We start from the raw sequence: 72,089 nt of genomic DNA on the forward strand, positions 1-72,089 counted from the left end.
TGGTTGAGAAGGCCCCGATCTACACTTCCACCAAGGGATTTTCGATTCCCCCACTCATCCCTAGTGGATCTTGTTACTCTTGGGTGTTTGAGCACCCTAGACGGTTGAGGTCACCTCGGAGCCATATTCCATTGTGGTGAAGCTTCGTGGTCTTGTTGGGAGCCTCCGATTAAGTTGTGGAGGTTGCCTCAACCTTGTTTGTAAAGGTTCGGTCGCCGCCTTCAAGGGCACCAATAGTGGAATCACGGCATCTCACATTGTGTGAGGGCGTGAGGAGAATACGGTGGCCCTAGTGGCTTCTTGGGGAGCATTGTGCCTCCACACCGCTCCAACGGAGACGTACTTCCCCTCAAAAGGAAGGAACTTCGGTAACATATCCTCGTCTTCACCGGATCCACTCTTGGTTATCTCTTACCTTTACTTGTGCAAGCTCTTTAGTGTTTCTTCCCTTGCTTGCTTGTATGCTTGTTGTTATTGCATCATATAGGTTGCTCACCTAGTTGCACATCTAGACAACCTACTTTGATGCAAAGTTTAATTTGGTAAAGAAAAGCTAAAAATTGGTAGTTGCCTATTCACCCCCCCCTCTAGTCAACCATATCGATCCTTTCAACCTTGTCGACCCCAATCATGGAGGGAAGACCCAAGTATTTATCCGATAAAACTCCGTCATCATATTCAGAATTTGGCATACCTCCGCCTTGACTTCCACCTCCGCATTAGGACTGAAAAAATAGAGCATTTTGCCTCGCTCACCAATTGGCCTGATGCCGCACAGTAATCATCCAAAATTGATCTTAACGTGTGAGCATTTTGCTGGTCCGCCTTCATCAAGACAAGTGAATCTTTAGCAAAAAGTAAGTGGGAAACAACGGGGGAGTCCCGACAGACCTTGACACCATTTAAGTTCCCCGCTGCCTCCTCATGGGCTATCAGCGCCGATAAGCCTTCAGCATAGAGCAAAAACAAATAGGGCGACAGGGGGTCTCCCTGTCTAAGGCCCCTCGTGGGTGAGAAGGGCAGTGTTTCATTGGAATTGAACCGAACTTTATATTCCACTGATGTGACACACGCCATGATCAGCTTGACCCATCTTGGACCGAAGCCTATCTTAGTTAACATTGCTTCCAGGAACACCCACTCGACCCTATCGTAGGCTTTATGCATGTCAAGTTTTACTGCACATGTTCCTATTTTTCCCTTCTTCCTCTTCTTCATTGTATGCAAACACTCGTACGCTACTATAACATTATCAGTTATAATCCGTCCAGGAACAAAAGCGCTTTGAGTTTCACTAATTATATCAGGAAGCAACAACTTCAAATGAGAGGCCAACATCTTTGAAATTACCTTATAAACCACGTTACACAAGCTTATTGGTCTGAATTGTGTGATCTTCTCTGCATTATCTACCTTCGGAATGAGGACAATGGTCGTAGTGTTCCAACCTTCAGGGATAATGCCACTGTTTACTGCTTGCAAGACCTCTCGCACCAGATCCTCCCCCAAGATTGGCCAAAACTTCTTATAAAATATCGCATGAAGTCCGTCTGGCCCCGGCGCTTTTAAGTCTCCTATAGAGAAGAGAGCTCTCCTCACCTCTTCTGCAGTATAGGGAGCTAACAGGGAGTCATTCATATAACCCGAAGCACAAGGTTTTACTTTATTCAAAACATCTGCATGTGGTACATTAACTTTCGAAGAAAACAGGTGCTGAAAGTATTTTGTTATCAATGTTCTCATTGCATCATTATCTTCTACCCAATTACCATTATCATCCAACAAGCGTTTAATGTGGTTCCTCTTCTTGCGTGTTGTAGCAAAGTTGTTGAAGAAGTTCGTATTCCTATCTCCGAATTTAAGCCAATTGGCTCTACTCCGTTGCACCCAGTATATTTCCTCCTTTTCTAAATTTTCTTCAATTTCTATAAAAATGACACGCTGCCGGTCTGCCGCCTCATCAGAAAGAGGGCCCAACCGCAGCTTTTCAAGCTCCGCCTTGAGTTCCTCCAGCCGCTTCTGTGGCGCCTTCAGAATCTCACGATCCCATATATGCATCTCTCCGTGCACTACAGCAGTGCGATCTGCAAGAGACGAACTAGGACTGGTTCTTTCCCATTCTTCCGATACAAGACGTTTGACATCGTCTTCTTTGAGCCACCTTGCCTCGAACTGCTTAATCCTTGCTCTGAAGTTCTCTCCAACCACATCGCCCTCTGTATCTAAAAGAATAGGTCAATGATCAGATTTGGTGTGCTCCGCATTGGTGACCTTGGCATACGGGAACATAGAATGGAATTGCCCATTGCAAACAGCCCGGTCCAGCCTCTCCCGTAGTCTCCTCCTTCTCCACGTATATTGATCACCCGAGTACCCCAGATCCTCGAGTTCACAGTCAACCAAGGCCTCACTGAACTTTTGCATCATGCTCATAGGACGTGGGGCTCCAACCTCCTTCTCATGCGAGTACAAGATCTCATTGAAATCACCAGCCAAAACCCAAGGGAGACGGTCTTGTTGATATAAACCTCTCAAGTAACCCCAGGAGAGATGTTTGTCCTCCCACCGTGGTTCACCATAAAATCCAGTAAATCTCCATTCCTCCTCTCCCGCTGTTCCAACCAACACATCAATAAAGTTCTTTGTGCTTCCACGAACTTGCAGGCCAGTGGGATTTCGCCAGAACAATAGCAAACCCCCATTGTTACCAGCGCTCTCTACCACCTCCACCCTATCCATCTTTATTTTTTTCCTTAATTTTTCTGCCCTAGCAGTATTCAAATGTGTTTCGGACAAGAAAAACACATCCGGCCCCCATTGCTTCTGGATCTCCAGAAGCGCTCTTTCTGCCACGATACTGGTCGTACCGCGAGAGTTCCAGCATAGGATTTTCATTGCTCCCGGCGACACCCTCGAGGGGAGTCGCCGATTTACTGGAGGAAACATTAACATCATCCGATGCAGCCTTAAACCTCTTCTGATCGTGAATCTTTTGTGGGGTGCTGAGCTGATTCTTATCTAATGGTTCACTAGCTATGTTTTCCAGCAACTCAACCTTTTCACTGACAAACCCTGGTGGAGGATTTACCCCTGCTGCCACCTGGTTAACACCTACGCCATAATTGATCACATTCCCATCCTGTCCAATCAACCTCTTCCTGGCTAGTGGTACTAGTGCTCCATCATTACGGGCAGGCTCAGGTTCAACCTCCATGATGTATCTTTCTTGACGATTTGGGTCCCCTGAGCTCCCTTCGCCTCTTCCAAAGCCTCTTCCCGAGCCTCTTCCTCTATCTGGCCGGCCATCCGGCCCCGACTGTCCCCTTCCTCTGCTTGATCCGTTAGGTGCCTCATCAAACTTGACCAGTAACCAATTACCCCATTCACAATCCTCTTTTCTGTGTATTCCATCCCCGCACTCAGTTACCACATGCCCCATCAGACCACAGAAATCATAGAAGTCTGGAAGTTTTTCATACTCCACAGGGTATCTCTTGCTCTCCTTAAGGGTTAAGGGCACAAAGCGCACAAGAGGGGTATCAAGCTTCAGGTGAACACGAACTCTCAGAAACTTTGTAGGGTTTATTCGACCTTCATTGACAATGACCTTCACAGGAGGTATTCCAACTTTTCTTGCTATTTTCTCCGCAATCTCCTTTTTTCTTCATGAGCCCATCAAGGATGCCTATGATACATGCCCACGCTGGGATGCAATCCAGCTTGTACTCATCAACGTTTGTCCGACCATCGTATTCCTCCATAGGAACTGCTGCGTTCCTAAATAACCAGGGCCCTCCGTTCATCACGCGATTCCAATCACCAAGACACATAAACTGGCCCAGGAACAGATTTGGTTTCATCGCCTTGAAGATCACTCCCTGTGCTGGTGCCCAAGCGTTCCTCATCGCTTTATACAGGGCAACATGGCTAAAGGGTCATTGTGTATGAACCCTAAAAATAGTGATCCATCTCGTCTCTTCAATCAATTCATCGATCTCACCTGACAAATCCAAATCGTCCTCCTCCTCTCCGTGAAGATTCAGACCCTGGAATATGTCCTCTATACTTGGATCTAGGCCTCGGGCACCCTCCCCATCTCCACTACCAGATGCGCCTCCCGCCGGCGCCCTTGCTCCTTCTGTTTCCGCCATGCAAACTCACACGATCGCTAGCAGACAGTTGTGAATCACAGCCAGATCAGTAGATGCCAATCTGGTCATGAGATTTGTCTAGGATAGCAGGGTAGTTTAGGAACCCTAGCGGTCGCCGCCAGGGGAAAAGAGGGGAACCCTAGATGCCTAGGGGAAAAGGGGTACTCTTCATAATTAATCCCGCGCTACTGCTACTTACTAGTAGCGTTGCCCGAAGACCCATGCTATTAGTAAATATTATTGATAGAGCATGGCCTAAAAAACAGCGCTACTAATAAATATCCTCAACCGTGCCATGCGGATATGTTGTATTAGTAGGGCGGATTGTACCACCCGTGCTACCACTAAGAAAATAGTTGTAGTGCGTGAGGTACAACCCGCACTACTACTATCGGTCGACGAAACCCGTTTGTGGACCCCACTTAGTAGTAGCGCGGGTTTGCTAGGCCACACCATCACTACAAACGCCCAGCTCTTCCTCTCCCGACACCCACCCACCTCCGTCTCCCCTCGACTTTGACCTAGACCGGGAAGCCATGCTCACCTCTTTCTCTCCCACCGCCTCCACCACCACCACCACCAGAAAACCCTATAGCCCGGACGCGGATGAGCCATATGGCTAGCTTCGGTGGCGACACGCACCCCGCCAAGCGGGGGAGTGGGCACTCTCCTTCCTCTCCTGGGCCTGAGAGAGGACCTACGCCTCATCCGCGCGCGGGCCGGGGTGCTCGAGACCTTCCTCGGCGCGTCGGTCCCGGAGCCCGACCTGTTTGCACGCCTCCGCAGAGCCTAGAACACCACGTCCTCCTCTGGCTCCGCCTCGGGGATCGAGAGGACGCGGTTGGACCTCTTGGCGATAGGGAAATATGTGTTCCATAAATATTTAAAATGTCACTGCAATAAAACATTTTGAAATAGATGTTTCAGATAATTTTTTGAAGGAAGTGGATAATTTTTCTGAAGACCTCCGTTGTGGCCATTGTGGCTGCGACGGCGTTGCATGGGCGTGGCCATGCATGGATTGATCAACAGCTAGCACGGTGGAGCCGGGCTGGGCATGGTGGGAACAACCAAGTGTACTTGATGTCCTAGTCTTGTTTTCTGCAAAAAGGAAAGAAGGCAGCTTTTTTTATTTTTGAGGGTAACTAGGGATTTTATCCAAAATTGAGGACATTAGGAATACAAGCTATCTCTGGCAAAACCCCTAGCCACACATGGCGACCCACCGCGAGAGACGCATCTCCCTTAGCTAGCAAGTGGGCCTCAAAATTATTGTCTCTACTTTCAAAACGGAACTCAACAGAAGAAAAATAGTTTCTACTAGTTTGAATCTCCCTAAGGATAGGAGCATAAGATGGTGAACCTGCAGTTTTGATGTTCGATATCACTGCTACACAATTTGAGGCAATCAGAAGATCCTGCAGATTAAAATCCCGTGCGAGGGCTAGCGCCTCGCTGCATGCTTGTGCCTCCAAGCTTGCCGGGTCGGTGAGGCCTTCAAAAACCACCGCTGACGCACCCAAGAATTTCCCAAATTTGTCTCAGCATACAACTCCTACCGCACCCTTCTCTCCTAGAGTTGACAGGCCCCCATCACAGTTAAATTTTGCTACCTCGCCCGGAGGTGGTAGCCACACTTTAGCTCTCGGCCGAACCACTCATCCTTCAGGTGCCCTGGGGTTGTGCAAATTAGCTATATCTAGCTCCTCTAGAAATCTCTTAATAAAGCTCATGGTTGATAGCGGGCTCTGGTATTCATTCTCATGGATAGCCTTCCTCCTAGCCCACCATATCGCCCACATGGTCACTAAAACTCGAGCAAGATCTTGTTGATTTGTAGTCTCAAAAAGCCAGAACAGCCATAGCCTTGCATCTTCGTTTTGGTTTGAGATCACATGCTCGAGCAGCTCCTCATCCTTCAAGGCCCACACACATCTTGCCATGCAACAACTGAGTAGCGAATGGTGCCAAGTGTCCTCCTCCGCACCAGGAGAATCAGCCATGTGCCTTTCATGTCTAACAAGGCCTGTTGGAATGGATTTATGCACCAAACGCCACACAAAAACCCGGATTTTCGATGAAACCTTCACCTTCCACAACTGGGTCCATGAATTCTTGTCAGCTGTAATATTGGAATGGCCTGGCCGGTGTTCCAGCCAACCTTCTCTTTGTGTTTTGATAGCACAAATCATCCTGTATGCTGACCTTACCAAAAAGATACCACGCTTATCGTAATGCCCAGCCTAAAAGTCCTCCTGTAGCCGGGTGCTGAGTGGTATATTGAGAATAACCTCAACATCAGCAGGAGTGAAGTGATCAGTAAGGACTTGCTTGTTCCACGACCGAGTGACAGGATTAATAAGATCCGATACCATCATCGGAGGATTTGCTGATCGGGCACAAATGGGCCTCAACTTATAATCCCTCGGGACCCAGTTCTCCTGCCAAATATTTGTACTTGCACCTGAACCAATTCTCTTGATAAGACCTAAAGACAGAATATCACGGCCTTCCAACAGAGAGCGTCAGACCTGGGAGGGTGCAGTTCCCAACGTGGCATTTAGCAAATCAACATTGGTGTAATACCAAGCTTTTAGAACTCGAGCACTTAGCTCCCGTTGCTGCGTTAACCTCCAAGCTTGGCGGGCAAGTAGAGCCAAATTGAAAAGCTCGACATCTCAAAAACACAAACCACCCATAAACTTTGGTTTTGACATAGTTCTCCACGACACCGATGCTGTCTTCCTCTTACCGTTTTTACTCCCCCACCAAAAATTCCGGATCGTCAGACTGTTAATGTGCTCGCATAAACCCCGAGGTAGCTTGAAACATGCCATCGAGTATGTTGGGATGGATTGGGCCACAGATTTAATAAGGATCTCTTTCCCTCCAGCTGATAAACACTTCTCCATCCAACCTTGAACCCGTTTCCAGATTCTGTCTTTTAACAAGTATTTGAAAGATCCTTCTTTAGCTCTGCCCACATCCGAAGGCAGTCCCAAATATTTCTCAGTTAGCGACTCGTTGTGTACATCAAGAATATTCTTGATCGTGACCTTTATGGAGTCCGCTACATCCTTACTGAAAAAAATCGAAGATTTTTCCACATTTATTCTCTGACCGGAGGCATCACAATAAACTCTGAGGAGCTCGCTGACACGTGTAGCAGACGCATCATTAGCCTAGAAGAAAAGTAAGCTATCGTTGGCAAAGAGGAGGTGATTAACCAACGGGGCATCTGGTGCCACTGCAATCCCCTAAACACCATTTTGAGACTTCAACAAGCATGAAAGTCCCTTAGCTGCAAGCAGGAATAAATATGATGAGATCGGGTCTCCCTGCCGCAACCCACGAGATGGCCAGAAAACATCCAGACTACTACCATTAAACAAAACGGAGAAGGAAAGAAGACAGCTTGACGGCCGGACGGAGCGACGGCGTGATCGATCGAACGGAGCTCTAGGAGGAGATTGGGCCGTGGAGGAACGGAGCTTGAGTAGGAGATTGGGCCGTGATCGATCCACGTCGTGTGGAATGCATGCACGCGATGCGATGTTTTCTTTTTCTTGAAGAAAGGAATGCGAGTACACAGGCGACGTGCACTCGGCGAGCCGAACCGATTCGTTCTCGCTGCGGTCAAGGCCGTGCGCTGCGTATCCATCGCGCTCTCACCAGGCATACTAGATCATGAATGCGCGCGTCGCCACGCCCATCAATTTTTGATAGATTGATAAGAACTTCCCATAATAAATAAATATACAAAACATGAGAGATCATTTTTCATAAATTGGCCAATATATCATTAAGTTATCAAAGGAGAGAAATTTAACAAGTTTGCAGTGAAGTAGTGTGGTAGAGAAGATTGGGTGCGCTGGTAGCATGATGCTCTCCTAGAGAGGTATAGTCGTGGATGAGGAGAAGGAAACACATGTCATTATGCCAACTTCCATGAATCTAGTATATAGAATATGTATGATGGTGAAGAGGATCACAAGCTAAAGATGCAAACTATTATATTGCAAGGATAACTTATTGATAAAAATACTTTGTGAAACCAATAAGGTAGATGATATATATGGCATCCAAAATATTTTTTGAAACAAACATGCAAAATATTAATTATTTGCAGCCTTTAAGTAAGCATCCTAATAAGTTCATATTTTGATGGACGGCCAACTTCTTCATGACTACAAAGTTGAAATACATGTTGTTTTTCGTGAGAAATGACGTATAATTAAAAGGCATACTTTGTAAGTTCACTTCAGAAATTAAATTAGAATATTAGGATGGACCCAAGGTAAGTTACTTTGTCAAGTCCTGTGAGTTTTTTTTCTCTGCTTCGATGCAATGTGCCTATGACTTCGTGCTTCACATCAATAGGATACTATGTCAATTTTATCATCATGAAGTTTCTCATCAATCTTCTGCATGGTTAGGCAAACTGGATACGTGTGGAAAATAAGACAATGCTTCAATTTACATGCATAGACTGACTGAGAGCATACATGAAAAAACAATTATGGCTGGGAGAGGTTCTACCGTACCAATGGTTGTGGATCAAGATGAAGAAGTGTGTCACGGGGAGCAGGATAGGAATTGCAGGCTGCAACGCGGCTTTGAATTCATGGTGTCCATCAGGGGTGAAGAGCAGGGTATCCGGGAACTGAATAATGCTGGCGAGTTGCGGAGAGCAGCGCGAGAGAGAGTCATATGCAGCCGTTCTCACCCATTATCCACACTCCTCTCGCCTCCTTCCTGCATCCCTCGCTACGAAGCTCTTCGCCTTGTCTTGTACCTCATCTTCGCCAGCTTAACGTATTTATTTGGACGATATCAACTGATCCGCCACCGCCGTCGCCTCGGTTAGGTTTTGTGAGGCACGCTGTCAGAGGGTTGGAAGAGGAGGCGGCGCGGGCACCGTGGCATCATACTGACGTGCGGCGCGGGCGCGGGTGTGGATGAGCTCCGCCGCCGTGTGGCGACAACGAGGAACATGCTAGGCCTACTAAACGGAAGCTTTTCCCTCCTTGCGGCCCATAGTGGGTGTTGGCCCAGTTCATAAGAAAATGCCCAGATTGTTCTGTGGAGCAGCAGCCCAATCACGTGGCCCTGCTAGTTGGCGTGAAGTTATGCAGCGGGAAGCCGAGTGCGGAATGACCCGGGCGATCTAGTCCGCCCATTAGTGAAACGAACGGCTTAGGACACCTAATCACTGTGCAAGGCTGTAGCTAGATGCGTTTTACTGTTTAGTAATACGACGGTCGATGCACCAGCCGCCCGCCAAACCCTAATCCCCTTCCCGGCCCCTCACGATGAGGCCAGTAGACGGTGATGATCCCAAATCAACCGCCGCCAAACCAAGAGATGCCACCGGAGTCAAGATGGCAACGGGGATGAAACCCATCGGGTTTTGCCTTCCCAAACCCATCCTCACGAGAAAATCATAAACTCGTCCCCGTCCCCGTCCCCGTCCTCGTCATCGTGCGCGGGGCTAGTTTTTCGCCCGTCCCCTAAACCCATCATGTTTTCTAAACTCATGGGGAACCCGCGGGGAAATCGACATATATAAGGAAACATAGAACCAACAAAGAATAATATTTCAACAACAAAATGATACCACATTTCAGCAACATAGATAATCAGATTTCAGCAACAAACAGGAGCATATTTCAGCCATACATGGTTAAACAAGATGTCAATTACACAAGTTCTAAAATATAATTCTTGGTTCACAAATCAAAAGCACAAATGAGACGAATAGTCCAATACATAAGTTTCGAAATAGAATTCATAGTTCACAAATCAGTTTAAAGTAGGAATCATCATAGCATCTTTCACGTCTCCAAGCCTCCAAAAGACTATCTTCAAAGCTTGGTAAAAAAATGTATTTTGCCGGGTTTGCCGGGTTTCGGACTTGGGGACTACCGAAACGGGTGCAAACCCATGAAACGTGTCGGGTTGTATAATGTGCCCAACAACAGCCTCGCGGGGATGAAAAGACGCCCATCCCCGTCCCCTAATAGGGTAAAAACCCGCGGGGACGCGGGTTTCGGGGCCCCATTGCCATCTTGACACCGGAGGGGCGGTGGAGGGAAGGTTGACTCGCTCTCGTGCAAGATTGCAGGCGGTGGCGGCGGCGGCGGCGAAGACTGGCCCTGAAGTTCCCAAGCGGCCGACGGCAGAGGATGTGAGTAGGGGGGAGCAAAAGAAGCACAAGAAGACGGCGGCGGGTGCAAGGTCCCTCTCCAAGGAGGAGCTCAAGTTAGCCGCCCGACCGCCAAACCATAACACCCGCGAAGTGAAAGACTGGATCATTCGTGAAGATGAGCAAGGGAGGCTCTACAAGATGCCAGGTAGTGGAGGTCACGTCCTACCTACCTGCTGCCTGCTGCATGCCATTTTCTCTTCTTTTCTCTTCTCTTTGGTGTTCCTGTTTTTGCCTCTGCGCTAACTTCTTCTTTCTTTTTTGTTTTTCTCAAGTTTTTCGTGTTGATCTTCCGACCATTACAAGCGAGGTCAAGGATCCCGAAGATTGAGAAATCGATAAACAGCTTAGAGGACAGCGACATTGTGATGGACAAATCCAGGGCCGGTCCTGAGAATTTGGGGGCCTGGGGCGAAACTGAAATCCGAGGCCCCCTGGGTACAGATACTAAAATAATTACCATTTTCTGAGCGGCGATACGATGGTGCCGCTTGTTTAGGCGAAAGGATGACGACCATCCAGCAAATCATTTATGCACCAAGCCTCAACACAAACCATCTAGAGTGTGCATAAGTTACCGCATTAAAATATCCTATATGTATACATGAATTATTATGAATAAACACTTAAAGTGCATCAAAAAATGTCCATATCAAAGAGAAACATACCTTTTGTAAACACGTCGTCATGGTGGCTGGTGGACGCGGTGCATATGTCTGGTCTCCTCTTGGCAACTCGGCATCTCACTTGTCGGCGTGGTCCTCTTGGCGACTCAGCATCTCACTTGTCGGTGTGCCCACATGGCGGGTGACGATAGGAAATCTCAGGGTCACATGGCATCACACACAATCCCAGAGCTGGTACCTTTTTTTGAGGAAAAACAATGGTCATGAATTGATTGCTTACCAATTTTATTTGTTCGGCGAATGTAATTCGCAAATTTGTGGTTAAAGATCTAAAGGTACCTTACATGTCCTTCAGAATTCAGTCAAATGTCCATGTATCCAACTCTCGGTTGTAACATTCTTGAATCAAATCCGGAACAAAAACAAAATAATGTTGCATCATGCCACATCCATTGTTTGGTTTTGCTGCTGCTCAACATGTGCCTTTTCTGAAACTTCATTATCAGTATATGGTCACGATCGAGTCATGAGAGCAAAAGGTATCTCAAGCTTTTCCATCTTTATCACATACTCTAACAAGTATATGTGGGCAACAGATAATGAACTATAGATCGCGGGTAGGAGAAATCAAGCCATCAGGATGGGTATGCGTGTGGGAATCAGGAAGGAAGAAGGGGTTGCTGCATACTAATTGATCTGCGCGCAAGAGATGCACGAACCATCGATGAACTTCCCATGGATTGAAGTGCATCATCGGCGGCGCGGGCCAGAATCTCTTCCAGGGTTTGCCGCGAGGAATCACAAATCCTCCACAGCGTCGCTGGTATAGATCGATCTCTGAGTCGCGTACGCGTCGCCTGGGTTCGGCCTTTGGACAGTTGGACGAAGCAGCACTGGCCCAAGTGGGGGCCCCTTGATTTCAGGGGCCCAGGGCGGTCGCCCGCTCGGTTCTCGCGATTTCATCTATAGACCCATCTGGGTAATTATTATGTTCGTGATCATCAGAAAGTTCCTTTCTTCTCATTGATTCGTTCTAGCATAGCATATACAGCAGCTTAATTACGGTGACTGTCTGTGTATTAGATGGGGCACTACTTTTCCAGTGCACTGGTATTGTCTACGAGTTTGATGACGCGATAAAAACCACAAAGATCCTCACATCTTCTCGCATCTGCTGCAAGCTATGGCATCCCAAGCTAAAGGTGATTGATTACTGTAACATCAATTGACAGTGCTTCTTGTAAATGTTTACGACCCATATCATCCCTTTTGTCCTATATATACACTCGTATGGCACAAAAGGAAGACTACTGTAACATCATGTTTGATGTAGTAAGGAATCAGAATTTTTGGACCCATATGCCTTTTTTCCTTTTTTTTTTGTTAACTTGGGTGTAGTATAATACCCGAGTGTAGCCACACCTTTCTCGTGTCCTGTTACGGTTACTATAAGTAATGTTGCCCATTTTGTATTTCAGGTGTTTGTTCATCTGTCAAACGATACCAAAGTGGAGGCACGATTCTTATTCTTCAACAAACATTATCAAGTTGCTCTGTTACAAATCGTAACTGAGCATACTTTGATGCCAGCCTCGTTTGGATCTCGACCAAATTATGATCAACAAGTCTTTTTCTTGGGCAGAGACAAAGATTATCTTCTCATTGTGAGAAGTGGTTCAATTTTAGGGTTGGAGCAACCATTTGCAGGGCAGAACCATTATCTCTTCTCCAGAGCTGGTAGCCCTGTGGTAAAATAATGTTTTAATGCTCTATAATTTTTTGTTTTATCTTCATATTTAACTACATATATATAGTATCTCCATGATTGGCAGCGGGTGTGTAGGCCGCTCGAGTACGGAGGCCTTGGCGTCCTGGATCTGCATCGCTTTGGTATAGCGCTTCGAACGCGCTGGCAGTGGCTTCAACGCACCGATCCCTCCCGCCTTTGGATTCACCTCCAACTACCTAACGATCCAGAGGTCAGCGCCATATTTCGCGCATCCACATACTGGCGCCTTGGGGATGGTCACTCCTGTCTTTTCTCGGAAGACCATTGGCTTGATGGCCAATCCGTCGCGGATGTTGCGCCCCATCTCGTCCCGCTCGTTCCCTGCCGGCATCGCCGGACCTGCACTGTGGCCGACGGACTTGCCGAGCGAGCCTGGATCAGGCACATCCAGGCGGCTCTGACGCCACTTGCCACAGCCGAGTTCGTCGAGCTTTGGCGCCGCCTGCAGTTACTCGCGCTCTCCGACCAGCCGGGCCGTCTCCTTTGGCGCTGGACTGACAGCGGGATTTACTCCGTCAAATCTTGCTACATGGCCCTATTCGCTGGTTCCATGCGCGCTCCGCACTGGAGGCTCACCTGGCGGAGCTGGGCGCCCTTGCGGGTGAAGTTCTTCGCCTGGCTTGCCCTCCAAGACAGATGCTGGACGGCGGCTCGCCTGGCTCGGTATAGTCTTCCGCATCACGCTGCATGTCTTTTCTGCGACCAGGCGATGGAGACTATGGAGCACATCCTTGTTGTCTGCCCATTCTCGCGTCAGGTTTGGCATGCCTGCTTCACTTGGTGCTACCCTCACGCCCCTGCACCAACTCCCAATGTCCGCTTCTTGGACTGGTGGCACGATACGACATCCGCGGCGCCAGCAGCGAATCAAAAGGGGATCGCCTTGCTCATACTCCTGGTTGCATGGCTCATCTGGAAACACCGAAACTCCTGCATCTTCGACGGCATCCCCCCCTCCGCCTCTCAACTTCTCCACGACATCAAGGAGGAAGCACGCTCCTGGGCCAAGGCGGGGGCCAATGGCCTCGCCACCCTCACACCGTAGCCACCTATGAGCGTTTGGGGCTGAGCAAACCCACTTTCCCTCATGCTGGCACTAGGATCTTCGCCTATCTTGTGTACATAGTATCCTAGCGCTCCCACCCCCACTCATGTAACTCTACTATCCTCCTTTTAATGAATGATACACAAGCTTTTCGTATTCGTGATAAAAGATAGTATCTCCATGATTAATTCCATATTATGTTTGTGTTGTAGGCTTGCACTGGTGGGCCTGTAATCGACAAACATGGCCAGGTTATAGGAATAATGATGGCTAATCGTTTCAGTGGAACTGCCATTGTTTCTATCTCTACAATGATGAAGTGTATTAAAATGTGGTATCGCTTTGGGTAAGTTCAGTTTTATTTGTACCACAATCCTGTCATTATTGAAAGATTTTAGTTGAATAAATCTTGTAGTTAGTGTTTACAAAGGTGCTAGCTAGATGCTAGCAGGTCAGCTGACTGGCCATATATCTCTCTAAATGTGTAAAAGGTCTCACATGATGAACACTAACTTAAAGTCTACCGGCCTAACTTAAGCTTAAATTTTAAGTTTGATCATTAGAAGTTGCCACATTAATAATTGGTTACCACAGGTGTGCAGTCTGGTTTGCCTACGGATTTAGCTTGCAGAGATGATTTACCACTGGCCAGGGCCACACTGCAATGACAAGTGCCTTAGTTGCTGGGGCAAGGGGGCAGAATGAAGAATTAGAGGGATAGAGGAGAAGCACAAATAGGTAATAGATTATTCATCACAGAACTAAGACAAGCAGACTTAAACATTACTAGGACTCCCTTTGTACTATTACTAACTAGTGGCCCAAACCTAATTAAGCATATTGTGAAGAGATAATTGAATCCCAACTTTGTTTCTTCATCACTCAGCTATTGGTTCTCTATATCTGTGCTGAATCAACTTGCCTCTCTCTCGTCACTATCCTAATTAAACAGTACTTCTCATCTAATCCATTTTACACAATAAGCTTCTTTAGAAACTACGGTTATCAAATGCTATATGTGTCCCCTGGCCGTCCATACTCTTATTTGCCTTGTTAAATCCTTGTGAACATTAGTTATGAGATAAAACTGTAACAATAATACCGTGTAGTAACACCGCAAGTATAAAGTGATCCAAATACCAGTACTGGCTACTTAATGAAGCAAAGCATTATTGCAGTCGCATTATTCATCCGGTGCTCGATCTGGACTTGAAGGCAGTAAGGATGCTCAATATTTATCGCCGAGATGAGCTATCTATCCGCCACAATGTCAAGAGTGGTTTCATTGTAGATCAGGTTTGATTACTCAATATGTATATAGCCCCTCTCCCTTCCATTTTTTATATCTTGTGTCGGTACTTAAGTGATCAAGCTTTTTCACCAATTTTCTGCTGTTCCTCAAAAATAAAATAAATAAATCATGTTCTTGATCTTGGTGCGTAATCTACTTAACTCTAATGTTTGTATAGGTGCTTCATAACTCTACCGCTCAAAATATGGGCATTAGAAGAGGAGATGTCATAGATGTGATGTCATTGGAGCTTGGTACAACTTTATCTGAGGTGTACATCCTTTAACTCTCTATAAAATCAGTTCATTTAGATAATATGGTCAATTGTAGCTAATTCGGTCAATTTGGGAGCAGTTTGAAGACAATCTTCTTGAAATTAGTTGGCAGTTTCTGGAAAAGGAACTTGATCCGATTCTGGACCTGCAGGTATGTCTAGGTTGTATACAACAACTGAATATCCACTATGGAATTTATTATTTAAAAGAACCTTCTTTTCATTTACAAATATTTTGCTTTGTTCCTCGTAGATTCCAGTCCACAATCTCTATGACAGAAAGCGCGTGTACGGTGTTGCCTATGAGGTTCAGGAATGCTACAGTGAATAAACATGATTCAGTAAGTTCATTTTTCTAGGGTGGTGTAGTGACTATTAGCTAGTGATTTTTATTAGATTCATGTTCTACTAGGATGTGCCTCCTTGAATGGAAGATCTGAGACTTTTTATAATTTTGACTAGTGTTTTTTTTCGTGTCTGATTCTTGCTTGCTTTCTTTGCGATGGTCATCTCTTACATTCGGTTTTTCAACCACTGAACCTTGACGTAGTTGTCATTAATTACCCTACTTTACTAAATTATTTCTATTGTTATGTTGAACTATTTTTATAAACCCAGCTTGCCAAACCATTTATGAACGATTTAGCATTTTTTGAGAAATTATGAACGACTTAGCTAGCTGACCATGGTTGCGTAAACTGGGCTTTCACATTTTTGTTTAGCAGCCAGCTAACTTTTACTCTGAGATCCATTCTCTTACGTGGGTGTGGGTGTATCATGCAGCTTGAGTTCGAAGTTACCAAGAAGTGATTGGAGGTTGTCATCCGAGGTAATAGAAGGCGAGAGTTTTGATTCATATTGCTCCCTCCGTTCCAAATTATTTGTCTTGGATTTGTCTAGATACGGATGTATCTAGACTCATTTTAATGCTAGATACCTCCGTATCTAGACAAATCTAAGACCGGTAATTCGGAACGGAGGGTGTAGTAATCATCGTTTCATGGGACTATATATTGGAAAACTGGGAATGATTTTATCATTCAATGGTACATGTTCAAGGTGGGTGTTGTTATGGATGGAAATTAAGCACCTTCTCGTCCAATACGACTTCTTGAGATACGCGTCCGCCCGGTGCTTGACTGATTGTGATATGGAATCTTTTAGACAGAACGCTATATATGGATGTAATGAAGACGTTGTTTTGGAGTTTGGACTGAAAACAAAGCTTAGGTATCCCCAAAGATGAGACAATAAGCAAAGAGAACCCTGCGCGCCGCCACTCGTCTCCTCCGTCGGCCTCTCCCTCTCCCGCCGCCGCCGCGAGGCGCCGCAGGCAAAGCCCGGCCGGCGTGGGTGGCGGCGGGGATCTCACCCCCTTCCTCGCGGTCAGTTGCTGGCGCGGGATGGCGCAGCCGCGGGAGGGCGTTGGGCTGTGCGGGGCCCGGCAGCGCGGCGGCGGGCGTGCTGGGTGGCGGCGGTGCAGCAGTGACCTGGGGGCCTCTCGTCGTGCGGCGGCTGCGGTGTGTCTTCCTCTGGTGGTGACGCACAGGACGGCCCCGGCCAGATCTGCTTGATTTGGCTTCGGCGGCCCGTCGTGCGGCGGGGGCAGCGGGCTACCTGGGCCACGGGCGTCTGGTTCTGCCATGGCCACGGCTGGCGGAGCAGGAGCGCGTGGCGGCGGCGGTGGATGATGCGCATCCAGGCGGGCGGGTGGCGGCTCGGTTGCTTGCTCTGCCCTATGATGGCGCGGACCGTGTGTGGCTTGGGCTGTGGGTGGCTGGCGTTGCCGTGCTTAGGGGTGGCGATGCTGGTGGCGTGGTTGCGATGGTGGCAATGTGTACGCGTCCTGGGGTCCGGCCGGGCCTTCGTCCCGGACGGGGTGACGGCGTGTGGCGCGGGCGGACGGTCCATGGGCCCTTCCTTGGCTGCAGTGGCGGCGACCCTTTCCCCTATCTTCGTCGGATGGGCAGCTGTCGGTGGCCTCTCGCCGGTTTGTGCCAGGGGCAGTGGTGAGGCAAAGCCGGGTGCTTCGGGTGGGAAGGCCAGTAGGAGGGATGGGGGCTTGAAGTGGTGCCCCCGTCTTCGGCACAAGCGTGTGCTGCTCCTCCCTTCCCGCTTCCTCACCCCGGTGCTTGCTGGTCGCTGACTCGGCGTTGCTTGAGGCGGGATGGTTTGTTGCTTCCGGCAGTGGTTGGGGTTTGTGTTGTCCAAAGCTTGCTCCTTTGATGTTCTCGGGGCTGTCTGGTTGCAGGGCGGTGGCCCTGGTGGTGGGAAGCGTGCTGATCTTGGGCAGATTGCGCGGCTCAGGTGCAGGAGGGCAGTCATGGCCACTCGTGCGGCATGGTTGCGGAAGGTTGGCGGAGCTGGATCGGTGCACCGGGGTACATCACCTGCCTATTCCCGGCCGACGGTGGCGGCGTCCGTGGACGTCGTTTCCTCCTTGCAGGCTCCGTCGTGGTGCTCCCTCTCCCTTCGGATTACTCCGGGTGAAAACTTGATCTGCGTGATCGGATGGTGACGGCTATGGTCGTGCCCTTCTTGAAGGCACCGTTTTGGAGTCCTCGCTCCGCCGTTGGCCTCTCACCTCTCCTAGGTATCGTTCTCGGTGATCTCTGTTGGCTCAAGGCGGTGCTCCTTTGCTTATCCTTTGTGTGCTTTGTAGTAGTTGGAGTGGTGTGTTGGTGCCCGGCACCCTTGTATCTCGTCCTGGGTGTGTGTTGTGTGCGGTGTTGGGTGGTGTGTGTTTGTATCGTTCTCTCGGATGTACTGCGATATTGCTTTAGATATAAAGCGGGGAAACCCTTTTTCGTAGATATTTAACCTTAAAGAGGGGGAAAATGCAAAGCAAATATCAACTTGTAACATCTTAGGGCCCATTTGGAATGTAGGACAGGAAAAACTTAGGAATAGAGAAAGTGCATGAATTGGATGTTATGTTTTACGTCGCGTGGCAGATGGGGTGTGCACAGGTGTTGGTCATCGGAGGATAGTATGATGAACTCCCTTGAGATTCCACGCTTCTTGCTACGTGGATTTATGGCACGCAAGGGCGGGGGCACCAACCCTATTTTTCTTTGGGCTTTCAGGTTTGAATATTTTTTGGACCAAAAGTCTAATTTCGCTTGTATATTCGTGTTCCTTGTGACGAGGGCTTTCAAATAAGACCACTTTTGAGTATGTTTCGATGAGTTTTTAAACTTTCATCAAGTTTCAAGTGCTGAAACTTAGTACGGACAAATGACAAAATCAATAAGTTTCACATACTAAAATCTAAAGGGTCGAGCTAACTGCCACACGTGTGGCAGGAAGGAAGACGCACCACACGTCTCTAATGTAAACAGATTGCCACGTCATCGCATGCATGCATGTAGGAATCTTTTTGGATTTTCAGTTTTTAAAATGTTTTATCTCTTAAACGAAAAATCCGATTGAAAATCCGTTTTCACCATTAAATCCCTCGCGATGAGATCTTTGAAACTAGATCCCATGTTGATATGTTTTGATGAAAAAAAATTTGGATTAAAAGTTGCCATGTCTATTGCATATGAATTGCCATGATGTTTACACTGAAGTTGCCATGATATGTTTCAGCTATTTTCTTCTACATTTAAAAGTAAATTTTGACATTTATAAAACGAGGAATTAAGAAACTAGACTTGCCATAAACCATAAACTAAAATTGCCATGATACATGCACATAAAATTGCCATGGTTCGTACAAGAAATAATTTTCATGGTCAAAGTACTGGAGTTGCCATCATTAAAATACTAAAATTGCCATGATCTACAAACTAAAATTGCCACATGGCAACTTTAGTTTAAGCCCTATGGCAACTGCAGTGTAAACATCGTGGCAACTTCTGGCAAAAAAAATTCGTCGAAACATATCAACATGGGGTCTAGTTTTGAAGATCTCGTCGAGACGGATTTAATGGTGAAAACGGATTTTTAGTTCGCTTTTTTATTTAGGAGATACAACATTTTTAAGCCGAAAACAAAAAAAAATCTGCTGATGTCATCTATTCATACTAGCAAAATGAGTGGTGATGGAGGTGTGTGGGTGATGTGCAAACGCCCACACGTGTGGGCGTTAACATTTCTGAATCTAAAACTTGGTGTGCCTTCGTGTAGAATCCTGTGACTTTGTGGATTGCAAAGCAATCATGTGAACGGGCGGGGCTGGGCAGATGCGGATTTTTTTTCAAAACTATCATGTTTTTTGTAGCAATTTCGGAAACTATAGCGCAGAATAAAAAAACGCAAAACTAGTAGCCCGTCGGCCAGGAGTGGGCCGAAGTAGTACTTTTCGGCCACAGCTAGGCCGAAATAGTACTTTTCGGCCAGAGCTAGGCGAAGTAGTACTTTTCGGCCAGAGCTAGGCCAAAGTAGTACTTTTCGGCCACACTTAGACCAAAATAGACTTTTTGTCAAGTCTAGGCCGAAAAGTCACTTTTTGGTCATCCCTAGGCCGAAGTTGCATGGCTCATGCTGAATTGTATTTTGTTGCCACCCGTTTCCCGCCCCCCCCTTCCCGCCACCCGTTTCCCGCCAACCCCTTCCCGCCTTATTTTCCCGCCAATCCGTTCCCGCCTTATTTTCCCGCCAATCCCTTCCCGCCTTATTTGCCCGCCAATCCCTTCCCGCCAACCCTTTCCCGCCATACCGTAGTTATTCTTTCCCGCCATTTTCTCCTCTGTATCTATAAAACCCCCTTCAGGCGGAGGTGGATAAGCATTCCAGTGTAGTGTAGTCGAGATGTCCCATTATCCATTCGATCGTAGTTTTCATCCTGAGATGAGCAGCACTCTGCTGAGTCTAGCTACCGATTTCAGGATGGACAATAGGATAGTTCCATGGGACGAACTCACCGGTAGTGACACCATAATGAATGAGTTGGCTCACCAACTACGTAGGTCTGGATGGCCTGAAAGGACCTATGAGGAGGTACGTCAAGAACTTCTTAGGTTGCATGAAAGGTGGAAGAAGGTGGTGGAGCCGAAGAGTGAAACTTTCAAAAGGACTGCAGAAAAGCATCCATTTTTATGGACTGAGGAGAGCGAGGACGACGATGATATCTTCATGCCGCCGCTTCCGGGTTCTGCATCGTCGAAGGGCAAGAGTTCTGCATCGTCCGAAGGAAAGATTTCTGCATCCGCGAAGGGCAAGAGTTTTGTATCGACCAAGGGCAAGAGTTCTGCATCGACGAAGGGCAAGAGGAGCGCATCGTCGAAGGGCAAGAGGGCTGCATCAACGGAGGATGACGATGATGACTTCATGTAGTATGTAAGATGTATTCCAGTTGTACCGTTTCATTCAGATGTATTTGCATTATTAGTTTGTATTTTATTATTGTAGGGCATTATGTTCTATCTGAATTTCATTTTGTAGTATGTAAGATGTATTACACAAGTTGTATCTTAATTATCGGTTGTAGTCTATTTGGAAATGTAACTGAAATAAGAATGCGAATTAATAGTAATATGTCTCTCGCATACATAAAACAATATATGTCTCCTGATCACATAGAAGCAAGTGCGATAGTAACACATACATGAAGCATGTCTCATACATAAATACTGACACACAGCTGCGAATAGTCTGAAACTAACATAGATAATGAGTCATACATAGATAGATAAGCATATCACTGCGGGGGACGACGACGAGTCTGGGTCTTCCTCGGGCGAGGACCCGAAGGCGATAAGCGCTGAGGCGGTGGACGAGGCTCGCGATAACCACGACCATAGTTAACCTCGTCTGTCACGGTCTGTGTCTCCTGCGTCGGTGGTGGTGGTGGAGTGTGAAACACTGTCTGCGAGAAGCCATAAATGTTTGTAGCTTGGTCATCATCCTCGCGGTCGCCCTCAAAGTACGAAGCACCACCACTAAGGATCGGTGACTGCTCTGAATGCATGAACGGCTGCGACTGGTTGCCGCCTGCGGTAAAGTAAAATTGATACAAATGCATGAATGAAGCCGTGGTGGCCGTGGTGGTTACCTGAAACTGGCTCAACCATCTAAAAAGAGGTCCATGAGGATCGTTGTCTATAGCCCTAGCAGTCGGGACTGCAGCCAAAAAAGGGTCTGCATCGCTGCTTGCCACCCAGATTCTGCCTCTAAGGGACCTATGGCAGCACCGGCCAGAGGTAATCCCAACAAGTAAGACACATCCTGTAAAGTAGGCGCCATCTCTCCCCAAGGAAAGTGAAACGTATGTGTTTCTGGTCTCCATCTATCTACTAAGCAGGTAAGGAGTGACTTGTCGTAAGAGAAACGTCTCACTTGCCTCTTGTGTAACTGCAATGGTTCACCTGCCTCATCTAAGTCCGGACCATCAATCCACTCATCCAATGTACCCTCAACCAGCCGTGCCAAGGGTAGAAGTCCAGCCCAACTTAACCTACAAAATAAAAAGATTGTTAGCGGTTATGAAAAGTATGTCAAACATAGTAAGTCATTATATGGTCTCCATTATATGCACACATACCTATCAACCCATGAATCGTGTATCAGCCAGTTAGTCTTTGGGGTACGAGTGACCAACACGTCTAAGTTGTTGCCCGCTTCTATAAGGGCGCCCCGGTGCTTTCTATCGATGTTACCATTAAGCAACGGATACGAAGACATATCTGCAATTCAAACAACAAATCTCAGGTGCAAATAAAACATAGTATGACATATTACAAATTATAACATAGTCCTGACATATTACGAATTAAAACATAGTCCTGACATATTACATATTAAAACATAGTCCTGACATATTACATATTAAAACATAGTCCTCACATATTACAAATTAAAACATAGTCCTGACATATTACATATTAAAACCCACTACGGCACATTATATAGCTTGTGAGTTACTTCTTCCTCGTCCGCCCCTTCGGCCTCGACTGCCACGACCACGCCCGCCTCTTGGTCCTGTTGTCGCAGCCGTCGATGTGGAAGCACTCGTCGATGCGGAAGCACCATCTTTGTTCAGGTCGGGACAATATTTCATCCTATGCCCATAAGCCGCGCATAACAAACATTGTTTGGTTGCTCCACCAGCTTCAGACTGGTCCATATCGTTCCGGATACGACGGGCCTTTTGTCTGCCCCTACTTGTTCGCCGAAGGTCTGGATGCGGGATGTACACTCTCTCACCGTCGTTTACCTTGTTGAAATTGCCGACGACTCTAAACCCTGTCATCTCGCCTGTCCAGGTGTTGAGCACTGCCTCTTTTAGATAGTATGGGGACACGAAGGATATAGCATCCAACTGAATCTGGCCACAGGAAGCCAACACATGAGAGCAAGGTAGGTGCAGCAACTTCGGTTTGTTGCATGTACACTCACACGTTGGATGAAATTCCGTTCCAATTTTTACCTCGTGTGTCTTCAACTCATTTCCAGAACCAAAACCATCGGTAGGAAGCTGAACCTCATACCTCCTTTCTTGATTCCCTATGAGTCTGACACTGTGCTTCTTTGCTTTCTCTATCTTCTTTGCCATGTATTTCATTACACGGCTACAATAAGGTGTGTTCTGATTATCTTCAATATGCTTCTTTGCTAACTCGTGCCTTTCTCTGAAATATCTCAAAGTGCCATGGAATACAGCCTCCACAATAGCGGTGAGTGGCAATGCTCTATTCCCTCTCAGCACAAAGTTATACACCTCTGCAAGATTGGTTGTCATGTGGCCATACCTAGCTCCATGTGTGTCATGCAGCAAAGACCAATTCATTGGAGGCTCTTTCTCTATCCACTCAGAAAAATTCTTTATTGCCCTTCCCTTCTTTCTCTTAGTATTAGGAGGGTCAATTGCTGGCAAGTCACAAAGACCAACTGGCTCCTCTAGCTCCGCGATGAGTGCTGCTAATTTAACCTGATCTTCTTCCATTTTCTTCCTTGCACGGACCTGCTTCTTAGTAAACTCATCTAGTTTTGACCAAATAAATTCATATTTCCGCTGCTGGCTCTGCTTGCATAATTTTTTGAACAAGTTCATCAACCGCTTGTTCTTGAACTGTGAGAAAAAATTAGCCCCAAGATGGCGCATGCACCACCGGCTCTACAAGTCCCTCCAAGGTGTTGGTTCGTCATCTGCTGGATTCCGAAGTGTCTTCACGGCCTTCAATATACCAGCATGTCTGTCATGAATGACACACACGTTTGGTCGGTCCTTCACGATGGCAATTTTCACTTGGCGGAAGAACCAAACCCAGCTGAGAAAGTTCTCACCCTCCACAAATGCCATGGCAAGTGGGATGATTTGATTGTTCCCGTCCACACCAATAGCAGTCAGGATTTGCCCTCTATACTGTCCGGTCAGGAATGTACCATCCACAAACATAACAGGAGGACAATGTCGGAAAGCTTCGATGCACATAGCAAATGAGAAGAACACTCGTTTCAACACCTTGAAATCTGGTATACTCAGCAACCTCATGTGTTGTACATTCACATAAGTGCCGGGATTCCTCTCCTTCAGTATGCCCAGGAGACGGACAACATTATCATATGAGTCGAAGAACGTCCCAAATCTTTCCTCCATAGCCTTCTGCTTAGCCCTCCAAGCCTTCCCATAAGGAATGACATAATTCCATCTGACCTTCACTGCTGTCTGGATGTGTTTTGCTTCCATATCTTTCTTCTCTACTATCTCAGTATACATGAGTTGCGCAATGAGACTTGAAGTCAGGTTCGGATGCTTCACCAGCAGGTTCGTCCTCACACAATTATGTGGGACGACAATGGTGACAACCCAGTGGATGTCATACTTCGGCACGTGACCGTGCACCTTCCCAGGACAACCTGTTACAACACATTTCACGGTATAGTTTGTTGGACTTGATATGTGTGTCTTGAAAACCCTCTGCGTAGACATAGCCCACTTTATCACCGCATACTTCAATTTTTTCTTTGTATCAAACATAGCCCCTATTTGTACTTGGTTCAGATTATACTTCCATGGAGTCTCATGGCCATCGTTCACCGTAAGGCCGGTGGATATGTCCTGCTCCCATGCAGAAGGAATCGATACCTCAACTTCATCCTCAGAATTTTCAGAATCCAGTTCCTCCACCAATCCATCCTCGTCCTCTTCCTCCATCACCCTCTGCATTTCATCCCCTTCCTCATCCCCATCAGCAAAACCAGAAACAGCTAATATTATCGACTGGCTACTCTGCCCAGTATCAGGACCACAAACATTGTGTGGCACGTACTCTGACTCTTTCTCCGGTTGGCTAGCATCCACATCTTGTGGCTGTGACCCGGATAAAACAATCTCGTTAGCCACTTCACTGCCTTGGCCGGGTTCATACCCCCTGTGGAGTTGTACGGTATTCTACTCCTTCGGCACAGGTTGCACAAGTGCATATGGGTGGATTCTTCGGTCTCGGCAGCGTCTTAACAGGGACAACCAATGCTGGCTCCTATCTACCGGCATCAACTCCCACTTGACATTTTTACAAGATTTGGTCCACGATGCATGAATACTGACGGAACATACTTCAGGATCCAGACCGAAACTAGTTGTCAACCAGTACTTCAACTGTCTAATGTCCAGTCTGTCCGGGTCAGCTAGTGTTATGACGCCATTTTTAAACTCGCTAAGATCAACCCCCAACTCATTATATCGAACATTACCAGCGCCGTAGTAAACATTCAGATTTACTGATTCAGACATTTTCACCTGTCAGACATTGCCATCTTCTCATTAATCACAACGAACTATGCGCTAAAATGCCTCCAAAAATATATTAACACTAAATTTCACACTATGACTTATATACACTAACTAAACTATATTAATCACAATATACACTAATATTATCCGCTACACGAACTATGCGTTAAAATGCCTCCAAAAATATATTAACACTAAAATTCACAATATACACTAATATTATCCGCTACACGAACTATGCGCTAAAATGCCTCCAAAAATATATTAACACTAAAATTCACGATATACACTAATATTATCCGCTACACGAACTATGCGCTAAAATGCCTCCCCCGACGTGATTATACCTTCGAAGTGTGTGTCCGCTTCTTGCTTCTCTCTTTGACTCAGCGACACCGGCCACCTCGCGAAGTACTTGGACCACCGGAGAACGACAACGCCGCCCCCGACGACCGGAGGTTCAACTCCGGTCAGCCCCCAACCTGCTCCTCCTCCTCACCACCTCCTCCTCTGCAGCTGCTGCTACTAGTCACCACCACCAACCCATCCTCCTCTCCACCATGGCTAGCTCCTCCTCCCCACCATGGCTGCTCCTCTCCAAACACATCAAAAACTATCCCATAGCAAAAAATAACACCGTAGGCCGGTGGAGATTGCTTTGATCTACCGATTCTGTGGGTTGGATTTGTAAATGTGTGGCAAATGGAGGAGATCGGCGCGGGGGGGAGTTCTACAGAGAAGAACTGAGAGAGAGAGAAAGGGAAACGAAGAACAGGCGCATGGGCGAACGACGGTGCTTATCCGCACCTTTTCGGTCGAAGCCTGGCCGAAAAGGTCTTCGGTCGAAGCCTGGCCGAAAAGGCCAGCTTCGGTCACCTGTGGGCCGAAAACTGCCCAGTTCGGCCGCGTAGCAACCGAAGCTACTATTTTCGGCCGGGCCCCCGCCAACAGCCAGTTTTCGGCCCAAGCGCGACCGAAAAGCCTACTTCGGCCATACCCTGGCCGAAAACTCCCTTTTCGGCCCACTCCTGGCCGACGGGCTACTAGTTTTGCGTTTTTTTCATTCTGCGCTATAGTTTCCGAAATTGCTACAAAAAACATGATAGTTTTGAAAAAAAATCGGCAGATGCGTGTCTCCACACCTAACTGTGCTCCTGTGAAAATGAGGGACACAAACATGTGGTGTGTGCGCGAGCTTGTCGATGAGCTCAAACTACTCTGTGTGCGATCTTTCAGATATGGTACAGACTCAGGGCATCTCCAGCCGCGCCCCAGGACGGCCTCCCTAGGCGTTTTTTTTTGCCCCGGCGCCGAAAAATCAGCCCAGTCGCGCCCCCAGGAGTCCGATTTTCGCCGGCTTGGGCCGAAAACAGCGCCGGCGGACCTAGGCCGAACCCGGCGCGCTGGGGGACGCCCGGGGGCGCCGGGGCGAACTGTTTTGGCGCGAAACAGCCGCGGGCGTCGTCCTCATCGCCTCGTTTCTCGCGGCGAATCAATGCCAAAGCTGTCGCGCTGCCGCGCCGGTCAGCCTGCGTCATTGATGCCTCACGGGTGGTGCAGTAAAGACCGGATGACCGGGCGACGACGACTACACGCGGTTCTACAGCCTCCTCGGCATGTAGAACCGCGTGGGCGGGCGGCGAGGCGGGCGGCGAGGGAGACGGCGGGGGTAGCCCGCGGTAGTTTTTTCTTTTTTTGTAAAATATGTTTAAATTTGAACGAACTCGAATGTGTTTGCATTGTGTTTGCGCCGAATTTAAACATTTTAAAAACCCTTGGAGGGCCGTGGCTGGGGGGCATCACGCCCCCAGTGCGCGGTTTAGCGCCGGTGCGCCCTTAGGAGACGATTTTTTGCCCTTCCTGAAAGGCCAACGGCTGGAGATGCCCTCATGGAGTAGCGCCATCATGCTCAAACCAATGACGTGTGTTGTGTTCACCACTAGCAACAGGGCGATCGAGCACGTGGTCACTGCCTGGATGGCCGAACCCCATCCTCCTAGACCAATTCCATCAGGCGTGAGTCCCTTGAAGTCAAACAAAAAATGGCCGCCGGAAGGATCGATGCTTGTCAACGCGAATGCAACAATCTTTTCTCAGCCTACAAGAGCTTGATTTGGTGTGGTGATTCGTAATCATCGGGGGATGGTGCAAATGGCAAGCAGAGGCTATTTGTTCGAATCCAAAATCTTGAAGTTGCAGAAGCCATGGCACTTCATCAAGCTTTATTTCGGGAGAGAGGTATGCAAAAAATCGTGATGGCTTTGATCAAAATTAGACAGGAGCAATAGTCCATGATATCAAGAACTGGGCTACAAAGTTTATATCTTGTAATTTTATCAATGTTAATCGGTCATGTAATTTGGCAGCTCATACTCTTGCTAGGTCGGCAGACTATTATGTTGGATCATGCTGGGTTAATGAGACTCCTGATCTTATCAGGACCATTATCTGTAATGAACAAACTTACGTATGCATAAAAGGCTCCCGCCAATTACCTCAAAGAAAAAGAACCCCAAAACTCTGGAAGAGATGTTAGAAGGAGGAAGGACGAGAACGGAAAGAACAAAAAAGGAAATGAAGTACAAAGTGTGAAGGAAATCGGTCCACATAACCGCAATACATGCAGGAGAGGGGATTAGGACCGTATTACGACCCCTTTACAAAGATACGAGGACCTTGGTCCACACTTTTGGATCCCGAGGACTTATATGTGCTGTTCCGACAAGTTCGTTTTACTAGCTGACTTTTTTTAAGAAAGAAGCTGACTTTTTTTAAGCCGATCACCTGGGACAAATTGTCAATGGAAAACGTTTGTGGCCGGTGCGTCGGTTGAAAACTCAGTCGTTCGCACGCGGGCGTCACACGCATGTTTCTCAAGTGGGACCCGTCCACCGCCCCTTCCATCACCTTATCTCCGGACTGGGACGAGATCCAGTTTAGTTTTCGTCTCGCACAACCTCATCTCCACTGCTTCGTCGGCCGCTTGCACTTTGCCCCCTGCCTCCCCGACGAGATCCGCTACCACCAGCGAGGCGGTGCGGCCGGCCATGGCCACCCCCTCCTCTTTTTGTTTTCTTCTCCTGTGTATTGGTTGGGGCTGCCCCACCACTCTTTTTCCCCTTTGACCAAGAGCAACACCACCGGTGATGAGATGCACCCATGGCGCGTGGTGAGCTGCGCCGGTGGATGCAAGGCAGTGGAGCGGCCGGCCCGCGGCGGAAGCTGTTGCGTCCAGCAGCGAAAAAGACTGGGACAGGCAGTGACGCGGGGGACATGCTGCGAGCGATGTGGTGCGGTGCTGGAACCGGCCAGTGGTTTTTCTTCAAGCGGCGAGGATGGTGGTGGGCAGCGACGGTGATGGCCATGGTAAGTTGCTTTTTTGTTGTTGTTTTGCTGGAACCCGCTTTCTTTTTTGCTGCAACAGGAGAGGCTAGTGCTGGGTGGCCGCCATGATTTTTGCTGCATAGTTTTTGTTTTGCTGGAACCAGCATTTGACTGCTGCAACAAGCGAGTACGAGATCGGCAGCGGACCGGCTGCCCATTGTCAATCGTAGTCCAGCCCAGTAGAAATCCACCAAAGGCCCACTACTCGGCAGAGCGGCTACCTATCTGGAAAAAAAAAACTAGACTGAGAGAGGCGTCGCCTCGACCAGACACTGTGCCAAAACACACGCCGCGCCGCCTCCCATCCGCATCCACGCCGCCGCCGCCGGCGCGGCGCTACCCTTCGCCTCTTCTGCCGCGTCGCCCCCCTCCCTCCCGCCCTCCCCCGCCTCCGGTAGCTGCTCCCCCGGGCCGTCGTCCCCGGCCTCCCCCTCCGGCCCCTCCGCCGCGGAGGAGCTGGTCGAGCCCGCCGCACAGGCGCGCGGCTCCTCTCGGCTCATGCGACCCTGCCCCCAGTACGTAGTAATCTTCAATTCACCTCTCGATTGAATCCTGATCAATTCCCCTTTTGTATGTGTTGGTCTGAACCCTTAAATTGACATGTGAATATGTGATTTTATATCTAGATTTTTGTCTGGTGACTTTCTGAATTTTATGGAAATGCCATTTTAACATTACTAGATTTGCGAAATAACTCGCTGGCTGAAGTTCAGCAAGAACGTATTAGATGTCGTTCCAAGAACGGGGATTTCTATTCTACTCACTAGACGTGCCCTGTTTGTTGCTTATCCTGACTAGTACTAAATCAAACGATGCTCCCATGCAACATTTCTCCCTTGTTTGTTGGATTAAGAAGATGGACTCTTGTAGCAGCTATTCCTTGTTCTTTTGTTTCTAAAATCAGACAGAGCCTCACTTTAATTTGCTGGGAGCTATATTATGCCTTTTTGGCTCATGATTGGCATGACCAAGAAAGCAGAGAAGAGATGAATTTCTTTATAAATCAAGGCAGACAACACGCTGAATGTTTGTAGCGGCGTGGAAATGAGAAAGTTGCATCTTCTTAATAAATCGCACATGTATGTCAGTACTTGTCTTCTGGCGAGATGAGGGCGGAGAAGGAGATGTATGGCAGGTAGGAAGGAGTAGGATGCACAGGTGTTGTGGAAAGGGGAGCCAGGGAGAAAGACATTTATGTTTGCCACAACGTAGTCCTAATTCCTAAAACCCACATGAAGCTTTTGGCATCTGTGTTTGTAAAAAGAACTATTAGTGGGTCAACGACAGTAGAAATATCTATATTATTACATAACAACCCATGGGTGTTTTGCTAGTACAGTACAATTAATGGAATTATTACAGTTTATTATGACAGGAATGGTTACAGAGTTGGACAAGCCAGGAGCAGAAACCGCAGACAACTCCACAAAAAAGAGAAGGACATGCCGTGTAGCTGATGATGAAGGTTCCTCTGTACCAGAGTTGCATAGGAAAAAGGTACCGCTTGAACATATCTGTTTAGTGTTTTTGTGGGCCAGTTGGTTAATGACGCTAGTGGCCAACCCGTAAGTGCACAACCTAGTTTATCTAATTAACCCAATGATAAATGTCCTGGTTTATTTGAACCCAAAAAGTTTTTTTTTTGCAGAAATTTTAATGCGTTAAGTAGATATTTTAAGTAGTTGGTTTACCTATTCACAAGATTTTTCTTCTGGTAGCAGCAACACACTCACGTTTCACAGCGATGCACATAGAGCATCTTCGTAATCTCACCGCTACCCTAGTTTCCAGTAGGCACCTAGTTAGTCTTCAGTGTGTGCGGGCTACAAAGCATGGACACGGCAGAAGTTGCCGAATCCCGGTGCTGACATGGCTGGACACGGGGACACGCTCGGACACGCGGGGATACGTGTATCCCGCCGTATTTCCCATATTAGGAATTAAAAGAAAGAAAGAAAAGGGAGGGCACGGCTGGACACGGGGACACGCTCGGACACCCGGGGATACGCGTATCCCGCCGTATTTCCCATATTAGGAATTAAAAGAAAGAAAGAAAAGGGAGGACACGGCTGGGACACGAGGCAATGCTGGATCTGGAGCACCCTCCCGCCGCCGCGCTGCTGCTGCTGCGCCCTCGCCACAGCGGTGCTGCTGCTGCTGCATCCCCCGCTGCAGCGCTGGCCACCGCCGCTGCTGCTGCTGCTGCAAGAGGAGCACGCTGGGAGGAGGGCGGTGGCGAGAGCTGCTGTGGGGTAGATGAGAGATCCATCGCTGGGAGGAGAGTGGCGGCTTGGTCAAAGCGTTAGGGCAGAGAGAGATAGGGCTTGAGTTTTGACGGTGCAGATTAATCTGTAGCATCCAGTTGCTCTTGAAATGGCACTAGCTGGGCCGGCCTAACTACTAATGGATCATCTTCTTTGTGGCCCAGTACTGCTGAATGGGGCTATCTCTTTCTCGTTATTTTTTCCTCTTAACTCTATATTACATGGCATATTTTTTATATATACTTGCCGTGTCCGATGGGCTGTTTTTGGAAAATGCTGTATCCCGTGTCCCCGTATGCATGTCGCCGTGTCCGTGTTCCCGTATCCGTGCTTTTTAGTGTGCGGGTATTAAACCTGGGAATAGTTTGGGTTGAAGCTTTAGTTTCCGGTTGGTTTTCCTATTGGATTGTGTTTGGTCGGTTTAAATGGGCTGAGAATGTAAAGCAATCTGGTGTGGTTTGGATTTATAAACTATTGGATCAGACTGGTTTGGTCTGGACACAAACAAATCGGTCTCAAACCGTTTCAATCTGTGGACAGAATCCAGTCTCTCGACCAAAGTGTATGCGGCGGCCAGCTTCCATGGAGTTCGTTGGGCTCCACATGTATGAATGCACATGCATATGCAGCTTATTAATCCATTCCATTCATCAAGCTCGCTCCATGGACCAAGTAGAACTACAATGGCACGTGTTTAAGCCTGGCAGCGATCCCGGCGGAGTACGTGTGGCCGGAGGAGGAGCGCCAGCTGCGCCAAGGCCTGGGTGATGCCTATGACTAGGTGGTTCCTCTGGCTCTCCGTAGATTCCCGGAGTTGACGTGGCCGGTTTCGATGCCTGCAATGTCCTATCCAAACTCCTTCGCTAGCGCCGCCTACGTGGCCGCCATCTGCGCGACGCGGCCGACTGGAGCGTCATGCACGTGGCCAGCCATGGCATCCTGGCGGGCCTCGTCGATGAGCTGCGTGATCCCGGCTCCGGCTGCGGACCACGCCCTTTGGCCGACGCACCCGCCCGAGTACGTCCCCGTGACCAGTGATCAAAAGCTTTGGGTTACACATCAGCGCGCTCGTGTCCTGTCTCCTCACCATCCTCTCCCTCGGACTTGGCATCAGCATGCTGATGTCCAGTAATAGGGCTGATGTCCAGTAATAGGGGCCCTTTGAGGAGCCTGGCTGCAGATGCTCTTCTAACTGGTCCCATCTCACAGATATAATGTCAGATATTTTCCTTTTTCTCCAATTATTAGTACGTGTATTTCTTGGGAGGCTGTAATTAGTATATATATAGAATATGGAGAAATTGGCAACGAAGGTTATCACAACTACATGGTGACTGTATTTCACACTGTTTTGCAGGCCAGTAAAAATGCTGCGGAAACAATGTCATCTGCAAGTGAATTGAGCAAGGTACTTTAAGTTAGCAGCTTTACCATTTCTTAGAATGACTTCACGCCTGGTATTTATCCGAAACAAATAATACCTAATGCAGGAACCTGTTGGGAAACAATCAATGACAGAAGAAAGACCACAACCAACCGGTGATAGTTATGAGGTATGCAGATCAAACAGAACATAATTATGTCACTTATGTATGGACATTTCAATATGATATTCTGCAGTACCTTAGCATAAAGTATTCATTGTCATGCAGGAACTATCTTCAGATAGTATTGAAAAGAATACAGATGGAATATTAGCAGATGAAGCGGATAAAGAAACCAACTCAGTCGACCATTCACTGCAGCAAGCCAAAGAACAGAACCAACTACACGATAATGTGGAAAACAATGAAATGGTAAACAGGAACCCCAGTGAAAGTGATTCAGATAGCAGCTCAGGGAGTGACTCAGACAGTGAACTAGGGAAATACTTTTATCCTAAATTTGAGGAATTGGAGGCTGCAAGAAAACCAGAACCTGGAATGAAGTTTCAAACCCTCGAAGATGCAAACGGGTTCTATAGTACTTATGCTCTCTTGACTGGTTTTGTGGCAAAGCGAAATTCAAATTACAGGAGAAAGAAGTATCACATAGAGTGCAATAGGAGTGGCAAACCAACACCAGCTCGGAACCCAAACAGGAAGAGGAAAATAAATTCCTTTGAGAGGACAAATTGCCAAGCAAAGGTGATAGTGAAGCTCACTAAGGGACAATGGGAGTTCGCAACTGTTCGGAATGAGCACAACCATCCGCTATCTCCAAACCCTTCCCTCGCAAGATTTTTCCTGAGCCAGAAACACATGTCAAGTGAGGAAAAGTCGTTTCTAAAAGTTCTGCAGCAAAGTAAGATACCTCCCAATAAAATTCTGAGGATTTTTAGGAGAATGAGAAGTAGTTTTGGAAATATATCATTCAAGAAACAAGATCCAGTCAGTTCTGTGAGAAGCAGTTCTGAAAACATACCATCCAAGAAAAAAGATCCAATCAGTTTACAGTGTACAGAACAACGGAAAACAGAAAACTCAGATGTTGAAAGTGCGTTGAAGCACTTCAAAGAATTGGAGCTGCGGAACCCAAGTTTTTTCTACATCAAGCAAACAGATGAAGACAACATAGTCCGCAGTATTTTCTGGACTGATGCAAGGTCAAGGATGGATTATGATATTTTTGGAGATTTCATCTCGGTTGATACAACTTACACCACAAATAGGCATAATTTGCCTGTTGCTACCATTATTGGGATAAATAACCATGGGAGAACTCTCTTGTTAGGATGCGCCCTGCTACGCGATGGGAAAGCTGAAACCTTTAAATGGATGTTCCAAACACTTTTGCAAGTGATGGGAGGAAAAATATCAGGATCAATCATTACAAACCAGGATGAACCCCTAGGAAGAGCTATTGCAGAGGTCCTGCCACAGGTAAGGCTCAGGTTTTGGAAATGTGATGTAATGGGTAAAGCACATGAAAGGATAGCAGCCTTCATGGCAGCAAGAGGCAACATAAAATTAGAGCTGGATAGCTTAGTTGACAACTCACTGACGGAAATGGAATTTGAAGAAGGATGGAGTTCACTTATTGAGAGATATGATGCAAGTAAAAATGAGTACCTACAATTCATGTGGCGGATAAGGAAAATCTGGGCGCCTGTTTATTTCAGACAAGATTTCTATCCATTTGCCGAATCACTTGGACGTAGTGAAGGTATGAACATCGTATTATTCAGAAACTATGTGCTTCCAAAGGACAGGATAGAGAAGTTCATCGAAAGATACGAGGAGATACAGAAGACGACACTAAAAACGGATGACGAAGATAGACGGCAAGCAGGAACTGTACCTTCATGCTTCTCATTGCAGCCAATAGAAAAGCATGCATCTACTATTTACACCAGGCAGATATTCCTGAAAGTGCAGAGAGAACTACTCCATTCTACGGCGTTCGACGTGCACGTGGTAAAGAAAGGGTCTGTGTACCGACTGGAGAGGGTTTTCAACTACGAGAACCCAGAGTTTGATAGAAATGCCTTCGAAGTGTTTGTTGATCCTGTCAGCAACACATTCATATGCCAATGTGCAAAGTTTGCCAGAGATAGATTACTGTGCTGCCACATATTCAGGCTTTTCACGCAGCTTGGAATCAACGAAATACCCGCGCAATACATCGTCCCCAGATGGACCGACAAATTCAAGGAAGAGAAGGCAAAGCAGTACACAGAGAAATGCCTAGAGAAAGCAGACAGCACAGCGAGATATGAAATGTTGATGAGCAAAATGGCCGATCTCAGCAAGAAGATATGCAGTGATGGCACGAAATGCAACACATTCATGCTCGAGTTCGACAGTATTCAAGAGAAACTGCTAGCAACAGAAGGAGAAAATCCTCGCAACAATGACATCTGTATGGAGATTATTACTACCAGCTAGCTTGTCCAGTCTAGGTTAGTAAGTTAGAGATTCAGGGGAACTCGATAGTCAATGTGTTGGTGGTAGAGTTTATGAGTTTATTTGCGCCAGCAGTTCATTGAGTTCATTTGTGCCAGCAGTTCACTGTGGCCTAATCATACTGACTTTCATCGGAGGATTGGCTGCACTTGATCATACAACTTGGTCTCGTCTGAAAATGTCATGGCAACTGATTATCAAGAATCCTTTGCCTTCATGAATAGCTCTCCATGCACGTGAAGGTCTACTTCCCCAGTTCATGTGTAGCTCCGTGTTCATGTCGAGGAGATCGATGTTCCCGGACAATATTCATATCCCATCTCCTCGTACTCTGGTCAATTAGTTTACAAAGCATCGGCAAAGTCAGCTGGTTTGTAGACTTGTGGCAACTGGACCTGTTTGAGTGAGGTCATATGCTATAAAGTTTTTGTTGTTCATGTTGGTTGCTTTGCTCTGAAAAAGGATAAAAGCCTTGTGTCCAATTTTCAAGCATGGTCCTTCAGAATTAGATTGTGCAGACGCGCTTCTCTGTCACCTATGTCTTTTAACTCCGAAGCTTATGTTCTTGCAAGACTTCTTGAGAAACGCAAGGTTTTGGCAATGGCGGGGGTGCTACGCGGCGATTTGCACGGCTTCTCTTAGGCGTTGTTGTTTAAGCCATGTGGGTGTGTGGTGGTTGCGTGCATAACGTGGTGATGTAGCCTGGATGGGTTCTGCACCTTTAAAAGCTAAAGTAGCAAAAACAAAGTTTTCCCTAAAAAAAAAAGTGATACCATGCCTATGTGCATTCTGTAAAAAAGTGTGCCGCAGATGTGCTTCTTCAAAGGGACATGTTCATCTTGAAACCAATGAAATAATACACATACATGTGCTTCTTTCTATCTTTATACACACACGCGTGCGCGATATGTGGGAGCTCCAATGCAAGAAACATTTGACATGTGTGCAGTGATACAACTTGAAAAAACATGGCGATACAACTTGAAAAACATGGCGGTAGTCATGAAATATTATTATTTCTACAACTTGAAAAAATCATATTGCACACTGGTTGCATTATGTAAATATAGTACAGAATGCTAATTCTCATCTATAAGAAACTTAAAACATGGTACATGATGCCAATTCTCATCCGCTCCCTATATATAAGAGAACCCATGCGCTTGATATGTTGTCAGGGTTACATAGGCTGGGGTCCGCACGGAATCATATCTGGAACTTTGCCCAGGTACTCGTCGAGACACTCGTGCCACGACGGATATCACCAACATGGCTTAGGGACAGGCCATCTGTTAAGAATTACAATTAAAACAATATGTTCAATAACAGTACTCATAAAACTAACATACTTTGCATCGAAATTCTTCAAGACTTCCAGGATTATACTTCTGGGCAGGTACCGAGTTTCTTTCAAGCTGTAGAAGTCCATGCCAATAAAATTCCCAAAACAATCAACAATAGGCCCTCCAATCCCAACCTAGCACAAAAACAAAATAGCAAGTAAAAAAAGATGATATTTGTAAGACATAAAGGAATTCAAAAAATAGAAAACAAACGCATGTGGCGCACCTTTGTGATTTTACAAGTGGACATCATAAAGGCATCTCCAATAGGGCTCCCAAAAAACCTCCCCAAGCCACTTTTTGGATGCCGGCGGGCAAAAAAGTCTCATTTGTGCCCCCAAGTGCTCGTTTTTCACCGGAAAAAGCAAAAAACAGCGCCGGCGCCCGCATGCGACACCCAGCGCACCGGGGGCTCCTGGAGGCCTAATTTCGCCGTTTTAGGCGATGGCCCCACCTGCCAGCGTCTTCCTCCTCTCCCCTGACTTTTCCTCACTGGCCCACCCACGTGCTTCCTCCTCTCTCTCTCGAAGCGCACCAGCTGCAGCTCCCTCGAAGCCGACGAGGCCCCGACCCCGCCGCCCAAGCCGCCGCGCCCCTCTCCTCCGACCCCTCCTCCTTCCCAGCCCCGCGCTCCGGCACGCCTCGTCGCGCCTCCGCCCACGCCGGCCCGCGTCCTCTCAGCGCCGCCGCTGCCCCCAGCCCCGCACTTCGCTAGCGTCCGCCGCTTCCCCGAACCATGGCCTCATCTCCGGCCGTCGCGCCGCCTCCCCGAAGCATGGCCTCGTCTCCGGCCGTCGCGCCTCCTTCCCGAAGCATGGCCTCGTCTCCGGCCGTCGTGCTGCCTCCTGGGCTCCATCCTCATGGCGTAGGCGGGGCCGGACGACGCTCGTCGAGGTGCTCCGCTTGGGCGCCGTGCATCGTCCGCGCGGGCGCCGTGCCGGTGCTCGTCGAGGTGCTCCGCTCGGGCGGCTCGGCGCCGGAGGCGCGCGAGCACGCGACCGGCGTGGTGCCTGGCTGCTCCTCGCGCGGCGTTGTGTCCCGCCGCGCGCCCACGCCATCAACGATCAGGGCGAGGCGCTGCTGCGATGGGCGCGGTCGCTCACGAATGGCATGGGCGGGACCGCGCTGGAGACGTGGAGGAAGTTGGACGCGAGCCCGTGACGGTGGTCCGACGTGGCCTACGACGCGCGTGGCAACGTCGTCGGGAACGGCCTCTCCGGCGCGGCTGGGCGATGCGCGGGGCGGAGCAGCGCGCGAGCGGGGACGGCCGGATCGGTGCGGCAGAGCGGGGGCGGAGCCGCGCTCGAGGGCGGACGCGCGGAGCAGAGCAGACGCGGAGCTTGCCGCGCCCGCGCCCGCCTGTGCGTGGCGGAGCTTGCCCGCGCCCGTGGTCGGGGCGGAGCTCGCGCTCGCCTCTGCGTGGCCGGGGCGGTATCGAACGCGACGGCGGGGCAGCAGACTTGGGCACGCCATGCCGCCTCCACCTCCATGGCTGAGCAGAGGAGAGACAGATGAGGGGGTTGGGGAGACAACGAGTGGAACTTTTTGACACCCAGGCAAAAATTCTCGCGAAAAAATGCCTCCTGGGGGGGGGGGGGGGGGGGGGGCAAACGGCTGAAGATGCCCTAAGCTCTTTGCAATCAAGTTCACTTGGCTTGTCAATCAAAGTCCCACCTGCAGCCATTAATTTGCTTGATTCGTAGAAGCGCCCTACGGCCACTACTTCCCCTTGAGGTTCAGTTTGTACCTCATCATACATTTTCACTCTCCGAGTGCAGCAAGAACCCATGATGCTGATGACAGCGATGTTGTAATGTAAATCGTAATGCTGCAACGTGCCTGTGACATGTTGATTATCTTGAAGGCACGCTTCAATCTGCCACGATAAAGCTAGTAAGAAACCAGCTTTGTATTAATAAAGCAGTAAGTTATGGGGTTAAACTATTATTAGCAGTACCGACCGTTAAGTCATCAGCTATCTTAGCTTCATCATCAGGATTTCTAATCAAACTCGCTGAAGTCAGAATTCTTGTGGTGAACTCATTGCAGCCTATAAATACACCTGTGCAAGCAAAAACCCTTGTATCTCCTACAAGAGAATAATTGAGATCATTATAGTCAGTAATGGAACAGCAGAAAGAATACAGGTCAAAAAGTGATGAGGTTATTATATTATATATATGGTCAGTACCACTGAATGAAGCCAGTGCGACAACACTTTGAGACATCTCCGAAGCAACCTCTTTGCCGAGTTAACTCCAGAGATCTTCACCAAATTCCTCTTCAAAATTACAAAGCAAACGCATGCCAACTGGTGCAGAAACAAGGTACAGCAGTTGAGGAAGTGCTGGATATATAGAGCAGTGGATAGTAAGTGTGGCAAAATAGAGTAATCAGCTAAAGAAAAAGAAATAACTCACGATCTTCGAAAGCTGGGAAGGGATAACCTCTGGACCTTAGCCTATTTTTATCAGCCTCCTTGTATACTGCTGCAACATGGTGGACTGACTAATCACCCATATAACTGCATTACTAACAGCGGTCTGGAAAACTGAGAGCAGGGACTTACCGCTATCACCGATAGCCGACCAACGAGGATGATAACAGGAAAAACGTTTGAAACGGCCTCCGAGTGCTGGTGCCACAAGGTGAAGCAGTCAATGACTATGTATTACCGATAGTAAATAAGTAACAACTGGAAGTGATCCAACCTGATTGACCTTCTGGATCACAGAAATGACACCCAGAAATCCTTGAGCTGCCTAAAGTTGAAAAGATGAGACAAACAGGATAAATTCAAATCACTGAAAAAGTGCAATGTAGTACAGGACATGGTTATATTTTCATATTGCATATCCTTGTATTTAGTATTAATTAATAAACCAACACAGACCGGTGCAACCATATAGTATAAAATTAGTTAAATCTGCGGCACTGGCAAGGAAATTACATATTGTTTGAGATATATACTAGTTCCATGCACAAGAAGTGTTATTCTCCGTTGTAATAAGGGATTTTCTGTTTCACTTCTTCTTCAGTACAACCCCCCTAAACACATCAACGGTGGAGATTTGTTTATACCTCTTCATGAGAAAGGGTAGGATGGTCTTTTTTTGATTTTTTAGTTGATGATGAGTTTTTTTTTCCGTCAAGATGTATACGACACCCAACCCCCGCCGGACTGGGCCGGGCCCAATGCTGATGGTTGTAGTAAGCGCGCCCCTTCACGGGTTGTAAAAATTGAAAAGAAACCTAAAACAAGTGGAGCTATCAGGATTTGATCCACAAACCTCTTGCACCAAGCTTGAGTGACTCACCAATTGACACAGCTAGTGACTATGTAAAGCAATGATCGTGAAATCTTAAAAACTAACACCAGGGAACACGCCTTTTCACAGATTGTAAAAAATCACAAAAGAAATGAACCAGCCAGGACTCTAACCACAGATCTCTTTCAACAACCGTGAGCGACATATCAGTTAAGCTGACTAATGTTTTGCAAAACAAGGAGTGCACATACTTAAGAACTAACACTAATCCAGAATTTAGGCACCTTTTCAAAAAAATCAAACATTTGTTGGAAATTCTGAATATATTTTTACAAATCAAGTAATCTTTTAATATCCAATAGTTTTCGAAAATTTCATTTTTTTAGAAGCATGACATATTTTTCCTAGCATGAACATTTTTTAAAAAAATTAAAGAGATATGTTAGTTCAAAATGTTAGGAATATTCTTTTGAACAACAGTTTCAATAATTTTAAAGAGATATGAGGAGCGTGCAAACTTAAGAAGTAACATTCTGAACAATTTTATGAACACAACTTGAACACTTGCTTTCTTCTGGTTTGTTTCCCTTTTTTATTTTATTTTTCCATTTTTTCCTTTTTATTTTTTCCAGTTATTTCAAATGTGTGAACCTTTTAAAATAAAAAATAATGAATTTGTCCTATTTTTTAATCCTTTTCACTTTCTCCAGCTTATTTTTCCAACTTTTTTGGTGGACTTTTTTGGAAAATTTTCAACATGGATATTTTTTCCAGCATTGATGAACTTATTTCAAATCCACGAACGCTTGGGCCGGCCAAATAGGTGCCTCACCGGAGTGATGAGATCACCCATCAGGGTGGTAGAAATTGAAATTTTCGTTTTTACCATGTGTTTTTGATTTTGGTTAGCAAACCTAAAACCCGAAAATGGCAACCCAATACAATAAATCGATATTTCGTTAACCAACTGATTCGGTTTGGATTTCAGTTTATAATGAAAATCTTTTTGTAGCCACACGTAAAAGCTACGACACAATTACTAGCGGTTTCCTTGTGTCGTCCTCTAATATCCATGACCACCTTTATCCTCTGAGCATACCTACGCGTTGTGGTAGTGAACAACTAAGACGGTTGCCGCTGCATGCTCTGCCTGCCCACAAAAGTACTAGTAGTTGCCCTTGGGTTTTGCAATTAGGTGGACAATGAAGCCTAGCAATAGCTTAGCTGGTTTAGCTCTCATGTGGGAAACAAAGCATGCATTGGGCCCTTCGTATCCTGCATGGTTGGACACGTGCGCGCGATTGAGCCTTTGGTGTTGGGTGACACGCGTGAGGGAGCCTCGTACTGGATGCCTAGATTTCTGTTTTTTCTTTCAATTATACGGTTTAATACCGAACCTGATCTGAATTCGGTTATTAAAAAGAAAAAACCAATGTTTGGACATTTTTGAAATGAACCCAACTTCTGCAAGCAGGTGGGGATGCCCATGATATGCATCCATGCCAGGTTTGAACGATTTCTGACACCGTATGCAAGTCGCGAGACCTCCGACCATTTATCAGTAGTTTTTGACAGAGAAAACTCCAGAAAAGGCAAAACTTGTCGAAACCCAGACAACTTGAACCGGTGCCTTGAATTGGTCATAAAAGGCCATGAAAAAAATTGGGCCAACTAAAGGATGTTGAGAAACAACATGCTCTCGAACGGACCTTTATGGCATACCCGGACACTCTCCGTTGAACAGGTCTATTTGGACATTCTTGAAATGACCCCAAATTTCCAAGCAGGTGGGCATGCCCAAGGTAGGCATCTATGCCAAGTTTGAACAATTTTCGACATAGTATGCAAGTTGTGACACGTCCAGTCATTTATCGATCTTTTTTTACCAAGAAAACACCAGAAAATGTAAAACTTTTCGAAAACCCAAGAAACTTGGCATGGTACCTTGAATTGGTCATACAAGCCATGAAGAAAATTGGGGCCATTTCCATTTCCATTTGTGTTTTTTTGGGACATTCTTGTAACGATCCCAACTTTTGCTAGCAGGTGGGCATGCCCATGGGTTGCATCCATGCTAGGTTCGAAGGGAAAAATATTTAAATTCATAATAAAAATAGTTACTTAAAACTATCATATTGGTGAATTATTTTCTGTTTTTGTGAGCGCCAATGGGCCAGCCCAGTCGGCCGGCCTCCTGCGTGTGCTGCCGTCTATTTAACGCTACTCCCGAAACATATGGAATTTCCTAATTGGCACTCGTCGCATTAAGTTGTCAACCAAACGGATAAAACGAGCGAAGCAAATAACGTTATGGTCTCGCCTATTGAGCATCGTTAGTGACCACTCAACCTTCAATATTTAGAATATTTTTAAAACCAATTTTCAGAATTTCAAAAATATTCATATTTATTAATCAATGTTCAAAAAATTCAGAAAATGATGGTCTTATGCTTCTGTTACAAAAATTGTTCGCAATTACAAAAAATTTTTGTTGTTTTTTCATTCCTTTTCTGGAGTTGCAAAAAAGTTCACGTTCCAACAATTGTTTGTGTTTACATAAAAATTTGAATTATAAAAATGTCCCGGTTTTAAAAAATATTCGTGTTTCAAAGCTGTTCATGGTTTTAAAAAACTGTTTCAGTTTATTTTATATTTGTTCAAGAATCTGAAAAGTGATTGGGATTCACAAAAAAATCATGTTTTGTTTTCAAAAAAATATTTTGCGTTGAAAGTGTTTAAAATATTCTGCATTGTTCTTATCCTTAAGGCTTCGCGCTGATATTTAGGCAAAAACATTGGCTAGGCGAGCTGGTTGTAACACGTTTCTTGAATTCAGTTGGTCCTTTATTTTTGAAGCGCTGCTACACGCTATCTTCATGGGCCAGCCCAGGCGGGTGATCTTCTCTACGTATACGTCCCGGGGGCTACGCACCATACTCACAAAACCAAGTACGACATGTGAAATGACTATATTACCCTTTATACGTTTTAGAAGGGGGGTTGTACCGAAGCGGGTCTCTTTCTGTTTATCTCCACCTATACTTTGTACTCATATTTATGCTGACCTTTGGCATCAAGAAAAAAACAAGTGGCATACTATCTCACACAAATGCGGTTGCAAATTTACAACTAAGGCAATGAATTTCCAGATAGTTCATAGTTTAGCGATGAATTTCCAACTAAGGAGTGAGTATGCTCTTCTCACCTTCTAAACTTGGTATATGAGGCCGGAAGCCCGGAACCGTGCTGGCATATTGATTGCTCTGTGTTGGACCCCCCACCATGGGACAGTGTTTCGACGGCCAGCTGTTCTTTTCTGAATCCTAAGCCTGCTGCAGAATTTGGTAAGCTTATACATAAGAGCAAGTCCAGGGAAAGTAGATCATATATAATATGTGCGCACAAGTACGAAACTATACATACTGAAATGATAAACATGGACTACGCAGGCAAAAAAGAGGGATTGGAGTCAGATGCTAAATGTATTGTGATGTGTACCGTGCCGATAATGAAAACAAGGAAATGCAAATTGCAGCATAGAAATCATAAAAATATATAATTATATGAAAATTCACATCATAAAATTTCCTAAACATGTGTAAGCACACTTCAAGACTGTATATGTAGCTCATATAAGTTCAGGGAGTACTGAGGGCATACTTTCTAGCATATGTTTTCGGAAACCCAGCCACGGATTCCAGAATTGTACTCCTTGGCATGAAAGCAGTCCCTTCTTTGTCATAATAGTTCAACCCAACAAAGTTCCCAAAAAAATCAATGAGGATTCCTCCAGAAGCAGCCTAGAAAATAAATAAAGTTGTGCTTAGTCAAGCAGAAAAATTAGCTAGTCATGTTGACTAAGGTGGTGCATATTATTAAGTCACTCATGTCATGACACAATTATTTATGTTGACCATGAGAAGTAAAAGAGAAATCAACATAGTAAGGTTCACATGTTGATCGAGATGGCAACCTGTTCGGGATAAGCACCCATTGGATCGCCAGCCGACATCGCAGTTGTGGCCATCAATAACTTTCCTGAGCTGAAGCAGCGCCGGATAGCAACTACTTGACTGTTAGACTCAAGCTGCTGCTGCTGCTGATCTAGACACGCTGTACGAAAGGCCACCGCCTTTTGGCCAGGCACGGACAATGGCAAGATTGTGTCTCAAATCGTGGAATAGCAAATATCCATTGACAACATGATTATTTGGAAGGCGCACTTTAGTCTGCAATATTATAACGATGAAGCAGCGCGTCAACAAACATATATACATACATAACGGTTAGCAGAATATACAGCGCCTGAGGGTTGCGGTCATCGGTTTATGCTAGTAGTGCCCTTTCTTAGTACCTCTTGTAACTAGCTCTCCGATGTGTTGTAAGTTCAGAGTGGCCCCTTGTATTTTTTGGGCTTTTCTTGTTGTTCGTTTTTGTGTCGTTTGTATGCTTGGAGATGTCCTAGCGTAGGTGGTGGTCGTCATTTGGCGTTATGGTGGCGTTGATGGCGGAGGAGCCTGCCAAGGTTGGCACCTCAATCTGCTTGGGATGAACCAGTGGAAGATGGTAGAGACGACACCTGTGAGTGCGTCAGACCGGTTTATGCCCCAGACGGTATGTGGCTAGGCTGGGGATTCCGGCTTTCGATGTTAGGATTAGGTGAGTGGTCTGGGTAGTGGCCCAGCTAGCACCCCTTCATCATATGGATAGGAGTAGCGGCATGTGTTGCCTAGATGGTGGATTCAGGCTTATTGTTGTAACACTTTGTAAGGTCCTCGAGAATAATCAATAAAGTGGCCGTATGCATCTCCCAGATGCAGAGGCCGGGGGTCATCCTTCTTTTCTAAAAAAAAAGCAGATTATACAGCACGCCAACAAACATGATTATTGCCCTTAATCTGAAATGAGCAAGCAAGGGGTTGTATGGAAAATCTCGCGGTACCGACCTCCATTTTTTCAGTGATCTCTCTGTCACCATCTCTAGACCTAAACAAGTTTAATGAAGCCAGAAGATTTGCTGTCGTTTTGGTGTAGCCAATAACTATGCCTGTGCATGCAAAATGTGTGGAACCACCTGCACAAACACAAGTAGGTAATCCTTAAAATTTGCAATCCTGAATTCATGATGTATGGAAGCAACTAAGCAAGCAAAGATAAGTAGCAAATCACCCTCACCCTCATCGAGCGAAGTGATCGACACCAGACTCCTTCACTTGGGCTGTCAGGTTCGTCCTCTTCATCGGGGTTGGAAATATGGAGTTGATCCAGATGCAAATCTCCTGGTCCAGCTCAGGGAGCATTGATCGTACAACACAGACACGAGTGTGGTTATATATAAAGGTGTGCAGGGAAAAAAGGAAGGAGTGGTATTTTCTTTTTTTTGGAGAACCATGGTTTTCTGCTGGAGCGTGCGCCTGTCTCACACTGCATATCTTCCTTGATTTGTGACCTGGCATAGATGGCACAAGGAACGAGGTCGAGAAATTAACAACGCAGGAAGGAGGGACGATCAGAAGCTGTGATATCTAAAGATTAGTCCTTGTGGATTATGGTTGATGCTTGTTTTTAATTCTGTTCTGCAGCTTCTGATTGGGAGTTTGGGATCCGATGGTTGCAAAGCGGAACAACTAGTTAGGGTTACGACGAGCGTATTCATCAGGTGGAGCAAGGAAGCGGCATGGGGCTTATTCGATTCCGACGGAAAGATCCATACCTGAACCTGACAGCCTGTTTGGTAAACACTCGGGTAGAGGAATGAGAGTTTGTACAAGGATGCTTATGAAGGGATTAGGTATGAGAAGTAAATTTTTAGTCCCATTCTCTTGTTTGGCATATGATGGAAATTGGCGTGGGATAAAACTCATCTCACGAATTAATAGAGTACCCCCTGGGAAGAAATCAATGGGAATTGGCTTACTCAACTCCCAGTCCCTTTCCCACTTAAACTCCCATTCCCTCTAATCAAACAGTGGACTTTTAATCTCCTTACCCCTCAACTCCCATTCCTCATCTATAATTCCCTCGACCAAACACGCTGTGAAGGGAAGGAAGGGAAGCGGCAAACGGCGGACGGGGAAGGCGGACGACGGGACGGAGGGGGAGCGCAGATGGTAGCCTGCAAGGCCTTGTATAATGTAAGATGCTTAGAGGAGGTGCTTCAAAAAATAAACCAGACTTCTTTTAAGCACCGATGCTTATTTATACATGATAGACGCATAAATTAGGCCGAATAAGTAAATTTATCGGAATTGGGATGTACCGGTGAAGCATTCATCGTCCATGTCAACATCAAGATGCACACTGTTTTTTAAGTAATAAACTAAAAAAATCTTTTGTGGGGTGAAATACATCTTTATACAAGTCTGACACCACCTCACTATTACGTGAACATGCCCCACAACCTTTCCATCTGCTCATGCATGTGTACTCCCGGACCACTCAACCTATAGTAGCAACATTTTACTTTCTTGTTAGCTATTAAATTATTGATATCTTTTTAATAAATGAATTATTTTTAAATCTTTTTATATATTCGAGTTCCTAAAGACAAGATCTTTAAAACAAGACCAATATTCAATATATTTTAGGGTAGTTTGAATTTTACCGTTTCATTCGCTTTGGTATTTCAAAAAAAAAGGATGTAACTCATTTAAAAAAACTCGTTTCACTTTATTTTAAAAACTGGTTTAACTCATTTTTGAAAACTACTTTTATTCATTTAAAAACACTGATTTCACTCGTATCAAAACACATACTTAAGTCATTTCAAGGAATTGGTTTCGCTCATTTCGAAAAGGTGATTTCACCCATTTCAAAAAACTAAATTCACTCATTTTGAAACACTGATCTCAGTTATTCCGAAAAACATATTTCACTCATTTACAGAAACAATTTTACTCCTTTCAGAAAATGCATTACGATTGTGTAAAAAAACAAATTTAACTAAATTTAAACACCGATTTCACATATTTGAAAACACATATTACATTTGTGTCAAAGAACTGGCTACACTAATTTTTTAAAACTGATTTTAGTCATTTCACAATGTTAAAACAATGATTTCACTCATATGAAAAAATTGATGTCACTCATTTTAGAAAAATAATTTCACTAAATTGAGAAAACATATTTCACTCATTTTCATACTTCAGTTCGAAATGGATTTCAGTCAGTGCGAAAAACTGATTTCACTCGTTTAGAAATTCTGAAATAACAAGTTTCACGTATTTCACACCCAAAAATGTGTCATGTGTATGAAAAACATATTTCACTCATTTTAAAAAATTGCTCTCACCCAATTCAAAGATCATATTTCACTATTTTAAGAAAGTTGATTCCACTCAAAGCAAATAACTGATTTCAAATATTTCCAAAAACTTATTTGATTCAATTCAAAAAATATATATTAAAAAAGCAATTTCACTTGTTTCGTAAAACATATTTCACTCATTCAAAAAATGTTTGAAATAATTAGTTTGACATGTTTTACATGACTAGTTTAAAATTCTGAAATAAGAAGTTTCATGTATTTCACACCCAAAATGTGTCATGTGTATGAAAAACATATTTCACTCATTTTAAAAAATTGGCTCACCCAATTCAAAGCTCATATTTCACTATTTTTAGAAAGGTGATTTCACTCAAAGCAAATAACTGATTTCAAATATTTGAAAACACTTATTTGACTCAATTAAAAAATCACTTGTTTCGTAAAACATATTTCACTCATTTTTTAAAAAAATGGTCTCACCCAATTCAAAGATCACATTTCACTATTTTTAGAAAGCTGATTTCACTCATTTCAAATGTTGAAATTTAAATATGTTTGAATGTATTCAAGATTGGTCTTATTCTAAAGCTCCAGGAGTTCAAATATATACAAAGTTTCAAAAACAAAATTTTTGTTTTGAAGATATGAACAATCTAAAATGGTGAAAAGGGAATTAAAAGTGATGGATTTAGAGATGGAGAGAGGAGAGATAATGTCAGAGACATGCATGTTATAGTATGTACCATGAGCAGTAAAAAAAGAAAAGCAGGACCATGCATGCGTCCTTTGCATGTGCATGATGGACCCGGTCTGATGAAATACGGTGACTTAAATAGATAGAAGGGGGGAATACAAATGTACACCTTTTGAGCTAGCAGCATGCTATTGGTGAGAGAACCACCTGTACATCCCCGGCACCAGTAAAAAACACTTTGCATAAATTAGGCGTCCCTCGTGTAGATATAGGCACCGGTGCTTCAAAAAACTCGATTTATTTTTCTAAGCACCTAGCATCGTACAAGGCCTAAAAAGGGACCGTCCTAGAAGGAGTGACGTGAACGGACCGGCTCAAAGCCGCACACCCACGTGTCCACGAGGAAATTCCCTTTTTTTAAGTACGAGGAAACCTCCTTAAAAGCCTATCATATGCATTACGTATTTACGTATGGATTTTGGTTTAATTTCTTGGAATCTTTAACGGTCTTGCTCTTTCTCAGCTAGCTGAGAAATAATTTGGTCTCTTTCATGGGATCAATCGTCCGATTTACTAGTACGTAGTGTTTTTTTATAGAATAGACAATTGCCCGTGCGTTGCAACGGGAGTATAAACATTCTAGTAGATTAGCCCCTGACTGCACATCTATTATTGTATTATTGTTTTTGAGAATCCACGTATATTAATATATTGATACGCTAATATCTTACCAAATCTTTGTATGCAATCGCCATGATTTATCAGCCATTTTATTGCTAAGCACTTATTTGGTAAGAATTTAATGACTTGCCAACAAAACATGTATTTATTTTGGTAAGTTAATAAACATGAGACAATTGAATGGATGGGAGAAAAATCAAATATGGGAGGAAAAAATCAAAAAGAATAAGGAAAGAGTGGGACGTATATATGGAAGGTTGGACGAAAAAGAGGTGAAATGTGAACCTTACGTTCTTTTTAAGTATAGGGATATTGATACGCTAAAATCTTACCAAATCTTTGTATGCAATCGTCATGATTTCTTTGCCATTTTATTGTTAAGCACTTATTTGGTAAGAATTTAATGACTTGCCAACAAAATATGTGTTTATTTTGGTAAGATAATAAAGATGAGACAATTGAATGGATGGGAGAAAAATCAAATATGGGAGGAAAAAATCAAAGAGGATAAAGAAAGAGTGGGACGTATATATGAAAGGTTAGACGAAAGAGAGATGAAATGGGAACCTTACGTTCTTTTTAAGTAGTAGAGATTTAATGACTTGCCAACAAAATATGTATTTATTTTGGTAAGTTAATAAACATGAGACAATTGAATGGATGAGAGAAAAATCAAATATAGGTGGAAAAAATAAAAAAAGATAAGGAAAGAGTGGGACGTATATATGAAAGGTTGGACGAAAGAGAGGTGAAATAGGAACCTTACGTTCTTTTTAAGTAGTAGAGATACATAATGGTTCGTGCCAACGTGCAAACTTGGGGAGCTCCTATACAGCGTTGCAGGCGCCCGATCCGGTGCCTGTAGCGCTGGTAGCATGGGCCGGCCCACTAGCGTGCTGCCTCAAGTTTTTTATTTATTTTTTCATGAAATTAAAAATATGAAATGAAGAAGCGTTTACAGATTTAAAGAAAAAAGTGCATCCATTTGAAAAAATATGTTCACATCTTAAAAAAAGGTCCATAAATTTTGGAAAGTTCATCAGTTTGAAAAAAAGTTCATTCAAATTGAAAAAAGTTCATGCAATTTAGCAAAAGTTAATCAAATTTGAAAAAAGTTCGTAGAAATTGAAAGAAAGTTCATATATTTTTAGAAAAATTTCATGGAACTGAAAAAAAGTTCATAAATCAAAAAAAGTTCATCCATTTTCAAGACAAATATTCATTAAATATCTAAAAAGTTCATCAATATCAAAAAAGTTCACAGAATTTTCAAAAAACAAATCGTCAACCGGCCCCTAGATGGGCCGGCCCATTTACGGACGCCACGGGCGCCAGTTAACAAAATGCACGTTAACTGGCGCCGGTGGCCAAAAATAAGAAATGCCGCAAACTTGTGCCGCGAGGCCCAAGTAGGTGGTGTGCAACAGTTGGGAGCATGGCCGGTTCAGTGCGAAATCATTAATTAAAGAGTACTCGTTGTAAAGAACACTCCACTTTTCTAGGTCGCGACAACTGGCGCACATGCAGCACGCCACTTGTCGCAACCTGGGAGTTTTCCTTTTTTTTTCCGTAGATTTGTTTATTCAAAACGTTTTATCTCTTAAATCGTGCGTCCAAATCTCGAACTGTTTTCATCATTGAATTCCTCGCGTCGAGATTTTCAAAATTAGATTCCATGTTGATAGGTTTTGACGAACTTTTTTTTTCATGAAAAATCGGACGAAAAAAACCGGGCGAAAAACCGAACCGGGAGCACGGTTTTTTCCCTTTCCGAAAGAGGCACGCCCGTGCCTTTCGCGAAATCACAACCGTGCTTCTCGTGGAAGCAAAACCGTGACTCCCGTGGAAGGAAAAAAACAGAAAGCGCTTTTTTTCGTTTCCGAGAGGCACGGCCGTGACTTTCGCGAAAGCACAACCGTGCCTCTCACGAAAGCAAACCGTGACTCTTGCGAAAGAAAAATAAAATAAAAAATGCGTATTTTTTCCCTTTCCGAGAGGCACGGCCGTGACTCTCGCGGAAGCAAAACTGTGCCTCTTGCGAAAGCAAAACCGTGGCTCTCACAAAGAAAAAAAACAGAAAACGTGTTTTGTTTTTCCCTTTCCGAGAGGCACGGCCGTGACTCTCGCGAAAGCACAACTGTGCCTCTTGCGAAATCAAAACCGTGACTCTCACGAAAGAAAAAAAACAGAGAACGCATTTTTTTGTTTCCGAAAGGCACGGCCGTGACTCTCGATAAAGCACAATCGTGCCTCTCGCGAAAGAAAAATCGTGACTTTTGCAAAAGGAATAAAAAAGAAAACGTGTTTTTTCGCGCAATTTTTTTTTTCAATTTTTTTTATCGAAAAGCTAAAAAAGACCGGGGGAAAACCAAAATATCGAAAAAAATTCAAAAAAAAACCATTTAAAAAGCCGAAAACGCGTGCGAAAAAACAAAAAAAACAAAATCCGAAGAAAGTGTCCAGAGCGTGACACGTGGCGAATGGCTGAGAGCGCGCCAAGTGACGCTGATCGTTGCGAGGCTCCCGAAGAAGCGCTTGTTAACTAGTTGCTCCCGGTTCAGGGTCCAACGCCTTCTCAAAACTGGACCAAGGTGTTGCTTCGGGCTGCCAGCAGGCCATCCGAGGCCTGGAAGCTTGCTACTAGGCCAGAAACATGATCCACTCTCGTTTAGGAACCCTTACCCTGGTTCCCCTAATAAAAAAAAGTTCAAGAACACTGGCTGCTAACGCAACGCCCCGTCTTCAGCCGTCCTCGCACCAGAACGGCGCACCGCCGCCCGCCTCCCGACCGAAGACTGGCACAGCCCCGGGCCAGGGTAGCACCGATCCGGCACGCACTACGTTGGCCTCCTGTGCACGCTCCACTGCGACAGAAGCAGCACCGTGAGACGTGAGTGCTTCTGATTTTATCCCCAGTTGACAACTCTTCTTTCTGAATTTATGATTTCCCACAACCGAGAAGTAATAGAGGATGGCTTTAATTTATGGGCGCCGCTACGCGTCTTCCGGCGGATGTTTACTTCCGCCGCATGGAGTACCGTTGGATGAGCGCCCTGACAGCAGTCTGATCTAAACATCGCACGCGCGTGACCACCTCCCTACTTCCTACAACAGCCGCTCAGTTTTGGAAATAGAGTCCCCTCACCGTCGTCCTGCCACAGCTTTGCCCAGCGCGGCGGCAGTCGCCACCACCACCAAATCGCTACCGCCGGCGCGTCGGGGAACTAGTCCTTGCCGTGCTCGCCGGAGTTGCTGCTCCTCCTCCGTCTCAGCCCCGCGAGCAGCTCCTAGCTCCAATCGAGCACGACGGTGGCCACCTCTCACGCCTGACGCTTCTTCGGCGTTTTCTGCAACTGAAGCTATGTTTCTGAAACATGCCTCATGTTGCAATGTCTGACCACTCACTCTCTAACATCGGGCGCTCCTGCGGCGCTGCAACTCGGGCTATTTTTTGAAACAAGATCCTTGTTGCAAAAAAAAACCTTCACAACAGAAACATTTCTTTTCTTTCTGAAATAAAAGATATGTTGCGGAAATCTTTTGAAACAAGACCCCAGTTGCAGAAAAAAAACCTTCACGACCGAATCGTTTTTTCTTTCGTTCTGAAACTAGTCATGTGTGTTAGAAATCAACTGAAAACAAGACCCTTATTGCAAGAAAACGACTCTTCGCGCGGGACTGCCTTGTGGCCAGCGTGACTACTTGATCAGGATTGATCTAACGGCTACCCAAGTGGCGGCTCGCGCGCGCATCAGCCGGTTGAAGGTAAACTTTTTCCTTAATTTATCGGTTGATTTATTACCGTAGCATATACGGTCAAATTTAAGCAAGATGGATTTTATGCATTTTGATTTCTGGATTATGAATCTTTTTGTGTCCATCAAGTTCTAATGACCTTGGTTGCCCTTGTTTAGGTGAAAGTACTTAGTAGCAGCTTCCAATCATGATAGGAGGAGGCAGGGAGCTAGTATTAGGGAGAAGAATGACATCGTGAAAAAGAAAGTCCGAACAATCATTGGACAGGGCAAAAAAAAATCACATATACGTGTATTAAGGAAAAAGTATTTGGTCCTGATACCTAGACATATGAGTCGCTGGGATAAACCATAGCTGCTACCTTGTTGAGCGACCATCAACAGCAGCATGATTTTTATCAGGCAACTTCTGATTGTAAAAGTCATATGAAAGAATTCAAAGTGACGGAGTACCAATTGAATCTGCTCTAGCATATCTGTATATGCTTATGCATAATTCTGTGTGCGCACGGAGGGAACTTATCCGAGTGAATGAACGGCAGTGAACTATGAACATGAGCATCTTGGCCTGAATCTGAACGGTGTCATGTTTTGGCAAGTTGAGATCTTCCCAGTGCTTAACCTTAGTTCGTTTTGTTACTGCCCAAGGGTTCAAAAAGTGGAGGAGCGGGTTCATGTCGCCTGCAGTTTTCAAGCCATAATTCACGCAGATACTTGTGTCACCATTCTGCTTACCCACCATCCAAAATGGGTAACCGCTGCGCTTGCTAATTTCTAGCATTTCGAGATGCTTCGATGTGCAAAGGCCATCAAGCACCTCTGCTTCAACTGTGGACTGCGACTTGTATTATATTGTTGGAGCAATAACAGTATATAACCAACTAAAGCAACCTCCCTCATGAATTAAATGTTGGAAACTTCGGCTGGAGAAGACCTGAATTTGGAAATTACATAGATATTTAAGGCAGCGTAATCACAAAACAGTTGGTACAAGTGTTCAGCTTTATTGGAATACAATGCTTGAAAGATAAAATAAAACATGAATTAAACAGCTGGGGACTTCCAGCCTTACATGACAAGAACCAACCACATCAACCATGAAGGGACCAAGTTAAACTGATGGGACTCCAGCTTTCCCTGCTTTAGAGCAAGCTTCTTTTGTTGAACATACTCCAAGGCTTCAAGCAGCTTTATTGCTCCTACGACCTCACTATAACTCTGATCTCTTCGCGGTCAGATTTGAGTCGATTCTTATTCTCCACCTCCAGCACCTCTACTACAGCAGCCAATGCACCTTCTTTGACACAACTGATCTGCACCTCTTTAAGGTTTTTCAAGTGCTCAATACCAGCAGTTGTCTTCCACTGGTCATCAAACTGCAGCACAAGCGTCTCCAGCTCTGGCATGCATCCTTTCTCAAATCCATAAACTTCAGGAACTTCAGGAGAATAGCCCAGAGTTAGTTCCTTGAGCTTCGGAAAGGACTGGCTACTGCGTGCAACCATGTCTTGCCTGTGTCTTATGAAGTATGGCCCCAGGGTCAGCCTCTGCAGGTTGGGCAACTTACATATGTCGCTGAATAGTTGGACACCATCAACGTATGTCCAAGCTATGACCAACTCGGTAAGATTCATGAGTCCCCCCACCCATTTTGGCAATTGGTCAATGAGGCCGCAAATCCTAAAGTAACGGAGCAGCTGTGGTGGCGACTTTACTTGATGGAGAAAATGCAATGCCCGTTTGAAAGGCCATTTATCACAACCAAGATTTCCAATGTCGAGCAACTGGAGGGAGTTCATCTTGCTCAGGGATTTGGCAAGCTCTTCGAGAACATTCTGATCCATATCCTTATTTCTTGTGTCTACATAGATGCATAAGTCTTCCAATTGATCCAGGTCACCAATCTCCTTGGCGACCTTCTCCTCAGATACCACAACCGCTTTATTCAGCTGGCGTAGTGCCTTCATTTTGTTGATCCCTTGGGGCAGTATCCAACCAGACATTAAATTGCCATCTTTGGTGGTGAACAACAGGTGCTCCAGCTTCTCTAGCTTTGTGACTGTTTCTGGTAGACTCGTCAGTTGTGTTTGACGTACATCAAGTGTCTGTAAATGCTCGAGATCACCAATTCTTGAAGGCATCACCTTGATATCTGAACACTTCAAGCTTAAGAACCTTAAAAGATACATCCGACAGATATGACTCATATGCTCTTTCTGCAGACCTTTGCAGTCTTCTAGGTCAAGTACCCTTAGCAACATGAACTCTCCTAACCGGGCAAGCAGATTTTGTGCTTCAGTATCAAATATGCTTAGTGATCGGACATGCTTCATAGTCATCGCCTTGATACCACGGTGTGCTGTCATTTTCTTTGATGAAGACTCTTGGGTTGCCTCTACTCCGCCATGTATGGCAAGACGTCGAATCCTATCATATGCCATCCCTTCATATTGCCTACCTAGTAGGCTAACAAAGTTAGACTCTAGGGATTTGGACACCATGACCTCAAGCATCATGTCATGCATTCGGCATGTCTCTTCCCTCCATTGGTACACGGTAACTATATCGGTGCCTCGGTCAATCATGCTTCTACTCATCAGCTCATTGAAGTAGGCTTCAGCAAGCTCCATCTGGGTCATCCCTCGCTTCTCAGGAATTAACCCTTCAGCGATCCATCTCTTCAATAGTCGATCCTTGCAGATCACGTAATCCTCTGGGAAAATGCTAAGATACATAATGCAAGCCTTGAGGTGGTGGGGTAGGTGGTCATAGCTAAGTGTGAGTATCTGCCTCATCCCCTCAAGAGTAGGATTGTTATCCATCTGTGAACCAATTGACCTGCCAACTATTTCCCACATCTTCTTCCCTTCTGGATGTGTATAGCTTGCCAAAAGGCTTGCAATGTTAGCAATGGCTAAGGGTAGCCCACCACATTTTTTCAAGATGTTTTCCATTGCACCTTTCAAATACTCTGGGCAAGAATCTTCGGTCATTGAGCCAAATGCTTTTCTTCGGAACAACTGATCTGACTCTTTCTCATCTAGGGGCTTCATATGATGGATGTAATAATCACAATAATTAGAACATGCTTTGGCCACAGTATCTATCCGAGTGGTCACGATGATTCTGCTGCCGCAGTTGCTGCTTGGTAACTTGGACCAGATTGCCTCCCAGGCTGCTTTGCTCCATACATCATCGATAAAAATTAGGTACCTACACTCATAGATATGCAAGAGTTAGAATATTCTGTCTGCAGAAACTGGCAATTGATTGCATCAAATTGTATGAAATTCTACTGGATGGTGTTTTAAACTCCTTTTTCGACATTTTCCACTAATATATATTACTGCAGGGTGGAGAATAAGTTATTTTGCATCCAGGATTTTCTTACCTTACATCATTCTATACGTTCACATCTTCTCGTCACATACAAAAAATATGTGATCTACATTTTCTGAAGTTCTTCTTGATTTCAGGAAGATAAAATTTAGGTGACGTAAAATTTGGCTGCTATTCAGCTTATTATGTGACTATATGAACATGCATTTTCTTAATTATTTCTAAACTGATCGCATACCATGCAAGTTGAATAATGGCACCAAGCCACCAACAAATTTAACTTTTATCTATCTCTCTCTCTCTCTCTCTCTCTCTATATATATATATATATATATATATATATATATAATATATATATATGTAAATATTAACACTACTAAGAAGGAAAAGCTAGGCCTGCCCATCTTATCGATGGAAATAATCATCTTATCGACGGTATACCTGTTGTTCTGGAGACTCTCCTTGAGCATGCCTTCTAGCTCGCCTACATCCATGCCGTCAATCTTACGAAGGAGCGCCGCTTGCTCGTTTTGGTTAGACGGTAGGGTCACGACCTGCAGAAGCACGCGCTTTAGTAATCCCTGGAGATCCTTGCTGCCGAAGGTCTGCGACACGGACACATTGGCCTGGCGTTTGAACTCCGTCTCCAGCTGCCGGCAGACCTCCATGGCCAGCGTGGTTTTCCCGAGGCCTCCAAAGCCCACGATAGAGAACACCTTGAGCTCTTTGTCACTCTCACAGACAGCCGCCTTCACCACCTTCTTGCCCAGGTTCTCAGCCTGGGCCTTGATGCCGACGAACTGGTTGGGGTCGTTGTGAGGGCGTGGCGCACGTGCTGACGCCACCACTGCCTGCAAAGCCTCCGAAGAAGAAGCAGTGCGGCCCAGCAGCTCGATGCTGACGCCGTAACGAGCATGGCGCTCGCTGATGGAAACAGCACGGATGCGGAGGGCCGTGATCTCGCCGGCGAGGCGATGGCGAGGGAAAAGCGTAGCAAGCAGGCGTTTGGACCAGACGAGGAAGCCGTCGCCCTGCTGGCACCTGATGCGAAACAGGTAGAGGTCGACGCAGTCCTCGGCGTCGTAGGCGAGCTCCCGGAGTTGCTTCATCCACTCCCGGACGAAGTGGCTCAAGCCACTTGCATCAGCTTCGGACTGCATGCGCAGGAGGGTGTTCATCGTGGCCAGCTCGTCCCTCAGCTCAGTGACCTCGCCGCGGACGGCGCGGAGCTGGCGGAACTCCTGCCCAACCAGCTGCACAACGTTGCTCAAAACGGCCACCGACGCGCGCTCCATGAGTTCTGTCTCTCTTGGTTCTCCGAAAGCTAGGATGGTTATGGAATGTGCTAAGTTGTGACCCCAAAGGATGGGTTCGATCAGCTTAAATAATGTGGCCAACTTCACTATGTAAGGATCTTATCGCCTTAACTAATGATGACAGTCTGAAACTTTACTCTCTTTTTTTGAATTGCAAACCGTAGAACAATAGTTATACAGTAATTTTCATTAATCAAGTATCCACAAGAGTGTAATATTTACAAGAGGAGCAGTGCTATCCAGACGACATTATTTTGACGATTTGCAGCCGACGATTGAATCCAGCGGTGCAATGTTCTTCACGTCGGAGCAACGGACGGTGGATTTTTTTAATCGTGCACAGATCGTCCAAAGCTCATCGTGTGTGGAGCAGTTTCGTTACAAGACAGACAGAAAAAAAAACAGTACTAGTCCTGCAGGAGCTTTCTCAACCAATACCCGTTCGTAGCATCATGATTTTCACACATAAAAATGTGATCCTTGTCTTACACTCATCACAGATGGATGGCAATCCATTGCTTCAGGCTGTTCAAATTTTTAACTTTAATTATGTGCTTCAACAGCAGTAAATCAGCTTTGGGATTTCGTTTTTGTTAGATTCGGCGTCTTGGTTAGGGCTATGTGACGGCGGCGATGTCCCTTAGTAAGAATAATGTCTCCCACGTCATATCCCCATCCCGATGGTGCCTCGAGCATCATCGGAAGGCGTGTGGAGCTTTGTCACCGTCGGATATCTTAGGGTTCGGTCTGTGCTGGTCTTCGGTGAATCTGTTTGGATCTGATTCGTTTGAGTGTTTACATGTTTGACACTTCTGATCTACGACTTTCTTCATCGCCGATGGTTGCTACTCTGGTGCGCTGATCCTATGGGGCCTTAGCACGACGACTTCCTGATTGTCTACTGCAATAAGGTTTGCCCAGCTCCGGTTGGGGAGGGCGACGACGGCGGCGTGCCTTCGGCTCTCTCCAGTGCCTGTAGTCGTCGCTATGTGGTCCACAGACATAGTTGTGATTTTTATTATCTCTGTTGTTCTTTATATTGCCATGATTAAAAATAAATAGATTGGAAGTTTCTCGATTTTTTCCATGAATAACACTTGGAACCCCTTGTCTGAATATTTCTCCCATTCTTTGTAACCAAATGTTCCAGTACCATTGTATAAATATGTCCACATCAATCGTGGGTGGAAGTTGTTGATGAGCCAGAATTATGTCAGCAAAAATGAAAATCCCCGCTCTCTTATTTGGTATGATACTGCTCCAACAGTTTGGTGCAAAGCAGTAGTGTAAAAAAGGTGTCTAATTACTTCCTCAGCATGCTCATTACACTGGACACTCATAGCAATCTAGATAAAAGTTTTTCCTTCTTAAAAGGTTTCTGGTATTTACTCTACCATCACTACTGAAATTTTCGTATACGCCGGGTGTGGGCGTCTACGCCGAGAGCCAAAACACGGGCACTCGGCGAAGTAAACAACATCAAGAGTCACACTCGGCAAAGGGAGTAAGTCGGCAAACACACGACAATGCCAACAGCATTGCTCGGCAAACAAGTTATACTCGGCAAAGGGACTATTGGCCGAGGGCCACCCGGCCACACACGGCAAAGTTTTTCCACGTGGCACATTCGGCGGCGACTGGCGGCATGGTTACGGTTGCAACTCTTTGCCGAGTGTGATGCTCGGCAAAGATTTAGTCCCACCTCGCCTGCCGACTAGCAAAATGACCTGTTTAAATAGTTCAATAGTCCAACCACAGTAAGCTTCGGTCTCCTCTCATTACTAAGAGTCCATACAATCACTATGATTCTTCTAGTGGCTGTTACCCGAGAGTGGCACTCGGTAAATGACAAGTTGTCGAGTGTAGCTCTCGGTAAAGATAAGGCCACCATCAAAGTATAGTCCCACCTCGCCCCCCGAGCAAGTTCTGCACCTGCTTAAATACCTTCATCTATTAGATTGTTACAAGCTTGGGTCTACCTTGCACTCTATTTTGAGGGTATGCAGGATGAGTATGATTTATCATCTGTATTCATCGTGTATATTCTTCAAGTGGAGAACATGGATGACTAATGTATTTTTTCGCTAAACTCGGCTACCCGAGAGTTGCTCTCGGTAAACAAGAAGTTACCGAGAGTGGCTCTCGGTAAAGATAAGGCCACCATCAAAGTTTAGTCCCACCTCGCCTATAGACAAGCAACAAGACCTGTTTAAATATAAATAGTGGGATAGTCCAGATGCAGTAAGCTTCGGTATTCATTACACCCTTGTTAAGGAGATGGACTATTTGTGATGTCGATGGTAGGATTGCTCGGGATATGGCACGGTGTCATCACAGGGCCTATGTAGGGTGTGGTAAAAGTTTGGACGCGTTTCGAGTAAGCCTCCCCTGAGGCCACTTGTAAACCGCACCGTCTCCGAGCTAGTATCTGGGTATCTAGAGGGAACGTGTCCGGTTTGTGTAGGAAGTGTTGGTCCTGTTGCTCCGTTGGCCTCGAAACTTCTCGTGCTCTAAGAGGGGCAACCGCATGGCACGTGCCACGACCTCGCATTTTTTGGGGACGCGCACAATATTCGGAAAATTTATTGCTCTGCTAGGGTTTCATCACTGGGAATTGCAGATCAACAAGGTGGCACATGAAATCATGCCGGGTAGCGGCACGGGGAATCATTTGTGATGTCCTTGTGTCATGCCTACGCCTTGCACAGACGAGGCAGGGGCATGCCCTACCACCGGGTTACCAAAAGTACCTCGGTGTCATTCCTGATGCAACCGTTGAAATCCTCGGAAAATCGTACGATGGTAGGATTGCTCGGGATCTAGCACGGTGTCATCACAAGGCCTCTGTAGGGTGTGGTAAAAGTTTGGACACGTTTCGAGTAAGCCTCCCCTTCGGCCACTTGTAAACCGCACCGTCTACGAGCTAGTATCTGGGTATCGAGAGGGAACGTGTCCAGTTTGTGCAGGAAGTGCTGGTCCTGTTGCTCCGTTGGCCTCGAAACTTCTCGTGCTCTAAGAGGGGGCAACCGCATGGCACGTGCCACGGCCTCGCATTTTTCGGGGACGCGCGCAATATTCGGGAAATTTATTGCTCTTCTAGGGTTTCATCGCTGGGAATTGCAGATCAGCAAGGCGACACATGAAATCTTGGCGGGTAACGGCATGGGGAATCACTTGTGATGTCCTTGTGGCATGCCTACGCCTTGATTGGATGAGGGAGGAGTGTCATTTCCGAGTGCCTCACTCGGTATGTTTTCCATTTCCGAGTGTGCTTTATCCTTTGCCGAGCGTTTCTCTCGGAAAAGGTGGAAAATCTAGATCTAGGTTGTGTACATTTACTGAGAGCCGCACCGACAGACGCTCGGTAAAGGTCGGCGAACACTTAACCCCCTGTGTGGTCTCTTCTCTCTCTTTCTCACCGGCGCCCCCCGCCCCGGTCGGCGCCCTCCACACCGGTGCCCTCCCCACCGACGCCCCCCGCCCCACCCGCGCCCCCCCACCCCCCCGGTGCCCCCCCCACCCCCCTGCGCGCCCCCTCCCCAAGCCCACTGGCGACCCCACCAACCCGGCCGGCACCACCTCGCCCTCTCGGTGAGTTTCACCCCCCTCCCCGATCTTGTATTTATGCATGAGTGTATTTATGGTGCTACCTCTTGAGCACTGCGTCGGTTTTACCTTGAATAGGAAAGGGTGATGCAACAAAATAGCGTAAGTATTTCCCTCAGTTTTTGAGAACCAAGGTATCGATCCAGTAGGAGGCCACACGCAAGTCCCTCGTACCTACACAAACAAATAAGAACCTCGCAACCAACGCGATAAAGGGGTTGTCAATCCCTTCACGATCACTTACGAGAGTGAGATCTGATAGAGATAATAATGATAAGATAAATATTTTTGGTATTTTCATGATATAGATTGAAAGTAAAGGTTGCAAAGTAAAATAGATTGGAAACTTATATGATGGAAAATAGACCCGGTGGCCATAGGTTTCACTAGTGGCTTCTCTCAAAATAGCATAAGTATTACGGTGGGTGAACGAATTACTGTAGAGCAATTGATTGAAAAGCGAATAATTATGAGGATATCTAGGCATGATCATGTACATAGGCATCACATCCGTGACAAGTAGACCGACTCCTGCCTGCATCTACTACTATTACTCCACACATTGACCTCTATCCAGCATGCATCTAGAGTATTAAGTTCATAAGAACAGAGTAACTCCTTAGGTAAGATGACATGATGTAGAGGGATAAACTCAAGCAATATGATATAAACCCCATCTTTTTATCCTCGATGGCAACAATACAATACGTGTCGTTTCCCTTTCTGCCACTGGGATCGAGCACCGCAAGATTGAACCCAAAGCTAAGCACTTCTCCCATTGCAAGAAAGATCAATCTAGTAGGCCAAACCAAACTGATAATTCGAAGAGACTTGCAAAGATAACCAATCATGCATAAAAGATTTTAGAGAAGAATCAAATATTGTTCATAGATAGACTTGATCATAAACCCACAATTCATCGGATCTCGACAAACACACCGCAAAAAGAGTTACATCGAACAGATCTCCAAGAAGATCGAGTAAAACTTTGTATTGAGATTCAAAGATAGAGAAGAAGCCATCTAGCTACTAACTATGGGCCCGAAGGTCTGAAGTAAACTACTCACACATCATTGGAGGGGGCATGGAGTTGATGTAGAGGCCCTCCGTGATAAATTCCCCCTCCGACGGAGCTTCGGAAAAGGCCCCAAGATGGGATCTCTTGGGTACAGAAGGTTGCGGCGGTGGAAATAGGGTTTCGTGGTGCTCCTGGATGTTTTCGGGGTATGTGAACATATATAGGAGGAAAAAGTAGGTCCGCTGAACCACGAGGGGCCCACGAGGGGGAGGGCGCGCAAGGGGGGGGGGTAGGTGCGTCCCCTGCCTCATGGACACCTCGTTCGTTTCTTGACGTCCACCCCAAGTCCTCTGGATCACGTTTGTTCCAAAAATCACACTCCCGAAGGTTTCATTCCGTTTGGACTCCGTTTGATATTCCTTTTCCGCGAAACACTGAAATAGGCAAAAAAAACAGCAATTTGCACTGGGCCTTGAGTTAATAGGTTAGTCCCAAAAATAATATAAAAGCGTAAAATAAAACCCATTAACATCCAAAACAGATAATATAATAGCATGGAACAATCAAAAATTATAGATACGTTGGAGACGTATCAACATCCCCGAGCTTAATTCCCGCTCGTCCTCGAGTAGGTAAATGATAAAAACAGAATTTTTAATGTGGAATGCTTTCTAGCATGTTCTTCAATGTATTTTTCTCTATTGTGGCATGAATGTTCAGATCCAAAAGATTCAAGATAAAAGTTTATTGTTGACATAAAAAAGTAATACTCCAAGTATGCTAATCAAGCAATTATGTCTTATCAAAATAACATGGCCAAAGAAAACATATCCCTACAAAGTCATATAGTTTGGCTATGCTTCATTTTCGTCACACAAAATGCTTCCATCATGCACAACCCCGATGACATGCCAAGCAGTTGTTTTATACTTAGCCTTTTCAAACTCTTTCAACTTTTACGCAATATATGAGCGCGAGCCATGAACATAGCACTATGTGTGGAATAGAATATGATGATTGAGGTTGTGTGAGAAGACAAAAAGGGAGAAAGTCTCACATTGACGCGACTAATCAATGGGCTATGGAGATGCCCATCGATTGATGTCAATGCAAGGAGTAGTTATTGCCATGCAACGGATGCACTAGAGCTATATATGAAAGCTCATCAAAGAAACTAAGTGGGTGTGCATCCAACTTGCTTGCTCACGATGATCTAGGGCATTTGAGGAAGCCCATCATTGGAATATACAAGCCAAGTTCTATAATGAAAATTCCCACTAGTATATGAAAGTGACAAAATAAGAGACTCTCTAACATGAAGACCATGGTGCTACTTTGAAGCACAAGTGTGGAAAAAGGATAGTAACATTGTCCCTTCTCTCTTTTTCTCCTTTTTTTTATTTGGGCCTTCTTTCCTTTTTTTATGGCCTCTTTTTTTTTTGTCCGGAGTCTCATCCCGACTTGTGGGGGAATCATAGTCTCCATCATCCTTTCCTCACATGGGACAATGCTCTAACAATGATCACCACACTTTTATTTACTTACAACTCAAGAATTACAACTCGATACTTAGAACAAAATATGACTCTATGTGAATGCCTCCGGCGGTGTACCGGGATTGCGATGAATCAAGAGTGACATGTATGAAAAATTTGAGCATGGTGGTTTTGCCACAAATACGATGTCAACTACATGATCATGCAAAGCAATATGACAATGATGATGCGTGTTATAATAAATGGAATGGTGGAAAGTTGCATGGCAATATATCTCAGAATGGCTATGGAAATGCCATAATAGGTAGGTATGATGGCTTTTTTGAGGAAGATATAAGGAGGCTTATGTGTGATAGAGCGTATCATATCACGGGGTTTGGATGCACCGGCGAAGTTTGCACCAACTCTCAAGGTGAGAAAGGGCAATGCACGGTACCGAAGAGGCTAGCAATGATGGAAGGGTGAGAATGCGTATAATCCATGGACTCAACATTAGTCATAAAGAACTCACATACTTATTGCAAAAATCTACAAGTCATCAAAACCAAGAACTACGCGCATGCTCCTAGGGGGATAGATTGATAGGAAAAGACCATCGCTCGTCCCCGACCGCCACTCATAAGGAAAGCAATCAAAGAACACCCCATGCTTCAAATTTGTCACATAACGTTTACCATACGTGCATGCTACGAGACTTGCCAACTTCAACACAAGTATTCATCAATTTCACAATTACTCAACTAGCACACCTCTAATATTACCACCTTTATATCTCAAAACCATCTATCAAGCATCCAACTTCTCTTAGCATTTAAAAGTTATAACCAAAGTGAATTACCATGCTATTCTAAAGGACTCTCAAAATGATATAAGTGAAGTATGAGAGATCAATTATTTCTATAAAAGAGAACCACCACCGTGCTCTAAAAGATATAAGCGAAGCACTAGAGCCAAAATTATCCAACTCAAAAGATAAAAGTGAAGCACATAGAGTATTCTAATAAATTCCAATTCATGCGTGTCTCCCCCAAAAGGTGTGTACAGCAAGGATGATTGTGGTAAACTAAAAATCAAAGACTCAAATCATACAAGATGCTTCAAGAAAAACACATATCATGTGGTGAATAAAAATATAGCTCCAAGTAAAGTTACTGATGGACGAAGACGAAAGAGGGGATGCCTTCCGGGGCATCCCCAAGCTTAGGCTTTTGGTTGTCCTTGTATTTTACCTTGGGGTGCCTTGGGCATCACCAGGCTTAGGCTCTTCCCACTCCTTGTTCCATAATCCATCAAATCTCTACCCAAAACTTGAAAACTTCACAACACAAAACTTAAAAGAAAATCTCGTGAGCTCCGTTAGTAAAAGAAAACAAACCACCACTTCAAGGTACTGTAATGAAATCATTCTTTATTTATATTTGTGTTAAACCTACTGTATTCCAACTTTTCTATGGTTTATAAACTCTATTACTAGCCATAGATTCATCAAAATAAGCAAACAACACATGAAAAACAGAATCTGTCAAAAACAGAACAGTCTGTAGTAATCTGTAGGTTTCGAATATTTCTGGAACCCCAAAAATTCTAAAATAATTTGCTAGACGTGAGGAATTTATTTATTAATCATATTCAAAAATAATTAACTAAATATCACTCTCCAATAAAAAATGGCAACAATTCTCGTGAGCGCTAAAGTTTCTATTTTTTACAGCAAGATCGCAAAGACTTTCCCCAAGTCTTCCCAAAGGTTCTACTTGGCACAAACACTAATTAAAAGCATAAAACCATATATAAACATAGGCTATATGGATTATTTATTACTAAACAGAATCGAAAAGCAAGAAACAAAAATAAAATTGTGTTGCCTCCCAACAAGCGCTATCATTTAACGCCCCTAGCTAGGCATAAAAGCAATGATAGATCTAGGTATTATCATCTTTGGTATGCAATTCTTCAATAGAACACTTATAACCCTTAGGAGTTTTCTTCTCTTTATTAATGACTAAGCTCCTAGGCAAGAAATCAAGAAAATCATTTGTAGCAAAAGGTTCCTTAATGATAGTGAGAAAGTTGGGGTGAACACTAATGGATTTGAGATCCACATTTTCCTTACTAGAAGTTTCACCCTTATTTTTAGGAACGTACATAATTTTGGCAACTTTGGTAGGAGGATTTGAAGTGTTCCTAACGGCAGAAAAAGCGGACCCCAAGTTGGTAATATTCTTTCATTAACTACGGGTTCTTTTTATTTAAAAGTTTTTAGAGTAACTCCTACCTTAGATCCATATTGGGTAATTTGGTTGTGGATCTTTTTATCCAAATTCCCAATCAATTCAACAATGGCAACTTTATTTTCAATAATATCGAGCCTTTGCATAACATGTTCCAAAGTTAACATAGTTCCATTAACCAAGAGAGGTGGTGTGCCAAACAAATCTATCATAGCGTTATACGAATCAAAAGTGTGGCTACCCAAGAAATTTCCTCCGGTAATGGTATCAAGAATATATCTATTCCAAGGAATGATGCCTACATAAAAATTGCGAAGAAGAATGGAAGTAGATTGCTTCCTAGTAGATCTATTTTGCGCATTGCAAATTCTGAACCAAGCATCTCTTAGATTTTCTCCCTCTCTTTGTTTAAAATTAAGGACCTCATTCTCGGGAGACAAAGGAGTAGATAAAGGACTAGCCATAACGATGAAGCAAGCGAAAGAAAAGGCGAATGAAAAAGATGGTGAATAAAACAGCAAGGGTGAAGTGGGGGAGAGGAAAACGAGAGGCAAATTGCAAATAATGTAATGCGAGGGATAGAGTTTGTGATGGTACTTGGTATGTCTTGACTTGTGCGTAGACTCCCCGGCAACGGCGCCAGAAATCCTTCTTGCTACCTCTTGAGCACTGCGTTGGTTTTCCCTTGAAGAGGAAAGGGTGATGCAGCAAAGTAGCGTAAGTATTTCCCTCAGTTTTTGATAACCAAGGTATCGATCCAGTAGGAGGCCACACGCAAGTCCCCGGTACCTACACAAACAAATAAGAACCTCTCAACCAATGTGATAAAGGGGTTGTCAATCCCTTCATGATCACTTACGAGAGTGAGATCTGATAGAGATAATAATGATAAGATAAATATTTTTGGTATTTTTATGATATAGATTGAAAGTAAAGGTTGCAAAGTAAAATAGATTGGAAACTTATATGATGGAAAATAGACCCGGGGGCCATAGGTTTCACTAGTGGCTTCTCTCAAGATAGCATAAGTATTACGGTGGGTGAACGAATTACTGTCGAGCAATTGATAGAAAAGCAAATAATTATGAGAATATCTAGGCATGATCATGTATATAGGCATCACGTCCGTGACAAGTAGACCGACTCCTGCCTGCATCTACTACTATCACTCCACATATCGACCGCTATCCAGCATGCATCTAGAGTATTAAGTTCATAAGAACAGAGTAACGCCTTAGGTAAGATGACATGATGTAGAGGGATAAACTCAAGCAATATGATATAAACCCCATCTTTTTATCCTCGATGGCAACAATACAATACGTGTCATTTCCCTTTCTGCCACTGGGATCGAGCACCGCAAGATTGAACCCAAAGCTAAGCACTTCTCCCATTGCAAGAAAGATCAATCTAGTAGGCCAAACCAATCTGATAATTCAAAGAGACTTGCAAAGATAACCAATCATGCATAAAAGATTTTAGAGAAGAATCAAATATTGTTCATAGATAGACTTGATCATAAACCCACAATTCATTGGATCTCGACAAACACACCGCAAAAAGAGTTACATCGAATAGATCTCCAAAAAGATCGAGGATAAAGTTGTATTGAGATTCAAAGAGAGAGAAGAAGCCATCTAGCTACTAACTATGGACCCGAAGGTCTGAAGTAAACTACTCACACATCATCGGAGGGGCCATGGAGTTGATGTAGAGGCCCTACGTGATCAATGCCCCCTCCGGCGGAGCTCCGGAAAAGGCCCCAAGATGGGATCTCTTGGGTACAGAAGGTTGCGGTGGTGGATATAGGATTTCGTGGTGCTCCTGGATGTTTTCGGGGTATGTGAACATATATAGGAGGAAGATGTAGGTCGGTTGAGCCACGAGGGGCCCACGAGGGGGAGGGCGCACCTAGGGGGTAGGCGCGCCCCCTGCCTCGTGGACACCTCGTTCATTTCTTGACGTCCACTCCAAATCCTCTGGATCACGTTTGTTCCAAAAATCACGATCCCGAAGGTTTCATTCCGTTTGGACTCCGTTTGATATTCCTTTTCTGCGAAACACTGAAATAGGCAAAAAACAACAACAATTTGCACTGGGCCTTGGGTTAGTAGGTTAGTCCCAAAAATAATATAAAAGTGTAAAATAAAGCCCATTAACATCCAAAACAGATGATATAATAGCATGGAACAATCAAAAATTGAAGATACGTTGGAGACGTATCATATGGATGCATGGATTTTTATATGGATGCAAGGATTGATGGATGGCTAGATGTATGAATGTATATATGTATGTTTTAATGCATGGATTGATGCATGGACTATTTTTGTAGTAAATTTTTGGTAGTTTTTGTTATGTATCAATATATAGATGGATGTATGTATGTATGCATGAATGCATAGATGGATGCAAAGAAGTACGGATGAATGTAGATAATTGTTAATTTTTTGTATAGATAATTAATTGTTGATGCATCTAATAGTTCTTGTTGTTCGTATGGATGCTATATGGAGGAAGAAAATCGACTTTTGACGAAGGCGGTCAATCTGGGCGAATTCTTCTTGTGATATACATTTGTCACGCACGATGGATTCGCCCAGCTTGAGCATCACCGAAAGTCAAAATATCCATGAGATAGTGTCCACCATATATACCACCAGTAGAGAGAGTTCCACCATATATACATGAGAGAGATGAGAGTTGTTATTGGAGGAAGAAAATTGACTTTTGACAATGGCGGTCGATCTGGGCGAGTTCTTCTTGTGATATACATTTGCAACGCACGATGGACTCGCCCAACTGGACCATCACCGAAAGTTGAAATATCCGTGAGATAGTGTCCATCATATATACCACCAGCAAAGAGAGTTCCACCATATATACGTGAGAGAGATGAGAGTTGTTCTTGGAGGAAGAAAATTGTCTTTTGCTGAAGGCGGTCGACCTGGGCGAGTTCGTCTTGTGCTATACATTTTCACGCACGATGGACTCGCCCAGCTCGACCATCACCGAAAATCAAAATATCCGTGAGATAGTGTCCATCATGATTAATTTGCTTAGAAGTAATATTTGATGTTTGATTCTTATGCTATTTTTCATTGTGTGATGAAAGGTGTTAGCACCGATCGATTTCGTGGCTATGCTTCCTCCGACTACGCATCTTCCATTAGGGTTGACTCCGCTGTCAAGGAGAAGCTCGCCGAGGACCGCTTGGCGGCGCTTATTGAGAAGAACCCGCAGCTGATCCTAATAAAGTATTTTGAGGATCTGGCCAAGAAGAATCCCCCAACCAAGGAGAAGAAGGCCCCACCACGTAAGGAGTGTGACGACCCGACGCCATTGAGTCCACCGACGTACATTCCCTATGACGCTTGGTCCTCCACCGTGGGGGATGCCCCGACGTGCTCTGACTCCACAATCACTGGTTTCATGGACTACACCTCTGAGTAGTCCACCTATATAGTTTGGCGTTGATTTAGTGATGTAGTCATGTATATGCTGATATGGACTTCTTAGATTGCCACTTGCGATGCTTTTGATTGTAGTATGAGCGATGAACGCTTACGTGGATTATGTATGATGTGCTGTTTTTAACCATTCATTATTTCTCTACCTTTTTTCTCTATCTTTGTAGATGAAGTGGTATGCGGTGGATAGAGGTAGATGTCCAGGAGTCTACGATTCATGGTCTGAATGCAATGAACAAGTGATTTACTATGAAGGCAGCTCCCACGACTCGTTCAATAGCAGAGAGAAGGCAGAGTATCATTACAATCAGTATGTGCTTAAGCAGAAGTGAAAATCTGAATTAGTGGGTTCAGTGGATGGGTTGACTGGGTGTGCTAGCCAGAAACGTCTTATCGGGTTTAGTGGATAGAAGAACTTGATAATTCTTCTTTAGTTTGTGATAATTGTGGTGTTGCTTTTATCTTGTGGTCACATGTAGAAATGCATTGGCCACTTTATTGTTCAGCAAGTAGGCATTTGTACTAAAGAGCTACCAGCTTGTGATCTTAAAAGAAGTTCGTGTGAATTATTTTATGTAATGGTTATGTGACTTTGTTGTTAGGCACTGAGACTTGAAATGCTTGTTTGTGTATTGTATATAAATTTTTGCGACAGGGATCAGGGGGAAAGCAGTAAAATGTTGTCTGGGAACGGATCTTTGCCGAGAGCTGCTCTCGGCAAAGCGGCATGCGCCAACTATTGGCTGTGGCATCTTTGCTGAGAGCCACTCTTGGCAAACAGCCGACGGAACCAGCCGACGTGAAAGTCCCTTTATTTTGCCCAGTTGTATTGTTTGGCTCTCGGCAAAGTCTTTGCCGAGTGCCCGTGTCCTGGCTCACGACAAATTCCTGTTTGCCGAAGAGGTGTACGCCGGGTTGCTTTTGCCGAGTGTAGTACTCGGCAAAGGCTTTGCCGACAGTTATTGGCCCTTTGCCGAGTGTCCGTGGCACTCGGCATATAACTAGATTCCAGTAGTGCATGTATGAGGAGCCAAAAAAATATTTTGTGCCCCAGTCTATTAGCAGCTTTCCACATCCACTTGAACAAAAAATGATCTTCTTCAAGACAAATTTGGCGATACATTTTGATGGAAGAAAACTTAGCACCCTATCCTGCCCAATCCAGATATCATTTCTTTGTGTGCATTTCCAGCAACACCAGTAGTTCATTGTACTGGACAAGAGCTTGCTCTCAAAGTGGGATCCTCTGAGATTATCCCACTTTCAGCTGTAGGGCCATCGTTTTTGACAAATGAATGTAACTCAGGGAATTTGCTAACCAAAGGTTCATCTAACCATCTTTCTTTTCAAAGCAGAGTACCTTTACTTTACTTTAGACACACTAACCACTCATACGTCCTATATTATATTTTTAGTGTTGATTATTGGTGCAAGTGCATCGAATCGTTGCTAGGGTTGGGACCGATTCCTCTCGGCTTTGTGTTCACACCTTGTTTTCCACTACTCCTATTTCTTATTGTAGTTTTTGTCCTGATTGGTGCAATGTTATTTGGTTGTTAGGACCTAAGGTTAGTGATCTAAACGCTTTTATATTTATTTACAAAGGGAATATAATATAAAATATGTTCAGGAGAGAGCGATGAAGAGCTAAGGTTTCCCCTCAGGGACGTGCTTTCGTGGTGATTGAAAATGCCGTCGGGAGGGTGGAAGACAATGAGGTGCTGAGGGTGGAAATACCTTCAGGCGTTGGATCTCGCCATCTTCTCAGCGTTGAAATGTTCAATTGTCAGTACTTCGGACGGTTTTCAAAATACGAGCCTCCAACAATGGATTATTTTCTTCTTATAGTTTTTTTGCCAATTCGCGTTGTTGGATTCCTTGTTACGCATGACCGAACGATGTTTTCTTCTTCATTGTATTTTTTTGGCGAGGGTTTTCCTTTCTTCATTATCGGCTGGTCCGTCGTTGCTTTCTTCGTCGCTCTCTGCATGAGTATATAGCCAAAAGCTCTTCCACTAAGTTACAAAGTTCGCAAAGTTACAGCCAACAGCTCTGGCTTGACAATGCGTGTCCACTCCACCAGCAACATAATGCAGATGGACGTCTGACAAAACTTTAGGATTAGAAGAAATCTCAGTTGTCATTTAAAATTAAATTCTCGCCTCACCAGACTGCAAGTTCCAGCAGACTTTTCACGTCCTCTCCTACCTGTATTTTATGGCAGGGCGAACGTTTCCTTAGAAGAAAATAGGCTTTCCCGACACTTTATAAATATAGCAATGATCCATACAATCAACATCCAAACTCCGAAAATAAAAATAACTGCTGGGGTAACAGCACAATCACATCCAATAAACACAATAGAAATAGAAAAAAACCACCTAGTGGTTGCCGACAAGCAGCCTTACAAACCGTGGTCGCGCTGCCTAGTGTCAGTATCAAAACTGGCTGATCTTGGGTAGGGGGTCCCGAACTGTGCGTCTGAGGATCGAAGGTAACAAAGGACAATGGGACACAGTGTTACCCAGGTTCTGGCCCTCTTAATGGAGGTAAAATCCTACATCCTGCTTGATTGTATTTGATGAGTATAGAGGTTACAAGAATTGATCTACCTCAAGATCGTAATGACTAAACCCTAGATGCCTAGCCTATGAGAATTCTGATAGCCTCTACGGACTAAACCCTCCGGTTTATATGCACATCGGAGGGGCCTAGGGTTATACAGAGTCGGTTTGTAGAGGAAGGAAATTACATATCCAGATACCAATCTTGCCATCGACGCATAGGGGAGTCCCACCCGGACACGGGGGAAAACCTTCCGCTTTGTATCTTCACGACCCATCAGTCTGGCCCATATCGAGTAACCCGGACCTCCGAGGACCTCCTAATCCAGGACTGCCTCACCTAGAGAGTGAGTGCCAATGCTGCAGAAAAGCAAGGAATTTGACGGAGTCAGACGCCTGTCACGGAAAGACCCGCTCAATCATTATTTTATTACGTGTCATTGATGACCCACAAGTGTAGGGGATCTATCATAGTCATTTCTATAAGTAAGAGTGTCGAACCCAATGAGGAACAGAAGGAAATGATACGAAGTTTTCAGTAAGGTATTCTCTACAAGCACTGAAATTATCGGTAACAAATAGTTTTGTGATAAAGTAATTTGTAATAGGTAACAAGTAATAAAAGTAAATAAGGTTCATCAACATGGCCCAATCCTTTTTGTAGCAAAGGACAAGCCTGGAAAAACTCTTATATAAAGGAAAGCGCTCCCGAGGACACATGGGAATTATTGTCAAGCTAGTTTTCACCACGCTCATATGATTCGCGTTCGGTACTTTGATAATTTGATATGTGGGTGGACCGGTGCTTGGGTACTGCCCTTCCTTGGACAAGCATCCCAATTATGATTAACCCCTCTTGCAAGCATCTACAACTACAAAAGAAGTATTAAGGTAAACCTAACCATAGCATGAAACATATGGATCCAAATCAGCCCCTTACGAAGCAACTCATAAACTAGGGTTTAAGCTTCTGTCACTTTAGCAACCCATCATCTACTTATTACTTCCCAACGCCTTCCCCTAGGCCCAAACAATGGTGAAGTGTCATGTAGTCGACGTTCACATGACATCACTAGAGGAAAGACAACATACATCTCATCAAAATATCGAACTAATACCAAATTCACATGACTACTTATAGCAAGACTTCTCCCATGTCCTCAGGAATAAATGTAACTACTCACAAATCATATTCATGTTCATAATCAGAGAGGTATTAATATGCATAAAGGATCTGAACATATGATCTTCCACCAAGTAAACCAACTAGCATCAACTACAAGGAGTAATCAACACTACTAGCAACCCACAGGTACCAATCTGAGGTTTTGAGACAAAGATTAGATACAAGAGATGAACTAGGGTTTGAGATGAGATGGTGCTGGTGAAGATGTTGATGGAGATTGACCCCCTCCCGATGAGAGGATCGATGGTGATGATTTCCC

General features: G+C 45.1%; 4 protein-coding genes across 4 annotated transcripts; 1 reads left to right on the forward strand and 3 right to left on the reverse strand.

Annotated features, from left to right (window-relative positions):
- The first annotated feature begins 28,653 nt into the window (after nt 1-28,653).
- On the forward strand, nt 28,654-35,029 carry LOC125507554 (protein FAR1-RELATED SEQUENCE 9-like). The gene is made up of 5 exons (XM_048672098.1): nt 28,654-28,959; nt 29,820-29,941; nt 32,066-32,116; nt 32,199-32,261; nt 32,361-35,029. The coding sequence occupies exons 2-5, from the start codon at nt 29,822-29,824 to the stop codon at nt 34,572-34,574; spliced, it is 2,448 nt and encodes an 815-aa protein (XP_048528055.1). The 5' UTR covers nt 28,654-28,959; nt 29,820-29,821; the 3' UTR covers nt 34,575-35,029.
- Nucleotides 35,030-35,589: 560 nt separating this feature from the next.
- LOC125507555 lies at nt 35,590-37,513 on the reverse strand. The gene is made up of 2 exons (XM_048672099.1): nt 36,162-37,513; nt 35,590-36,069 (listed from the first exon to the last, which is right to left on the reverse strand). Exon 1 carries the CDS (start codon nt 37,406-37,408, stop codon nt 36,794-36,796), a length of 615 nt encoding a protein of 204 aa, XP_048528056.1. The 5' UTR covers nt 37,409-37,513; the 3' UTR covers nt 35,590-36,069; nt 36,162-36,793.
- A 34-nt stretch (nt 37,514-37,547) lies between these two features.
- Nucleotides 37,548-38,163, reverse strand: LOC125506685 (the record flags this gene model as incomplete). Its single annotated transcript, XM_048671439.1, has 3 exons — nt 38,127-38,163; nt 37,893-38,024; nt 37,548-37,840 (listed from the first exon to the last, which is right to left on the reverse strand). Coding segments are annotated over exons 1-3 (462 nt in total), but the record flags the coding sequence as incomplete, so codon positions are not given.
- A 14,389-nt stretch (nt 38,164-52,552) lies between these two features.
- On the reverse strand, nt 52,553-56,276 carry LOC125555502 (disease resistance protein Pik-2-like). Its single transcript, XM_048718436.1, has 2 exons — nt 55,385-56,276; nt 52,553-54,817 (listed from the first exon to the last, which is right to left on the reverse strand). The coding sequence occupies exons 1-2, from the start codon at nt 56,236-56,238 to the stop codon at nt 52,804-52,806; spliced, it is 2,868 nt and encodes a 955-aa protein (XP_048574393.1). The 5' UTR covers nt 56,239-56,276; the 3' UTR covers nt 52,553-52,803.
- Nucleotides 56,277-72,089: the final 15,813 nt, after the last annotated feature.

Source organism: Triticum urartu, chromosome 5, assembly GCF_003073215.2.
Source record: "Triticum urartu cultivar G1812 chromosome 5, Tu2.1, whole genome shotgun sequence".
Taxonomy (NCBI): domain Eukaryota; kingdom Viridiplantae; phylum Streptophyta; class Magnoliopsida; order Poales; family Poaceae; genus Triticum; species Triticum urartu.

What these genes read in the sequence shown, in the direction of transcription:
- LOC125507554 (XM_048672098.1), top strand. Translation starts at nt 29,822, where the DNA reads ATGGTTACAGAGTTGGACAAGCCAGGAGCAGAAACCGCAGACAACTCC. An exon ending in CTGCAAGTGAATTGAGCAAG is followed by an intron (nt 32,117 to 32,198) that starts GTACTTTAAGTT and finishes TACCTAATGCAG; the next exon opens with GAACCTGTTGGGAAACAATC. An exon ending in CAACCGGTGATAGTTATGAG is followed by an intron (nt 32,262 to 32,360) that starts GTATGCAGATCA and finishes ATTGTCATGCAG; the next exon opens with GAACTATCTTCAGATAGTAT.
- LOC125507555 (XM_048672099.1), bottom strand. Translation starts at nt 37,408, where the DNA reads ATGGCGTGCCCAAGTCTGCTGCCCCGCCGTCGCGTTCGATACCGCCCC.
- LOC125555502 (XM_048718436.1), bottom strand. Translation starts at nt 56,238, where the DNA reads ATGGAGCGCGCGTCGGTGGCCGTTTTGAGCAACGTTGTGCAGCTGGTT. An exon ending in GAGAGTCTCCAGAACAACAG is followed by an intron (nt 54,818 to 55,384) that starts GTATACCGTCGA and finishes CTATGAGTGTAG; the next exon opens with GTACCTAATTTTTATCGATG.